Below are 72,089 nucleotides of genomic sequence, written 5' to 3' on the forward strand. Positions count from 1 at the left end.
ATGAGGCCGAGGATTCGCCATAGATTACCTGGCATTCACCTTACGGTTGGGGAAAACCTCGGAAAAAGCCCAGCCAGGTAATCAGCTCAAGCGGGGATCGAACCCGCGCCCGAACGCAACTTCAGACCGGCAGGCAAGCGCCTTAACCGACTGAGCCACGCCGGTGGCTAATATTAGTGTATGACTGTAAAACAGCTATCAAGTGAAAAGATGGGACGCAGCTGGAATGAGAGTATTAAGACAATCAGAAGTAGATTTTAATAAGAATCACGATATCCTCACGAATTGAACCTTCAAAATGTTATCAAGAGTCATATAAATTATCGAAGGATCCGTGTAGAAAGTATGAATCCAAACAAACTGCCATATTAAGTTTTAATCTTCGAAACAACCGAGAAGGGATATAGGGTGAGCCCAAGAAACTATTAACAGTTCAGCCTTGACATTCAAGCGCCATCAATTGCTTAAATACAGAAATAGGTTAATAAATGTATTCTGTGGATGTAGTGATGAACCATGAAATGATCATGTACGTGGTACCTTTCTGTAATTTAACGCACATGAAAGATATATATCCATGACACTGAAATCTATAACCTCCCCATATGAATATCATGACAACTTTAAAATGTTGGTAATGTAACTCAAAATAAAGAAAATTCAATATTTTTCTCCGCCTTATTTAAGTCCTACTTTTCATCGACATAGTGCAGTGGAGTGAATAAGGAAAGAGTGTGAGCCCAAAACTCGCTGAGTCCGTTTGGCCATTTTTGTGATACACCATTACATGATTAAGCTTCAGACATCTGTCATTATATCTAAGCTTGGTTTCTTCCAAAACAATACCAATCCTTGTCTAAAAGTATCTGTTATTCTGCTTGTCACATTAAAACTCGCTCAGTCAATAGACCAGTGGAAAAAAAAAATGGACTTAACGTGTTTTGAGATCGCACTCTTCAATTTTGGACTAACACTAGACTCTTGCACATTGTTGATTTCCACAAATGAAACGTCACAGGACATCCAGTCCATACAATGTAGATCAATTACTGCCCACGAACCGGTTTGTTAAGTAGCAGATGCGTTATCAACAAAACGGAAATAACTCAGTTTAGAATATGTATAAAATATCTGCCAAAATACGAATTATAAGCAAAGATGATCGCTTTTCATAAATTGTTTTTAAAGTTAAAATTATAAAAGTTTCGGACTTTGTACCCCTATTCCACTTCACTATCAATTTACCGCATTTCTCGAAGAAGCTATACGGAAAGTCTCAGACAGTGGTCCTCAACATACTGAGATCTGGAACATATCTAAAAGGATATTAAAATTCACAGGAACCACAAGTTAAATTAGTAGGCCCATACTTTAAATAATTACTATGTTATTATGAAATTAAATCAATCACGTTTTATTTCGGACCTCAGAATCTCTTTAATGTAAAGCTTTACCTTATATTTCAATTTGTGGCTTGAACAAAGCAAAATGAGTTTTTCGAAAATAAATTTTGAATACTGTGCTCGCAACTCCTTTCTCTGCTTTCATAGCCTTGATCAACAATTTCAGTAATCTGTAATCCAATGTTTTCATTAAAATACTTATATTTCCGACGCAATAGATTTAAATTAAATTGATTAAGACAAATTAAACTAAGAAACTTACCTCGTACCTTGAATTTGATTTCAGTAATCTGTAATCCAATGTTTTCATTAAAATACTTATATTTCCGACGCAATAGATTTAAATTAAATTGATTAAGACAAATTAAACTAAGAAACTTACCTCGTTCCTTGAATTTGATTTCAGTATTGTTCAGAAATCTAACTCATATGCAATACTGGTCAATACCAGAAATATACGCTGATTCATCACTTGCAATTACAACAGAGAATGCGCAAGAAAAGCCTGCTCCTTTGAAAATTTCACTATTTCCTTTGCGCAGCAAACGTCTATGAGTTCATTCTGTTTGTATTTAGCATTTTCTCATAGTGAAGAAAAGTGTCGCTGTGTCACTTCATCATCAGATTCAGCACGTAATTGGAGAACATCAGGGAATACACCACAATTCTACATTTTTTCTTTGAAACAGCGGGTCATATGTATTACAGAATATGATTGTACTAGCAAATGGACACTACTATTGGATACGGAAACCACATAATAATATTCCGATATGTTAGAATTTCCGAAGTTTCTTATACCTATTATTATTATTATTATTATTATTATTATTATTATTATTATTATTATTATTATTATTATTATTATTATTATTATTAATTTAATTTAATTTAAGTTTTGGGGGTTAAGTCTGACTACCAATTATTGGAAAATATATTAACTGAAATGTATGTGCTTTGGATATGTTGTAAGGTAAAATCAACTATACAACTCCAAGTATTACATATTTTGTTTCTTGTAAGAGGAAGGGGGAAAATAGGCAATGGATAGGAGACTATGAATGATTGAATACCAAGTTGCATTATGTTGCAAACATATAATTTTGAATCCTGACATTTCAATATTCACTTACATTTTTAATTTAAAAAATCATAAATACTGTACTTACTTTTAAAACACTGACATTGGCAGTCATAAAAACACAAGTAGGCATATCTGTGAACTTCTGAGGAAGAATCGATGATATTTACTGTAAGAATTAGGGGTCAAACTTCTCTAGAAAGAATCTTTTGGGTAAGTCAGTTTAAAATTTATACAACATCTGCACACGAAAGTAGCAAACATTTAAGAAATACACATTCGCAACTCGAATTCAGTTGATTTCGTTCGTACATAAAGAGGACATATCAAAGAATACGAATCTAAAATAAAAAAGACTGCCCGAAATTGAATTCTTATTTTAGAATGTTTACTTAAATACGATTTTAACTATAGACTGTTATGAAATTTTTGGTAACTTATGGTAGGCCTACTTACACCAACTTGAAGAAATTTGATATATCAGGTAATTTATGGCGAATCCTCGGCCTCATCTCGCCATCACTAATTCTATCGATGCTAAAAAAATACCTGCTAGATGATACAGTGTCGCTGAATAACATAAGTTCTTAATAAAAAAAACGGACTCGATTGCAACCTGCAGATTTCATTCTTCAAACTGAAGTATTAGCATTCCAGGCAGAAAAATCATCTTAGGTCTAAAATAATAATAAATTATATAATACAGAACAAGCAAGCAGCGTGAATTGCTTATACTTAGGCTTAAATATTTTCCATTGTCAGAAAAGTGACATCAATATGATCTGTGGTACTGTAAGAGGAACGTTAAGACAGAAAAGAGAGACAAGAAAGATACACAGCTTAAATTTCATAAAGCCTTGGCAGTCCTTACGGTGCCCTATTGATGTGAAAATTGCAGCAGCAAAGGAATAGATAGTAGTTAAATAGAGACTGGTCAAAAGAGATTTATGAGACCAATGACAGACTACTCAATTTTACAGACAAAAAATACATACAGAGAGCTGAATTAAGTATATTCAATTTAGTAGAAAGGATGGATAAAAAGAAATCTGGCGCAGAAATTATTCCATGAGAAGCTCTCTATAACTATATAATAACAAGACTTTGAAGTAGAGGCAGATTCCTGGCGGTGTCGGAGACAATGACAGTGTTGGTGACTGTGATAGTGACGATGACAACGAAAACGACTGGTCAGTCTTCTGTAAAAAGAAAACAGACTGGATTGGAATATCATGTAAGCGAAAAGTATTGGTACGGTGAGCTCAGAAAACATGTGAAAAGCTGTAACTATGTGAACATGTCCCGAGTAGTCTACAAGAACAGTGTAATGTGTATACCAATTGAATTCTAATTTCTCATATGATAGGGATCTGGTTACAAAGAATAAAAAAAAAAAGACAAGTAATAAAAATCAAATACAATTTGCACCAGCATACAGGGGGTTGAGGGGAAGAAGGTTTTTGTTTTTCTGATGTAACAAGTCGAAACAGTTCGTATATTCTTCGCTCCGATATATTTACAACTCAATAACATCTTATAATGCCTCGAAAACAAGCCAAACTTGAATGTCAACACAGGAGTTCGAGGTAAGCGCGAAAATTATCAAGAGAATTTAAACATCCACAATCAGGACAGTATGCATACATTATCGGGAAAAATAAATTACATTAGTCCTAGACTAGTATCCTGATTTCATACTGTTTACAAGAAAACAGAATTTGTTTACAGTGTGTGCAACAGCTTGTAATACAAGCAAGCAATGACAATGAGAATTGTACAAACTGTTAGAATATACTGAAATCATGATTAAAATTTTCTCGAATTTAAATGAGCGGATTGTAAGAAACAAAAAGTCTTAGAAGTGACAAATGGTCAACTATAACAGCTGGTTATCTCATTTCGAGTCAACAACAAATTTGAGAATATGATTTTCTCTAAAGCCGTATAGTTTGTAATATATTTAGTTTGCATTTACTAATTACAATTTTAAGACACAAAATACTGTTTTACTATTGTGAAATATATTTTAAAAAAGAGCTAGAAACCCTACAGCTACCGCAAAATCTCAGATTAATAAAAAAAATACCCACTTAACAATCAATAGAACACAACTTAGGCCCATATTTAGATCGAAACTTAAAAAATCGGATACCGACATAATAGTAATAATGAGAACTATAGCATAAGAAACCATAAATTCAAAATATTCACATAGAGATTGGCTGTAAATCTTTATACACGGATCACTCAGATAACCTGAGGAAGGTGCTAGAGTTACATGCCCTCTTTTTTCAATCTATCATAATGTTGGTCCATATTCAACAAATTCTGATGGAGAAGTAACAGTTGTCTACATAACTTTACAGGATCTGTTACACATAATAAATAACTTTCAAAGGGTTGCAGTTTTGTTAGATTTCCATGCCGCCCTACAAACCATATGCACGTTCATGAACTTCATGTTGTTTATTCAACTGCCCGAAGACAGATCTGAACGTCCAAAGGGATACCAACAAGGCACCATTCACAAGAAACCTAGGCCAGGAAATAACAAGGTAGGGTGGTCAGATCCTGTCCCTTTTCATTGCATTATCGCCAACTAGCTACATATTACACTAATCAGCCTTCAGATTTATACAAAGAACTGATCTTCCTCTGACACATATCGTCAAGTGAGATGTACTGCCTGATAATAGATGAACATATCAGCCAGAACCTCAGTCAGAGGTTATCAACTTTATAAAGTGCCAAAATCCGGAATGCAGAAAAATTATAAATCATTGATCCATTACAGAAAGTTCATTAGTATACAATGGAGTCCTTCACATTTAATATGCATGGAAATGACATAGTAGATGCTCTGACAAAAAGAAGGAAGGTACAACAATAACACAGAAACAAAGTCAGGCATTCTCTTTCCATTCTATATAAAGTTTCATTTAATTCGGAAAAAGAAATAGAGGACAAAATTTAAAGGCAAATAAAGAGACATAACATTCAGAAATCCAACATCTCAAAATCTGCTCTCCCTTTGTTTAGATTAGTGATAGGCTATGACAGTTTATCAAGCCATCTATATAGAAAAGGAGTATTCAATATACACCTCCTGTACCGTATGCATCATTGAAGAAGTGAATATGGAACATTTTAAAAGATGTGCAGTTACAGGAAAGAAGCTAGCTACAATAACTTGTGGAAAAGACTTGTCGCGCAAGATGACTAATGGCTTCGTTGCCAAATGTTTAGCCATTGGACACACACACTCAAACACGAATCAATTTTAATAAATTGTGTTCTATTGGCACCAAAGTACATTATTGTATAAAGACTATTGACTCTTAGTTAAAAAAATGTTGTCAAGTAAACTATAAAAGTATATTCAAGTGCTGATCAAGACATGTACTATTACTCCTGTAATCGAACATGTTGTTTAATAAAGAATTAAAAGAAAAAACACAAGCACGCAAGCACACGCACTCACACACACACACACACACACACACACACACACACACACACACACACACACACACACACACACACACACACACACACACCCTGTTGTATGAATCATTGCCGTTTTCGAAACTGGTGTCAACTGTTGGTAGCTGTGAAAGAAGGTGTTTGTGCTAAGCTATCAAGTTTTTGCCAAATTTTCCTACATTTGTGTTATTCGAAAAAAAGTCGTGACAACTGTGACGACGACATCATTTCAATTTCACTCCTTATGTTTCTTCTTCTTGCGTCTAATGTAAACAAAAATAACAGACTGGGACTTCAAAACTCATTGCAGACTGGCAACTGCTCAGATAATAACATATTACAACTGTTACTCTTTTATATTTCTCTTCTTGACTACTGTAGGAGTAGTATCCCTGCTTGAAATGTCAATACAGTAGTTCAAGGGGAAAAACATTAGTATACGGATTCCTCCAGTTTTCCCCATTCCGAGACACTTTATCTCTAGTGTGGCCTGTATATAATTTACAACTGTTACACTACAGTTCTCTAGGGTAGCCTACAAAAAGAAGTTGACGAATGCAATCACACACATTTCTCATATAAATAGTTCAACAATTTATTTTACCACCATGTTTGACATCTGTTGCCACTATATAAGGCACATGTAGTATTATTCCCTGTTATGTAGGCCTAAAGCATACAAAGTTTCACAGGCATACAGAGAAGGAGACTCAAATCATATGAAGAGTTCGCGGGAAAAACGATGAATGTCACATTTCTGTTAAGGATTAGGTAATGATCTAATTGAGTCTATAACTGCAAGATGTAGTGCTGTTTCTATAGAAAATAAAGGAAAGGATTACTGTATTAGTGGTGATAATTCTTTTTATCATTTTTCTTAAGAACAACATTAAATTTCGCAGTGATCCATTGAATTAGATAATGACATCAACCTTAACAAAATCGTGACATTCATCGTTTTTCCCGCGAACACTTCATATGCTAAGACGATCATAGGGGAATATCAGGCAGGATTTAAGAAAAAGAGATCAACAATCGATCATATTTTCACAGTAAAATTGATACTGAAAAAATTCTGGGAAGAAAGTATGGGTCTACTTTTTATTTCGTAAATTTTCAACAAGCTTATGATTCAATTAATAGAATACAGATTAGTAAAATCTTAAAAGACTTTATGCTCGACCATGCCGAAATGTACTAATTATACACCCGGTAGCAATCCTTTAATGCATGTCATTAAAGTACACCTACTCATTAAAGTACAGGTCTTCAGCCAATGATAACTCAGCTTACATGTGTTCAGCCAATGACAAGTCAGCTTTGTACCGTTATAAACCGCAAGTATCGATTATTCTCGGATATGCAATCGAAAGAGAATTAGCGAAAAGTCACGGAGGCTGGAAATCCAATACTGTCGCAGAAGGTTATGTTCTGTTACTATAATAATTAGCGTTAATTGTAAATAATATTCAAATAAATTCAATTTGTCATCTCGTTTTTCAATGTCGAATTCAATAATCAAGGTTATAATATTATAATATTATCAAGTTTAACGGGACTACGTCAAGGTCAATGACATTATTGTTCCTCGGAAAAAAATCAATACTTTCGCGTCTGCGCATATCTCACAATTCACGACCTAGAACAAGGTCACTTCCGATCTTGTCAGATACCTACAAATAAAATGTATACATCTGAATACCGGTAATTTCAAGTTAGAAATATGGTCGAGCATAAAAAGTCGTATGAAACTCGCCTATAATGGTAATTAAGAAGCTCGTATGAAAATTATTAAACTTGCTTGCGCTCGTTTCATAAATATCCATACTCGATTCTTAATTGCTATCATTATAGGCTCGTTGCATAATGTACTATTTAAATCCTTGGAAAATTAATTAGGCTAGTTGAAACAACAATGACAGACACTATCTTATGTGAATATTCAAGGAGAACTTGGAACTCTTCCAAGTGAACCAAAGGATTAAAATGAGGATATGGGTTGTCTCCAATACTGTTTAACTCAATATTGGAATATATAATTAGTTAGAAACATAGAAATAAACTTCAAAGTCCCCCTTGAAAATAAATCTCCACAAACTGCCGGATATCCGGATGACCTCGATCTGATGGGAAGATCTCTTTATCCAGTGGAAAAGGCTCTGAAAGCCACGGCTCCAGCAAGGAAGCAAACTGTCTTGACTATATATGGAACTAAAACCAAATCTGTAGTTCAAACTTAAATTTATGTGAATTTCATCAGCACAACTATCCAGACAGCAATTCAATCAATAGCCATAGTAATTAATTTCAAATACTTATATGTATCTCTTATTAACAAGAATGATGAGATAGAAAAAATCCAAAGCAAAATTTAGATAGCAAATAAAGCATACTATTTGGTATTACCCTTAATTAGAGACCGTGATATCACTTGGATGGCTCAAATAATATTGTTTAAAGTAACTTGTATCAAGTTAATCACCTAAATTGTCTCTATTTAAAATATAACTAATTTTGTGCGAGATCGAGCGTATTTGCTTGGTTTCCGCACAAAACCAATCCGCGGAAAGTGTGAAATTCCACATTCAGTATTCCCAACCTAACACACATAACAATTTCCCTCTTCTTATCGCTTAAGTGACATATTGATGTTACTGCTTTAGGCTTTTAACATATTATTTTTAGACACGTTCAATATAGTAATAATTATAAATTGGAAACTTACCAATGCAATTTCACCTAAATTGCACTGTTAATTACCATTAAGTACGAGAAAAATTCGTACCGTCACCGGGAAGCGAACCCAGGACCTCTCAGCTGTGCGCGCTGAGTGCTCTTAACCAACTGAGCCATGCCGGGACACGATCCACGACGCCGGCCCAACTCCTCTCGTAGTATTATGTTACGGCCTTACTACCTGCATTTAAGACGATACACGTCATATATATACAGGAGCGCATATTAAATGACTTTACGGCCATATTCAACAACAGTTTCTGAAAACTGTTAACATTATATATGTATCGAATATGAATGAGGTCTCGCCCACCTCATTGCATATTACATGACTAGTGTGAACTAGTCAGTTTGTTTTATTACCATATAGTCATGTAATATGCAATGAGGTGGGCGAGACCTCATTCATATTCGATACATATATAATGTTAACAGTTTTCAGAAACTGTTGTTGAATATGGCCATAAAGTCATTTAATATGCGCTCCTGTATATATATATATATATATATATATATATATATATATATATATATATATATATATATATATATATATATATATATATGACGTGTATCATCTTAAATGCAGGTAGTAAGGCCGTAACATAATACTACGAGAGGAGTTAGGCCGACGTCGTGGATCGTGTCCCGGCATGGCTCAGTTGGTTAAGAGTACTCAGCGCGCACAGCTAAGTGGTCATGGGTTTGATTCCCGGTGCCGGTACGAATTTTTCTCGTACTTAATGGTAATAAAACAAACTGACTAGTTCACACTAGTCATGTAATATGCAATGAGGTGGGTGAGACCTCATTCATATTCGATGCACTGTTAATTATTGTTTTTTAAATATTTTAAAAAATTAAGTAAACTCTACAACTCCACTAAAGTTACTGCATTCGTAATGCAAGTAACATTGAGGAAGCCGCGAAAAAATCAACAAGATTCCAGATTCCGATGTTATTACTGCAATATGTTATATTGTTAAAATATTAAAATGAAAAATAAATCATTACATAACCTTACCGTTTGTTTTAAGTTCCCATTTACAGATTGGGGGGGAAAAAAAGACAGACGTATATCACGGCCTGCTGGAGTATAGTAAACACAGAAAACATTTTAAAGCAACAATGTTGAAGATAGATATTTTTGTTTTGCAAATTTGCCGTCATTGAACAGAAACCAAGATGGAGATTTCATTGCAACTAATTAGAAATTCCTCTTTCACGTATGTAATAAACGACCTTCGCACAAAATAATGTACGATACACGAGCGGCATGTTTTCTTTCAATTCTCGGAAATTAAAAAAGCTCAACTACGTTTCGCTTTTTCAAACTTTTCCTCGAACATGAAAACTTCAACATACCGCTCTTGTAACGCATATTACTATTTTTTAAGTTACAACTTTTAACTGCATGTGCAATTCTAATAATACATATAAAATAGTACATATTTTACGATTTTAAGTTACATATTTATGTACATATTTTAGGATTATTACGTATTAAATCCGGACTCTAAGCATGACTCACATATCAAATCATATTTTTAAGTACTCAACCAGAAAGAATAAATAACAACTAGTTAATGGTGTGTGGATAAGCTTCAGGGCTTCTACCGCGTTGTCTTGGTGTTATTGGCTGACGTTTCGACCGCTGTGTTCTGGCCATCTTCAGAGCAGTTGTTGGATAAGGAAATAGTATAGAAAAATCGAAAGAGAATTGGGAGGACAAATTTAAAAGGTACGCAAAACGCGTCCTTGCAAGGGGTTGGGGGCTGTACAAAACTAAATATGTGAGCTCCAAGCCTGTTGGCCACTAGTCTCACTCCGGGTTACGCTGCTCCACTGAAGGAGCTCTAGAAAATTTTGAAGGGGAAGCCGAAATTGGACGTAACCTCTTAGGTACCACATACGCAAGGGGGGACTGAGATTTGATGAAGTGATCACGGAACGGGGCGAGGAGGAGATGGCTGGTGTTTGCCGTTAGGATGGCAAGACGCTGTAGTAGTACTATGTATTACCACTTGGGATTGCTCCCACCGTGATACCCTGTTTTAGAGACTTAAATGCTCTCTTCAGGTTGAGATTTTTGTCCTTGGATTGCAGTAGATTTCATCACACGCCTCACACGGCCTGCCCCAGCAAGAAAAGGCAGGATCCGGTCTTGTTGGTCGTTGGTTCATGTTGTTGTGTGCGGAGGGGACTTTATACTTCGCCGTCTGCCAGATCTACCCACAGCATGTCCGCTGCCTTGTTGTCGTGATGCAGTTATGTCTGTCGTCTATGTTGAGTCAGTGCTATTTAGTGGTTGGCGGTGATTGTTGTGTTGGTCGTCTAGTGCTTGGATTATTGGCCCTTTTGAGGGCCATCTTGGGTTAAGGATAGGTATTAGTTATTGGCTTGGAGTTGTAGGTGTTCGGTATACTGTTGGTAGAGATTGGATATTGTTATGTCCGGGTTTTGAAAATCGAAAAATCGAAAGAGAACTGGGAGGAAAAATTTAAAAGGTACGCAAAACGCGTCCTTGCAAGGGGTTGGGGGCTGTACAAAACTAAATATGTGAGCTCCAAGCCTATTGGCCACTAGTCTCACTCCGGGTTACGCTGCTCCACTGAAGGAGCTCTAGAAAATTTTGAAGGGGGAGCCGAAATTGGAGTACGCGAGGGGGACTGAGATTTGATCAAGTGAACACGGAACGGGGCGAGGAGGAGATGGCTTCCGGATTTTGTGCTACTACTACTAAAATGTATTACCACGTTGGGATCGCTCCCTCCGTGGTAGCCTGCTTTAGAGTCTTAATTGCTCTCTTCAGGCTGCGATTATTTTTCGTGGATTATAGTAGTTTGACACACGCCTCACACGGACTGGCACAGCAAGGGAAAACGCAGGATCTGGTTTTGGTGTTCTTCGTTTCTTGTCGTTGTTGCTCGGGAGGCGGACTCTGCATTCGCCGTCTGCCAGGCAACCCACACAACGTCTGCTGCCTAGTTGTCGTAGTTAACTTGTCTGTCGTCTATGTATTAAGTGCGTCGTGTTTAGGTTGATGGTAATTATGGAGTTGGTCGTCTAGTGCTTGGAACTGTAGGGATGGATGTTATTTAATGTTGGGTTTGTAGGTGTTGGGTGTATTGTTGATAGAGGTTTGATATTGTTATGTCGGGATTCTGAGGGGGAGGTGAGTTGAAGAGCTGTTGTGTGTAAGGTTTATTTATGGACTTGTGGACATATTTAATGTTTTTGCGACGGATGTATTCGGGAAGGGGTTTAATTCGGGAGAGGTCATATGGGATATGATTTCTGGTGTTAGGAGCCAGGAGATAAGCTTTTCGGATTAGGCTTCTCTCTTTTTGGAGATATGAGGGTGTTAGACGGGTGAAGAACTGAGAGGCGTACATTAAGGATGGTCGGATGATGGATTTATATATTATGATATTGGTTTGAGGAAGGCTGCCTATTCGTTCGGGATGACGACCGGAAACTTTATAGAGGAGTTTCGCGGATAGCGCTATTCGCTGGAGGATTTTAACCGCCTGCGGATTGAAGTTCAGTTTCCTGTTAAAGGTCACTCCGAGGTATGTTATTTTGTCTCGGTAAGGCAGTCGTGCGTTTTTTATTCGTATTGGGTTCCTGTCACGTATTGTCGCTCGTGGGTATCGTCGTCTTTTCAGTAACATAACTTGTGTTTTCGTTGTGTTAATCGTTAGTCTCCATTTGTCGAGCCATGTTGTGAGGCGTCTCAGTGAGTTGTTTAGTAGTCGTGCTTGCGTGTGTATACTACGTCCTGTCGATGTCAGAATTGTGTCGTCTGCAAACTGTCCGAGTTTGATTGTCGGAGTTTGTGGTTGCGGGATGTCAGCTACATAGATGTTATAAAGGATCGGAGACAGTACTGTGCCTTGGGCTACTCCCCCGTGAAGGGTTAAGTTGGTAGAAAGATTGTCGTTAATTTTTACTTGAGCCGTTCGGTCACGTACGAAATCCGAGAGCCATCTAACAAATATGCGCGGCATCCCTGTGTTTGTCAGTTTGTAGCGGAGCCCGTCTAGCCAAACTGAGTCGAAGGCCCGCTGCATGTCAAGGGCCACCATGATTGAGGTGTATCCACGTGTCCAGCCGTGTTCTATGGGCGTTAGTACTTTCAGTATTTGGTCTATAATGTCGATTTCTTGTCTGAACCCGGCTTGTGTGTCAGGGAGAGTGTTATGCGTCTCCATGTAGTGGTGTAGTCGTCTTTTAATTATTCGCTCCATAATCTTGCAGACCGTAGCCGTCAAGTTTATAGGTCGATAATTAGTAGCGTTGGTTAGGTCTTTGCCAGGTTTCGGAAACAGCAGCACATGCGCATGCTTCCATCTAGGAGGCAGGGCCCCCAGGCGGAAGCTGGCGTTGTATATTGCTGTTAGAAACTCAACGGCTGTGTCAGGGTAGTTGCGTATTAATACATTGTGTATGTTGTCAGGTCCAGCTGCTTTGTTGTTCGTTTGTTGTATTGCGTTAGCTACTTCCTGAGTCGTGAAGGCAGCTGTGAGTGGGTTGTCGTCCTCGTTCGCCTGTGGTTCCTGTAAGGGAAAGTATATGTTGCGTTGCGTTTGTATTGTGTGTGTGATGCGTTCGTAGTGGGCGTGGTCGAAGTCCTGATGTTGCTGTTGGTTATGTATTTGTTGTAGTGTGTCGCGGAATGTTTCTAGTTTGTCTTCCACTGTGAATATGTATCTATTGTCTACTTTCAGTGGATATGTCGGTTGTTGGTAGCCGTTGAGTTTTTTAAGAGTCTTCCAGAAGGTCCCTGGATTGTGTCTGTGCTGCCAGCTATTATATATATATATATATATATATATATATATATATATATATATATATATATATATATATATATCGAAATCGAAAAATCGATGGAAAATTGGGAGGAAAATTTAAAAGGTACGCAAAACGCGTCCTTGCAAGGGGTCGGGGGCTGTACAAAACTAAATATGTGAGCTCCAAGCCTGTTGGCCACTAGTCTCACTCCGGGTTACGCTGCTCCCCTGAGGGAGCTCTAGAAAATTTTGAAGGGGAAGCCGAAATTGGACGTAACCTCTTATATATATATATATATATATATATATATATATATATATATATATATAGTAGTCTCGATGGGGGGAAGTACTTGCTGTGATAGGTCGTAGGTTATCCTTCTGGCATCTGATTGGTCCTACGTTGTCCAATCCGGTTGAGGTCTGTATGAAGCGGAGTATTCATATTAAATTACTGGCCCTCATAAGGTCCGAAAGAGTGACCTTGATACCGTGCCCGATGTCCGGATGAAGGGGGGTGGCGCCGCGTACATGTGGAGACCTGGTTTCTCGTTCCTAAGTATATGTCGTAGGTTCTCCTTCTGGCATCTACTTGGTCCTACGTGGTCCAATCCGGTTGGAGTCTGTGTGAAGGGGAGTATTCATATTGGAGGAATATACATGATCCCTTGCTCCTGCGGTTTAAAATACACAGGACAAACTGGACGTACGGTGGAAGATAGAAGGAAGGAACACATCGGACTCTGCAAATACGGACCATACGAAAAATCAGCAATCGCCTTACACTCAGCAGATTCAGGCCACGCCATCGAATTCGACAATATCAAGATAATAGATAAAGAAGAAAACTTATACAGAAGACTGGTTAAAGAAGCCTTCCACATCAAACAACATCCCAACAACATCAACAAGGACGAGGGGTTACAACTCAGCAACTCATGGGGAAGTCTATTCCAAGATCATACTTAGGAACGAAAAGCCAGGTCTCCACATGTACGCGCCCCCCCCCTTCATCCGGACATCGGGCACGGTATCAAGGTCACTCTTTCGGACCTTATGAGGGCCAGTATTTAATATGAATACTCCCCTTCACACAGACTCCAACCGGATTGGACCACGTAGGACCAAGCAGATGCCAGAAGGAGAACCTACGACCTATCACAGCAAGTACTCCCCCCATCGAGACTACTTTATATATAATAGCTGGCAGACTATTTCCTTATCCAACAACTGCTCTGAAGATGGCCACAGCACAGCGGTCGAAACTTCAGCCAATAACACCGAGACAACGCGGTAGAAGCCCTGAAGCTTATCCACACACCATGTACACCAGCCGCGGAAATCTACGCGAACACTTAACAACTAGTTAAACCTGTTATAATGCGTACATGTTGAGTAATATCCTATATGAAATTCCAATAAAATGCAATGCCAAACAATTTTATTAATTCATTAAGAGTGATTTGAAGTCATGGCCAAGAGAAGGACAAGGAATTCATTTCCTATAAACGCTGATAAAGGCAGGGTGTTGGTGGTTGCTAGGTTCAGTACTACACCACCATGAGGCTGATCCTGCTGGCTGTAACACTGCACCTGGCCCACGCGGAAGTCCCCCAACTACGTGAGTCTTCCGTTATATCGGTTCAATCTTATGTTTTCTCCACAGTTCTGAACAATCAATTTAATATAACTTGTAGTTAACAAGTGTTGTTCATTTCCAATAAAAAAGTCTTTTTTACACTGCGTGCTGATCTTAAAAGTTTATCTCCGGAATTTTGATTTAACTTCTCAGTATTTTTGTAGTCTACCGGTACTCTAATTCGAGTGATACAGTAACCAATTTTTGGAAGGATTTCTACAAACAGATTCCACGTCAAAGATAATAATTTTAATTGAAACATCATCTTCTTCATAAAATTATCGGCTACTAATTTGATTTATATATATATATATATATATATTTACTTATTTATTTATTTTCGTATTTTTTTATTTAACTTGATGAAACTAGATTTCAGTCTCTTCCAGATCTGGTAAGTACTGGGACACAAATTGGTTCTACGTTATGTAGTTTGTAAGTTAGATTGCGTTCTAACTTTTTTTTTTATTTTAGTAGGTTATTTTACGACGCTGTATCAACATCTTAGGTTATTTAGCGTCTGAATGAGATGAAGGTGATAATGCCGGTGAAATGAGTCCGGTGTCCAGCACCGAAATTTACCAAGTATTTGCTCATATTGGTTTGAGGGGAAACCCCTGAAAAAAAAAAAACTCTACCAGGTAACTTGCCCCGACCGGGAATCGAAACCGCCTGGTTTTCGCAGCCAGACGCGCTGACCATTACTCCACAGGTGTGGACTCTAACTTATTAATAAGAGGTTTATGGTAAGGTGTTTCTTTCAGTTGGTTATTTATCGACGTTATATCCAGTACTAGATCATTTAATGTGTATAGAAATATTGGAGGTAACGATTTGGTATTTTGCCATGATAAGGCAAAGGATTTGTCATAGATTACCTGAAATTCAACTTAGGTTTCGGAAAATTCTCGGGAAAAACCAAATCAGGTAATCAGCAAAAGCGGGAAAGGAACCCACGCCCGAGCGCAAATTCCAAATATCAGGAAAACGCGTCTGCCATCTGAGCCATGCTGATGGCTCATCATATTAAGTACATTCTTTTCCTTACTAGATTTGTCCAAACAATATTTTAACTTTCGTTTTCGATAGACGTTGAGTTATTGAGAGATATCACTTTCATCATATCTGATGTTCTTCCAATTCACTGCGGCTAAAACAAGGAGACGCTCTATCACCTTTACTTTTTTGCTCAAGAAAATGCCATTAGGAAAGTTCAGAATAACAGTCAGGTTTTGGAATTGAACGGGTTACATCAGCTTCTTGTCTATGCGGATAACGTGAATATGTTAGGAGAAAATCCACAAACGATTAGGGAAAACACGGAAATTCTACTTGAAGCAAGTAAAGCGATAGGTTTGGAAGTAAATCCCGAAAAGACTAAGTATATGATTATGTTTCATGACAAGAATATTGTAGGAAATGGAAACATAAAAATTGGAGATTTATCCTTCGAAGAGGTGGAAAAAATTCAAATATCTTGGAGCAACAGTAACAAATATAAATGACACTCGGGAGGAAATTAAACGCAGAATAAATATGGGAAATGCCTGTTTATTATTCGGTTGGGAAGCTTTTGTCATCTAGTCTGCTGTCAAAAAATATGAAAGTTAGAATTTATAAAACAGTATATCACCGGCTGTTCTGTGTGGTTGTAAAACTTGAACTCTTACTTTGAGAGAGGAGCAGAGATTAAGGGTCTTTGAGAATAAGGTTCTTAGGAAAATATTTGGAGCTAAGAGGGATGAAGTTACAGTAGAATGGAGAAAGTTATACAACGCAGATCTGCACGTATTGTATTCTTGACCTGACATAATTAGGAACATTAAATCCAGACGTTTGAGATGAGCAGGGTATGCAGCACGTATGGGCGAATCCAGAAACGCATATAGAGTGTTAGTTGGGAGAGCGGAGGGAAAAGACCTTTGGGGAGGCCGAGACGTAGATGGGAGGATAATATTAAAATGAATTTGAGCCAGGTGGGATATGATGGTAGGGACTGGATTAATCTTGCACAGGATAGGGACCGATGGCGGGCTTATGTGAGGGTGGCAATGAACCTCCAGGTTCCTTAAAAGCCATTTGTAAGTTAGTAGGTAAGTTACGTTCCGCTTTTCTACTTTGAGTGGCACATTGTCAAAAAACGAGGGCAATAATTTAAGTTTTAAAAGCAGTCCTTTTTCGATGGATAATATTCCAACAGAATTCAATCTTTCTTATGACTGGAGTGCTCTGATATGAGCCGTTCAGAGCAGAAATGGTGTAAGTCAATATTGGGTAATGAGGTTTAAAGTAAAAGTTGTGTAAAATACAGTGCAAAGCAGCAATTAATATGTCCTTCGTGCTATCCACTGACTACTAATAGTTTAAATAAATTGAATATTAATTGCTACTTTGCGCTCTATTTTACAGAATGATTACTTTAACCCTCATTACCCATTTTTGACTTACACCACTTCTGCTCTGAACGGCTCATATAATTATTATGTATTCTTCTTATTGCTGAAACCGATCTTTCCACTGATGCAGTTGTTGCTGGTATTGAAAGACTTAGAGAAGTCAATTTGTAATATTATGTTGTATATATTATTAGTAGGGGAGAGTCGAGTAGTATCGGACATCGGGTAATATCGGACAGTGCGTTTCTTTCATCTACCACCATATGGTAGTACCTGAATGACATGGTTACGTTTCTCTATGCGACATCACAGAAACGTAACCATGTCAATCAGGTACTATCATCGTGTGGTAGATGAAAGAAACTCACTGTCCGATATTAGCCGATGTCCGATACTACCCGACTCTCCCCTATACATAGGCTATACGGTTCATGCACTGGTTCACTTTCAAATTCAGGCGAAGAAAGAGAGCAATCAGCTCACTTATTAGCTTAACATACGGAATGGCAATAAGTTTTTTTAAAAGGGTGTCAGGCAAATTAGACTTGTAACAGAAAAATGTGGCTTCATTCAGAAGAAATTCCAGCTCAATAATAGCACCTAATCGCTCCGCTTTTGATTGTATATCTTATCCATGATTTTATAATATAATCGCACATTTCCACATTTATCGCCACACATGAAGTTCATCTGCTTCTTATCCATACTGTTTCAAATTATTTCTTTGAGACGAACGCTGTTGTTGAAATCATGCAATTTCCTTATTACAGTATTCAATATCAACGATTTTCTTTTGAAATACATTGAAAAGTTTGTCTCAATAGGAAATTATCCTTAAGAAAACATAATTATTCTCTTGACGTCACACAAAAATTTAATGATTCCACAAGCGTGTGAGATACACATAAAGTGTCCCAATCGTCACAGTTCTCTATAATGTGTTCAAAAATATTAACTCAGTTCTGATGCTTAGAACTGTGTTCACTAGTGTGTACCATTGCTTATTTATTTTGTCATCCTTTAGCATGTAGATACGATGAAATGTTTGCAGTGGTAATAATGTAATCGATTTTGTGTTGGATTTTATTCGTAGATCGTGAATACATCTATATTACTGCCACAAAAATAGATTGTATTGTGTTATACTGCACATTTACATGTAAAATGAAAACTATTACAGCTCAAGTAATTTAAAAGCATTAAAGGACAGAAAATAACAATACCGTTCTTCTTTTGATACCTTTTTCTTTTCTTAATGTAGTATACCAGAGATGTACTGAAAAACATACTTCTTACAAAATACTGAACTGTTTTGAAAACACTCCCGATATAAAGGTAAGATATGGTAAATAACTGAACAAGACATTAATATCATCATCACCATCATGATTTTTACTATCACTACTACTAATAGTATTGCTGTTACTGTTATTGTTTCAGTACATAGCACAGAGATTTGTACTTGCTTTGATGTTATTTGGTAACGTAAACACCTGTGGAGTAACAGTTAGCATGTCAGGCCGGGTTCGATTCCGGTCGGGGCAAGATACCTGGTTCTGGTTTTCTCCGGGGTTTTCCCTCAACCCAGTATAACTATTGGTGTTGAACCCCGGACCCATTTCACCGGCATTATAAGCTTCATCTCATTCAGATGCTAAATAACCTAAGATATTGATAAAGCGTCGTAAAATATCATATTAAAACACATTTCGTATCTAACAGTTGGCAACATTGAAAATACGCCAGTATTAGCGCACTGTAGAAGGTTATCTAGGTATTCTAGGATGCAATAATGACATAAGTAGAGATTTGTACCAACATCACAACTGAGGCAACAAGTTGTTGGATTTATCTCGAAACCCAAGGCTTAAATGAAATCATTCAATTTTATAACCCTTTAAACCAAACATTTAGGGGCAGATGTTTCTATGACTTTTCTTCTCCTTTTGGTGTTAGAATCGCCCCCAAAGTGTGTGCAAGTATTTCTGAATCATCCTGCATATCTATTACAGGCCTATTAATAAGTTTAATTCGGGCTGTACTAGGTGTACATGATGAAAAAGAAGTACTTTATTTACTGGCTTATTATAACTATAATTCATGCACAGGCGTAACTCAGACGGCTAAGGCGTTTGCCTGGCGATCCGGACGCGCTCTGGAGCGGGTTCGGTTTCACTTGGGCTGATTGCCTGGTAGGGTTTTTTTCTGATGTTTTCCCCAACCTTAAGGCAAATGACAGGTAATCTATGGCGAATCCTCGGCCCTATCTCGCTGTCACCAATCCCATCGACGCCAAATAATCACTTAGTTGAAAGTGGGTCGTTAAATAACCAAGTAAAAACACACACATTATATATATATATATATATATATATAATTAAAATTAGTCGTATAGACCTATACCTTTAAATGGTATGTAATAAATGAAAATATATATTGGGAATACAACACCAAAAAGACTAATTTTACTCTTCATATATTTCATTGCCTAAAAATTAATACCAACAAAACACTTGTTTCCATGATACTCTTCGGAACCAAGCTATGACTGTCAATGTCTCTGTTTTGATTTACAATTCTGCCTTTTGCCTACAACTGGTTACTTTCCCGATTACATGGTGGGTCGTCATCGCTCTATTTTTCATGGCAAGTCAGAGAATTTTTCAAATGGTCGAAGTTTATGATAGGGTGATTTCCTTCATCGCAAGACTGCTTTCCGACATGTCGGCATTAGGTAGGCCTATAAGTGGAATAACAACATTGCTTGTTTCTATTACAGCCTCATACTTCAAAGTCTGCGCACGCTCAGACCCAAATTTTGCAGAATGTGTGGTGAAAAATGGCAGAGAAGCAATTCCAAACCTCGTCAACGGTAAGTAAATAACAACTCATACCTCATACACCAACAAAACACACTGCGTCGGCCTGAACACCTTATTCGCCTTCTCGGTCTACGTACAGTATAAGATGATTCACGTATATAGTGGAATATTCTAGACTAGGAACTGACTTAGCCAATACCTTCTGCAAAATTACTTATGAGCAATGTGAATTATTTACAATACAGTATAATTCTAAACGTTCCTGAGAAACGTACAAGATTCTGTTTCACAGAAACAAGAACCGTGATTACTTAAAAAACTATTAAATTGTAACAAAAATTTCCTGGAAGGAAAATCGAATTTTTGAAATTTTTGTTGTATGTTCGTGTATTCTCGCGAATTTACATAATTTATTTACTAAATAATTCGCATTTTCATAGCAACGTATTTCCAATAAAATATATAAACAATGTGGGAAATTTATCTCTACCTGCGTCCTCTATATAAAATAATAAGCGGAAACTTATAAAATGAACTAATATTGCAGGATATATACCGCTATAGAGAGAAGGTATACCATCATAAATCAAATTTTCGTTATCAGAGTTACCCAGAACGTATTTTTTTATGTAACAAACTTCTTGCTGCATCACAATACATGTTAGTTGATACAGAAATTATGTTTTTAATTCAGCGAGAGTTAGTGGCGTATGTCTTTTTTCAGGTGAAAGAAGCTTAAACTTACCCCCACTTGACCCTTTCGAGATCAAAGAACTGAAACTGTCGGAAGGGCAGGGAAGGAGACAACTGAATCTGACTCTGAGAGACATCAAGCTGCACGGTTTGAAGGATGCATTCCTGCAGAACTTCTCGTGAGTCACAGTGATAAATTGTAACTAGGAATCATAGTTCATGTCATTAATAAGCAATCAATATCCATGCAAATATCCTCTTAAAAAGTGCAAATTATGCCAACAAAAGTGGATTAATAAATGGAAAGAAATTAATTCTCGTAAGAGTACAAATATTAATGAATGTAAACTTACATTATTCTTTCGAGCTTCAAGCAGAAGTGATTCAGAAGTCTACAATCAGCAAAGAATTCACAACCAACACATGGCTAAGAATTTTAATTCACAAACTGCGTTTGTTGTCACCCAAAACATGCGGTTATACAGGCTGTTTCCGAGATGGTGTTACAAACATTCAGGGATGATGGCGAAGGGCACATGTATCAATTTGAGATCAGGAACCATGGTCCGGAAATGAATGAGTCGAAAGTTATAAGTAAAAATAGTTGTGTGGAAATGGAATTGTAATTTGGCGCCACGTGCCCTCCTTCTCTTAACATTTGGAACAGTCGTGGAAAAATGATATGGGTCGGATGTCTCCTACGTGGGTAATTAACCGATAAATTCTGTGAGCTTGTCTACTGTTCCCATTGGCTCATCCGTATTCGAAAATCAGGTCTGCTTTTTCCGCTCTCTTGTACTCCTCCATTTCACTAGGACTGATCGACTGGACACTGCAACTTGTACACATTTACTGCTGTCTATAGACATGTATATCAGGACCGACCATGTCCGTTACACATTACGCTATCTGCATTGCTTTAGTGTAGTTTCCTGTCCCCCAGTGGCGGTTCCTGCATATTTCTTAAGAGGAGGAAAGAAATTAACAGCACTAAATGACACCTTCTTGAATGAAACATGCTACAAATTAGCCTACATGCATACATGTAAGACCAGGTAGAGTTGGGGTTGGCCTTCTCTTCTGTATAGAAGTAATCTGTTATTGTAAACTGAGTTTCCTAAATTGTCCAAAATATGTTTTCACTTCCATTCATTGTTGGATAATTGCACAAATTAACAATTACAAGGAAATTCACAACCTCGTAGCATTTTTCGAGCACAGTACAACATCACACGTGTTGGAAGAGACTAGCTACTAATTCGTAACCGGAACCGTTTTACGGAAAAATGGAAATGGGAATGAGAAATAATCTGAGGAAAGCGAGAACACTGCACCTACCCACGTGGTCTGTATTTCCACATGTACATTTTACAAGTTCAGTATCACATACTTTTGAAGAATGTCAGTTCTTGTAAAGTCATACTATCATTATTGTTCAAAGCTGCCGGTGGCCGATTAATTTTTTATGTTAAAAATGATGTAGTTTGGAGTACCTACTTTCAGTTTCAAATATATTTGTACAAAACTGACACCTTGGCTGTTGCCCTGTCTAGTAAACAATGAATAGAAGTGAATTTCAGGGGCCAACTACGTAAAACTACTTCCTCTTTGTTTTACATAAACCCGACTTTAACTTTCAAATATCCACGAAAGTTTCAAACCATGAATAGTAGCCTATATAAAGTGCAATGAATAATATTTTTTATTTATAATTTTAAAAAAAGTTTACTTGATATCGTTCACAGAGTTGCGTTAAAACTGTTTTTGTTGTGTCTCCTCCTAGATGTGTTATAGTCCGGTTGAATGCAACATCGTTAGGTGGTAGCGCTAGCGAGCTTGCTGCACTACCAGTCGGTTTCTATTTCCGGCCCATGACCGATTCAGAGGAGGATCTCCTCCCTCTCCGTTCATTTACTTGCTTTAAAACTCTGCTTCTTTCTCTGGCCGCTAGTGCGCTGTTGTCTATGTGTGTTAACTGCAGTAGAGGAGGAATGGAGTGCCTTTCCTCTACACAGACAATCTCGCATCTTTCTCACAGTTTTCTACAGCACATGAGCGCGCGTCGTTTAAAACTCGATCAACCGAGTTTTTCTTATAGCTGTGAACTTAAAAATTAACGAATCTTCCTCGAATTTCAAGGTACATATTTTATTTGGTATTTACTTTCAAAAGAAGAAAATGTGAGGAGGACGTTCCTCCCTTCCCTCCCCCGAGGAACCGCCACTGCTGTCCCCATCCCTCAGACAGCGCATTGAATGGAATACTGTAAGTAGACAACGTAAACAACGTCAGATGAATACAGTAGATGTAAGATGTACAGATAAATACACATAAATAAGGTGTGCAGAGGAATAAAATTACTTCATTTCCACAGAACTATTTCTTCATGTAAATTTCGACTCGGTGATTTCCGGACCAGGGTTCCTTATCTCAAATCATACCTGTGCCATTCGTCATCATCCCTGAAAGTTTGTAATATCACCTCGGAAACATCCTGTATATTGAAAAACTTCTTTCTACGTCACACACGGTTATTGGAGCATATCTAAATCATGTTATTTGCACAGATTTGTGCATTAAGAGAGCAACGAGCAAAATAACTTTGTACAGATATTTAGCTGGAACTAAATATAAACTCATAGCATCTATTAAATTCAATTTGAGTATGGAACAAACTAACATCTACACCAAACCGGACTTTATTTCTCATTATAATAAATAAGATGTAAATTTTTCAATAACAAACTGTGTTTGTTTCTTATCCCAGAATATTAAATGGAGGCAAAGCAAGCGGGCAAGAAATAAAACTTAGTGTTAATAGTGAAAAATTAGAAACCATGTGTTCAGGCATTATTTTAAGACAATTTCAATTATTTGGCTTCAGAAGACTCCAAAATCGTTCTTCTACTAAACTGAATACAATTATGTAAAATAAAACAAATAGCAATTTTGGTTTGGATATTTTGTAGTGAAAAATTTGTTAAACTGAGACTAAATTCTGGAATCTCTCTTTGTGTGAAGAGAAAATATGTTGCATGCCCTTCATTAATCACTTTCTTAATCATAGAGCCATTCTTTCCATTCGTAAACCGAAACAAAATTAAAACATTCAAAATCAACACAAATGTAGTTTAATTCCCGAAACTGGGTGACGCACTGTACCTTCTTAGACAAACAAAAAATGACCGACTGCCTTCAAAGTCACTGTATATACTGACACTGTATATACTGAAGATGCTAGATCTCCTTCGGAAGATTTCGTGAGAATTTATGTTTACAAGTGAACGAACTTGGTCTAATTTTTGTCAATGTTTCATATTACACAGTTGACTGTAACCCCTGGTCTAGAGGTAACGTAGCTATGTAGTCAAAAAGAGGTTAGATTTCAAGTATCCGCTCTCTTTCTCTGTTCTTTGTCATGTTTTGTGTCTGTTAATAGAACGTGATATAAGTGAATTACAACAAAATGGAGGAAATCAGATGCAACATAACAATCTTTATCTTCGTAGTTGCAAATATGACAGATTTTGCCTTGTGTGAAACAGGTGCTGTCCGAAGCAGGACTTAATCCATATTCATGCTACACGAGATCAATATATGTATTAGTCTATTAGGCTGCTGTAAGCCTATATGTCACTTTATATCTCATAGAGCGAAGATCTTTTCGTCTGTTTTTGTATAAAAAATATCAATGTATGCTGGAAGATCTCTTTATTCCAATGCAGCACAATCTTCTGTCGTCTATTGGCTCGAATTTAGTGACCGCGCTCATTCCTTAACGTGAGACTTGACACGGTGCCTTAGATCACGACGCTACACGAGGGGAAAATAACATAAGACAACATGCTATTGTGGCTGTTTTCTATAAATAACCACAATACAACCCTATTTATCCCAGAGAATAGACAGCTTTATCACACCGGACGATGGTTGCACCTTGAATTTATAGGGGTTCAACACTCCTGATGTTTCCATTCCTTGCTTTCAATTTTTGTCTCTGGATGTTAGTGAAGAACCCAAGTTTCATTCATAGTCAAAAACCTTTCAAGAAAATTTCGCTTTTTTGTCCGAGAGGTACTATGTTGAAAGTTATTGGCATAACACAACTCGTGATCGTCTTTGTGATGCTGTTAACTTTCGAGCCATCCATCTTGTAGTTAATCTTTTCACTGCTAATTACTTCGTTAAAATGAGTATTATGCAGGGTATTGTATGAGAAGCCAGATTAATTTACTATATCCCTAATCGTCCTAATCACTCTTCGTTCTTGCATTATTAATCATGCAATTAATCGATGATGTCTTCACTTGTCACAACACCATGTTCACATTCACAACATGTTTCCTACGCTTAATTGAACGACATCACTGCTTTACTATATCATAATCTTGTAAATAAGAAACAACAGAATACCCTAAAATTTGTCATATCACGATAGATATAAAGCTAAGCCATAGGCTAATCGTTTTAGGCATTTATTTACAGCTCTATACTCCAGGCTCTCCATTTTTACACCAATTCAGCAACACTTCAAATTCAAACAGGTATTATTACGCAACACGAAAAGACTCGGACTTCAACTTGTGCATGGTGACTAGTGTCATATCAGACATTTGAATGCTGTAAATTATGAACTTTAGATACAGCAGAAATGGGTCAGGGGTGCAGCATAGGGATCATCCATCGTGCACTCTGCCTAAACTTTGTCTTAAATAATGTGCAAGAGATTGAAAACTCGCTGCAAGTCAGACTGTAGAGCAGATTTGTATACGGTAGGCCTATCATGTAGGCTAATCACACGCTCCAAAAGTATACATGGATTATTGTATTTTAATTTGGAACTCTAGTCAATTTCATCCTTCCACGTATTCCAGATCACCAAGATGAAAATGTCTATAACTCGGCATTCAAAGCAATATTATTTCAGAACTGACGTCAATAAGGGTCACGCTGCATTCCTGCTTACCGTGCCTCAATTGAAAGTGTTGGGCACCTACAACATATCAGGACAGATCCTTTTGTTGCCAATAGGAGGGACAGGAAACATCAACATCACTCTGGGTAAGAGACTTGCACATGGATTACATCAGGGTAGTCACAAATGAACCACTGGTTTGTTGCATGGCATACACAGTAGAGTCCCGTTAATCCGAACTACGCTAATACGAAAGTCTGGTTAATCCGAACAAAATTATTTTAAGAAAAAACCAAACTTATTATAATAATACAAAGAAGCGAAAAGAAAATTGTATAAATTCACTCAATTTCTTTTACTTTAAAAAGTTATGAAAATATCACATTCAAGAGAGGCCTGCTTACAACAATTAGTGTTTTCTGTACATAATTTACACATCTGCTTTGCTCATAAAATCAGTAATTTTCTGTTGTCGTAATAAAATCAACCTGTTGGTTGTGGTTCTCAAAATAGCAACAGGGTACTCTCACCATCTCACTACCGCCTCTCAGTGCTCGTGAATAGCATGCATTGCATTACAGAATATATTTCGGTTAATCCGAAAATATTGTAATCCGAATAGGATTTGGTCCCAATTAGTTCGGTTTAACGAGACTCTACTGTGTGTGTGTGTGTGTGTGCGTGTGTGTGTATATATATATATATATATATATATATATATATATATATATATATATATATACCATCCGCATAATATTAATACCCATCTCTTCAATTGAGTACTTGTCGCTGATCAACAGCCATTACTGACATTATTCTTCCAGGGATGAGTAATAATTTTTTCTGTGGGTTTCTTTTATACTGCACAATTAGTGTAGTATTTAATACCAGGAGTCTCACAAAAACTGTATTCACTTTAAACTCAATACAGATACAGAAAAAGAACTGAATTACTAAAGTGCACAATACAGATAGTCAAAAGAGGTAATACAAAAAGGACTACTCGGGAACATTTATGAAAATGAATGCTTCAATATATATATATATACACACACAAATTTATTGTGTAGACCAACTTACCGACAGAGACGTTGGTCAGGGTACGTTATAGAAGGCTGGTCTACGTTACACCCGCGACGAGGTGAGGTGAGGTGAGGTGAGGTGAGGTGAGGTGAGGTAAGGTGAGGTGAGGTGAGGTGAGGTGAGGTGAGGTGAGGTGAGGTGAGGTGAATAATGGAGATTTGTTGGGATGCCACAGGGAAACCGGAGTTCCCGGAGAAAACATTTATGTTACCTGGACCACGGGCTTACCCAACACACTTCATAAATCGAGGATAAGCCAGGGATCGAACTCGGGTCCACAGGATCATAAGTTCTTCTAAATTCAGCACTATAGCAACTAGACTACCACAGCAGTTATAAAAAAAATGTACTGTTTCAACTACCATCTGTGTACAGCGATTCCTCCAGAACTAATGGACAGATCCAGTTCAATCAGATTTAGAGTCAATTCGTCTGGGAATTATGTTAATGCAACTAATTCTTTTTAACTTACTAAGAAATTACTGGAAGAATTAACACAAAGTGGCGAATTAATGAAAATCAGATGCAATCATTTTTCATTATGTTTCTTACCGAAAAGTGATGCAACACGTGATAGGCTATAGAGAAATGTAGAAAACATTTATTTACAAAGGTTTGTCTGAGAAATTTTTCTATTTCAACCATCCATTGTAAACTGACCGGTATTGATTCCACAACTAGAAGATTGTGTCGTCTCCATCCACGAATGCTTTGAACCCCTCAATGTCCCACGCTTCATAATCGCTTATGATGTCTTCCATACATAGACAGTGGCGTCATCACCGCTCAGCGAGGATGTAACATTGGACGCATTATGGTGTGCATTATGCTTCATACTGTCATTCACCTTATATTATTAAGGATTGAATATTTGATGTACACGGAAAAACGACATAACGTACGTTAAGTTATTAGTCCAGAGAAAGTCTCGATTGCTTAACATACCTCATACATATGCAAACTGGTTAAGATAAAATAATGGAAACGAACTAAAACAGATACTTCATACTTCAACAACAGTACAGTTCAGTAAAAAATAACTTATGTTAGAAAATTATACATCAATTGATGAAGTTTAACGAAAATATAGTTTTTCATACCAGCGCACTGTCAATTATCTTGTAACGAAGCTTCTGACGTCTTCTTAAAGAAAGAAGTAAAATCTTACAAAACCCCATGTCAAGTTTATCAGTTTCAACAGCTGAAAAATTAAGCAATTCAAAATATCAAGCTATAGTATTATACTATTTCTACGAAATTTCAAATAATAAAAGCTGGGAGTGTCTTAATTTACAACAAAATATAACTCCTGAGCATCCAAAGAAAACAACAATCTTTCGATTACTCACAGGGCTTGACTGTCTGACAAAACACTTGAACAAAATCGGGATTTCTTCTTCACCACTCTGCCCACTGTTTTGTCTTCAGGAGGAAATGGATCATAATTACCTTCAGGGATGTACAGCTGTTTCCTCTAAACCTACTGTGTTTGAGAAATATTGGAGAGCAAGAGAGTTATTGTATTTATTGCCAAGAACTCAGCAGTAGTTAACATAAGTTCAATTATACAAAAAATTATACTATTTTTAGGCAATTACAAGAGGCCAAGATTAAAATAAATCCTGTGTTATCTTATTTGGAGCGGGAAAGAATTTATATTTTTCCCTGCGATATGAGGACTCGTAAATACGGCCATCAACTTCTAATCTAAACTATTCAAACGCCACTACACAGTAGAAATTAATTTATAGCTGAATATAACACACATGAAACATTATTCCACAAAACTCTGGTTTTTTCAAAAACCTAGTACGTCCAATTTTTTTCCGAATCTTGAAATCTGTGCTTCTGCTAATAACATCTCTTAAGTCTACAAGTGTGTTTTTACTTTGTATAAATAAAAAATGTATAACAATAATTCTTAGCTGAGATATAAAAGCCATAAGTTATTTCGCTTTCCTCTAGACTTTCCTCAAACACTGTATTGATGTTTTGCTGTGGGAGCAAGGCAACGGAAGACAGATTGTTGTCTCAACAACATTCGTGATTGTCGACCATGTCGTTTCAACTAGCAGTAACATTAGTACTGCTCCACCTATAATAATAATAATAATAATAATAATAATAATAATAATAATAATAATAATAATAATAATAATAATAATAACAATAATAATAATAATAATAATAATGACACAATATTTGAAATTGAAAAATTCTATTTTTTTTTGTAATTCTGCCAACTGAGACAATTAAAATAGGCATTATAAACAAAGAAGATAATAAAATGTAAAATAGGCATCTAGCCTATAGGCACTAATACGACTTTCACTTAGTAAATGTTGATCTGGAATTAATTTTTTACTTTATTTCACATGTTTTATGATCAAAAGAAAAGATACCGGTAGATATTTTAGGTAATGTACTCAGCTTAGTGATCACTGACATACTCTTGCACAAGACATAGTCTTTATGCATATAAATAGAAACACTTAATGATTTAATATAGTAAATTTGCAATTTTCGAACCTGTATTATTAAATAATTATTCCCAAATCGTTACTATTTACTCTTGTGTGTGTGTGTGTGTGTGTGTGTGTGTATATATATATATATATATATATATATATATATATATATGTGTGTGTGTGTGTGTGTGCGTGCGTGTCAGTGTGAGTGTGTGTGTGTGTTTGTGTGTGTGATTGTGTGTGTTTGTGTGTGTGTCTATATAATATGATTCCTCTTAGTCTGAAGTGTACTTTCGTGTGAAATTATTACAAATCCATTACAAATTTTTAATTAAAAATCGCCCTAGAGGCAGGATTCACAAGATTATAACCACTGGCATTGCATAATATTAAGAGTATTTTCAATCGGCCTAGATATTTTGATATGTTTATGTTATAGTAAACATGGGTCATCAAAAGTTACCCATACCACAATATATCTAAAACTAATGTGAAACGCCTCACAGCATATTGGTCATGTCTACTGGATCAGATGTAAAAGGTGGTAGGGGATTCTGATCATCATTGCGCAATGGACGGAAACAAATACAGCAATGTTGGATCTAAAAGAGTATATAATGAAATATAATAAATACAAGAATATAAGTTCATATAGATACAATTAAATAAATGAAGATAACAATAATAATAAGAATGACTAAATAATGTAAAAGTTATAACCAAAGTAAGAATACGACTACCGATATGCATAGCACCTCTTAGACTTTATATTAAACTGTGTGCAATAAAATGTATAAACTAACTCGGCTCGTAAGAGAGAAAGTTAATTACATAGGCCTATATCTGTACAATATTACAATGTTTCAAATATGAGATAAATCGGCGAGAGAAGAAGTTTTCCTAACAGTTTAATGAATACCAAATCCATACTTTTCCACCAGACGAATCTCAATGGAAGCCATATCCCTATTCGTAATCTGAAAACTTCCGAGACATTAAATCTCGTTCCTGTGTCTACAGCCCACGCGAACAAATTTCCGAGTACCGTAATTTCCCATAATTATGGTCCAGGCACCCAACTATGGTCCAAAACGCATTATGTACTACTTAGTCCCCCAAGAGTTCGGTGTTTGCCATTTAAGGCGCCACTGTGACAGAATTATGTTCCCCATAGATGATTCTATCTACCATTACACGTGGCAATGATATGGATGCTTAACAAGGTCATTATGCATCGTTCTATTGAATGTGTGAAGACACGAAATCATTCAGTTTGTGTTTGTCTGTTTTATTAAGCTCTCCTCTGCAGAACTGGTACGTTGTAAATATATGATTCTTTGTACAATTAAATCTGGCTCTATAGTGTTTACTTTCACGTAATAATTACACTGGCAGAGGTTAAGGACTCTGCGTGAAAAATGTTTAACCTCAAGGCTACAAGTCAGTCCTCAACTATGTACCACAATTTTTCGTGGACCATAGTTGTATTTCATTTTGAAATATTTGTTTCAATAAAATGTGATCAATGTGATTATTTACTTCTGCAAATATGGTATCTCAGTATATTCTAAAACACCATTTAACATTATAGTCAAGTAAACAAAGAAACAGGCTGTTCCAGCATCAATGGTACTAGCACGAATGATGGTCCGGTAAAACGAAAACTTCAGGGTAGAAAGAAAACAAACGTCCCTGTAAGTGACTATGAGAGCGATGAAATTGAATTGGATACAGATTATGATATTTCCAGTGTTCTCTCCACATTTACAGACAGTGAGGCAGATATGGAAAAGAAGACGAAATCTGTTAAATTAATGCTAAAGGCACATAGTTATATGGTAGTTACTTATGAGGAGGAATTGTGGCCAGGGAATGTTATGGAAGTGAATAACAATGGAGCTGTTGTTTCATGTATAATAAGAAGCGGCAATTACTGAAGTCGCGAGAAATGGAAGACATTTTATTCTATAAAAAGAAAAACATAATAAAACAAATTGAAGACCCCAAATGCGTCTAGAAAAAGAGAGATCTATTCTCAATTTCAGATTTACAAGAGAATTGGAGATTCAAATGATCGAAATAAGCCTAATGAGTGTAGTTCTCAGTACGATAAATAAACATTATCAGTGAATTTATTTGCGTAATATTTTGCTAAGAATGTGTTTATTTTGATACCGTACTTTTGTTCTTTAATATACACTCACCTGTGAAAAAACCCGGCCAACAACATTTTCTTTAAATTTTTTTTAAATTGTAGGATTTGTTATATAATTGTAGGTCCGCTGAGGTTCATTTAGTTATTCATTTATTTTGTGATACGTAACAATGTAATACTGAATACGTAATAGCCAACAATGATCTGAAAAAAAGATTCGTTCTTCTTGTAATATTGTCTGTAAACTTCTCGGACTCATTTCGAGCTAAGCTGAAGATGTCTACAGACTTGTAAGCTTTTTTGAGGCAGTATTGGAGTACTTCATTGTATATTAATGTCGCTAAGCAATACCGATTCAGCAAAAGTAGTTGCATTGATAGAAGATGGGAATAGTCAGCGTTATGTGGCTGCAGTTCTTGGGATTCCTCGATAAACCGTACAACGAATGTACCATCCCTTTAGAGAGACAGTAGATTATTCCAGGAGACCCGGTTCAGGGAGAAAACGAGTAACTTCGGCTCGTGACGACCATTTTATTGTCCTAAACACATTAATAAATCGCCATTCCACAGCTATTGAGACCAGAAGAACCTTCCAGAAAATAAGACAAGTTAATGTGAGTGAGAGAACTGTAAGTGGACGTCTGGATGAATGTGGGCTGATTCCAGAAGATCAGGTAAAGGCCCAGAATTGCTCCAGCAACATCATGTTGAACGATTACGTTTTGCTCACAATCATGCTAATTGATACCTGGGGGGAGCGGCGACGAGTGCTCTTCACAGATGAATCGAGATTTAATTTACAGATGGACGTGAAAGAGTGTGGAGAAGAGAAGAAGAACGTTTTTCTTCATGTAACTTCAGTTCACGTGTCAGTTTCCAAGGTGGATCAGTAATGGTATGGTGTGGCATTTCGTATGAAGCTCACACAAAACTTGTGTTCATTAATGGAGGTGCTTTGACTGCTCCAAGATTCATCGAAGAAAGTCTAATTTAACATGTGGTACCATATGTCCCACTTATTGGTGGAAAGTTCTTGTTAATACATGACAATGCTTGCTCTCATGCTACAAGAATCGTGGACAAGTTCCTTCACGACGTTGGATTGAATAGGATGACATGGTCAGCAAGAATACCTGACATAAACCCTATTGAACATGTGTGGGACATGCTAGGGATGCGAGTTAGACGTCGTCTAACTCCTCACAGCAACTTATAGCAGCTCCGAAATGTTCTAAGTAAAGAATGGAATAGAATCGATCAGACTGACATCCAGAATCTGATCGAAGGGTTGAATCGGCGAATGGTAACAGTCATACAGTCACGGGGAGGCAATACCCGCTATTACCAACATCTGGGTGGCTACAAAGTCAGTTGAACATTTGGAAGAAAATTTATATAATTTGTAAGTTTTTTTTTTCTGAGAAGCAATGTTTTCTTCATTTCATAAAGGATTTTCTGATTCTCGCCTCATAAAAAATTGAGAAACTTTAGGCGGCCCGGTTTTTTTGTCGGTGAGTGTAGTTGTTCATTATTGCAGAAAAATGACTTTCAGATTTCACTTGTTTATTGAGTGTTTATGTAATGTGTACTAATAAAAAGAATCCATGTACTTTTCATTTATTTTTAATATTTCTGTGCCGATTATGTCTCTACCCTAAAATTAGAAACTTAATGTATTGATTTACGAGTAATTACAGCTCCAGTTATAATCCATTCATGCTTTCAAGGATGAATATATGAGTGGACCATAGTTGGGCAACTCAGAATACAACTATGTACCAATGCTTATTATTTTTTCAACACTTGTAATTAAATAATTTCAAACACATATGTCAATATTTATTTAATATAAACTTACAAGAGTCCGAAGCCAAAATTTCACTTAATCTGGATGAGTAGTACTGAATATACAAAGAAAAATGTGACAAATGTGGACCATAGTTAGGGGAAACTACGGTATCTATAACTCTTGTCGCTAATCATGTCTACACCCCACCTACAATCAACGCCAATAGTTTTTCTCTCCACATGCTTCTCAACATCGTACTGTGTTCTTTGCCCTGTACTTTTAATCTTTTTATAAAGTTTTGCTTCTTCTTCACCATCTTTCTTTTCTGCAACGGAAAACTAGCATCCTGTCATGTAGAAGCCAATATTCTATATTACAAACACAAACACTACCAATTACAGGAACTGAATAAATTGATATGGGCAGTTTTAGTCGAAACCACTAATGAAATGGGTTATTTTTATAAAACCACCAAATATTTGACAAGCCCTCACGCTTGACATGGGCTCATTTTCACGTAAATGATATATCCAGGGTGTAGTAGACGTCTCCATCTTTGTATGATATCCAAATATCAATTTGGAAGAAAAAGTGACAAGGGCTATTTTCTATAAAAAAAAAAAACTCAATTGCATTCAGTGCCAAACAGAATTTTTTCACTCTAAAGAAGTGTATATTTAAAAAAGATTTATACGTAGATAAGTACTTTTTTCCTCCAACAGTCGATACAAAATGTATGGGCCGATTCGATATCACGATGGAGAAGATCAATGGAGTAGATCACGGAGTGGTGACAGAAACGACATTCCACATGGATCCAAAGAGGATGTACATCCACTTCGACAACCTCTTCAACGGCGACAAGCGTCTCGGTAAGACAAGCTTTCCTTCATCTCAGTTTCCGTGATATCAAATATGCATTTTTGAGTCAGGTGGATAACAGATATAGGCCTATACACATCATCCCTGCTGAATGGAAGTAGGGCCATAGATACTACAGAGGTAACAGTGTAATGCGTATCATGCTCTGTTCTCCTTTTATCACTGGTAGAGACCAGGTGGAGACCGTAGCATTTCTAGAGTTTACAAATCACGTTTTCACCTGAAATTGAACCCAGAATAGTCTAGTTCTTACTGGATATCCTCCACTGATGCTGCTCTTGCTGTGCTTATCCTACTTATTATGGCTCGGAACCCACTTTTTGTATTTGTCGTTCGCCAGCAATACTCCTGATTGTGCACATTTAATTCAGTCATGTACCAGATTGCATTTTATAAATCAGGTTTCTTTTCACATATTATTTATTATCCTTACTGCGACATATTTTTTCTTTCTTTATATTCTTCTCAAAATAATTTACTTCCCAACATCTATCTTATGCATACCAAGGCACCATGATGATCTAAAACATACGTTTCCATCAAAATACAGTACACATTTTTTCGTTGGCCTTTTATGAGAAATTGGTTTTTGGCGTACTCTCCTATCTCTCCATCCATTCATGTGCAGTGATTCCTCCTGAAGTATTGGTAGGATTTTGTACATTCTTGAACCAATTCAATTGGGAATTAAACATAGCAATTTTCGCCAAAAAATCAATACCTTTTATTATGAAATCCAAGGCATGACAGGCATATACTCTAAATCGGTTCTCATGGTTCAGTTCAAGACTTTGTGTCCTTCAAAAGAACATGCAATAAATGCAACAGTATTGATTTGAGTACAAATATTCATTCATCTTTAATAAAAATACCACAAGACGGACATATCCTCAAAGACAGGTCTATACTTATCCCTAATGAATTTTGATTCTCCTCTGTATAAATTTTTTTATCGCACTGAGCTTCGGAGGGAAAATTACACACATCAGAGCTTACATGTTCCTACACGAATGAATTTGTAAAGGTATAATATATCAGAGCTCACATGTATCTACAAGAACCACTATGTAAAATATTACGATTCGCAAGTAGCTATACTAATCAGTCCGCAAAATATCTGGTCTCACATGTACCTATACAAATAAACCTGTGAAGTATTAAGGCTCACAGGTACATTCACGAATTATTCAATAAAATATTAGAGCTCATTGGTGCCTATACGAATAAATCTGTAAAGTATTAGGTCTCATGTACCTACAAGAATTAATCTGTAATCACCAATAAATCTGTGAAGTATTGGGGCCCAATGATACCTGCACGAGTCAATCTGTGAAGTATTAAGCTCATAGGTACCAATATGAATAGATGTGTAAATATTACAGCTTGCAGATACATACACAAATCAATTTGTAAAATATGAGGGCTAGCAAATAACTACATATATAAATTTGCTAAGTATTAGGGTTAACAAGTATCTACATAATCAATCTGTAAAATATTAATCAAACGAATCAATATGTAAATTATTAAGGTTAGCATATACCTGCAATGTGAAGTATCATAATTGGCATGCACTACACGAATTAATCAGTAAAGTATTAGTACCTGCAGAAACCAATCTCTGTAAAGTATTAGGGCTTATAAGTACCAACACGGATTAATCTATAAAATAACAGGAATTGAAGATACCTACACAAATCAATTTTTAAAATAATAAGGCTAACAAGTAGCCAACCTACACATCTGTACAGTAGCCTATTAGGATTGACAACTACCTTTATAAATATATTTTTAAAATATTAGGGCTAGCAAGTTCTTACACAAAACAATCCAGGCCTATAATATGTATTAAACTTAGAAGGTATCTATACGAATCAACCTGTAAAATATTAGGGCTAGCAAGTAATTGCACGATCAATCTCTAATATACAGTATACACAAATTCGCAGTAACTATACGAATCACTCTCTAAAATATTATGACTAGCAAGTAGAAACAAATCTGAAATATACATTGAATTTCGGCGGTACCTTATTCGATCCAAACTGTAAAATATTATGGTTAGCAAGTACTAACATGACTCAATCTCTAATATATATTAGACTTCGCAGGCACCTACGACAATTAGAAAAGTTTACAGCCTGACATAGACACTAAACAAAGGATTACTCCGAAACAATTTTTATTTCTCAACATAATCCCCCTTGAGATTCACACATACTTCCATTGGTGCCACAATGCTGCTATACAATCACTGTAAACAGATTCCTCGAGGTCTTAAAAAAAAGCCGTCTGCTAGTGAAAAAACTTCATTTGACGAATATTTCTTCCAACCAAATGAGTTTTGACCTTTAGGAAAAGAAACAAGTCTGAGGGTGCGAGATCTGGTGAGTAGGAGGGCGCAGCAACATTTTGAACCGTACTTCATGTACGCGATTGCAGACATGTGAGCAGGTGATTTGCCGTAATGAGACAAGACTATCTTCATGGCCAAACAAGGCCTCTTCTGCAAATTTTCCCTTTCAGTTGCTGCAGAAGTTTTGAATAATATTCTCCAGTTACTGTTCTTCCCTTTTCGATATAATCAATCTTAATTACACCCTTAGAATCTAAAAACAAGGACGCCATACTTTTCCCAGCCAATTCAATTGCTTTGATTTGAAATGATATTGAATTTGCTTTCTTTGCAGTTGGAGATTCATTGTAACTCCATTGTTTTGTCTATAGTATGTTCTAGTGGATCCAGGTTTGATCAATGTTCACAAATCGAGTAAAAATACTGCGCATGTTTTTCTTGAATCGAGCCATACAAATCCTCGAAATTTGACAACTGAAGTCCTTTGTTCCGGTGTTAACAAACGTAGAACCCATCATACAGAAGGAGACCTTCGACATGCGCAAGACTTTATATATGATGTGGCACACCCGTTCAGCTGAGATAACCCTAACCTTGCCAAATTTCCGCAATTCAGTCAACAGTCATTAAAAATTATATCGTGGATTTTTTCTACCATTCCTTCTCTCGTTACTGTTAAAGCACATGCACTGTGAGTGTCGTCTTCCACACACTCTCGATCATAATTAATTAGTGCCGTCCATGTTTTCACAGTCGAGCACACTGAAGCGGATTCCCGAAGTGAAGCGTTCATGTCTGTTTTCATATTTGTCGGAAAAATTCCAAGTTTAACGAAATATTTAAAGACAGCACGAAGCACGATAATTTCCGTTTTTGCCAATCTGTTTAACACAATAATTTCAAAATGAGACTACACAATGTAGTCAAATTATGATACTTTCTTCTGACACTAATGTAAAATGCCAGCTTTCAATGCCATCTATGTATCAGGCCACGAACTTTTCAAACGCACCAATCAGTCTGTAAAATATTAGAACTAGCAACTATTTGGAAAAGTCAATCTATAGTCTACATTAAACTTCGCTGGTACCTATATGCCTCAATATATATCACTGACGAAACAGTTATAGTTAATGCGCACTGAGAAAATTAAAATACTTCATTTTTCTCCCGAAATTTTAATTTTTTCCACCGAAATCTGCCGACATTATATTCATAAGGAACAGCAGATTACAACAATTGATCAGACATCACGTCAAAGAAATTTTTCAAGACTGAAAGTAATTTACATTTGGACAAAAAAAAATTGTAACACACAAAGAAACTGGATTTGATATGTAAACCGAACATCCCGATCAAGCTTACCAACATTAAGAGTGAAATATTCTCCAAATGTAAGAAAGAATCAGCGCCCACCAATTAAGAAACTAACGGATGAATAGGGCCAAAAGAAGTTAACAGTGTCCTATGTCGTTCAAAGCTGAATGATTATGATTTTACTTTCCGGTAGACACAAACGCAAAAATACCGTAATTATAAAGTTTTATATCTATGAATTGTACCACACTGTGCTGTTAATATTTGTTCTAGGCACCGTCTCTCATCTCTTTGCTCAGACTCGGGGGATTTGTTTTAAATTACAAACGGAAGAGATAGATGTTGACTGTTATAGTCTCACGGCCTTTTATTTTCAGCTAACTGAGTTAAGGATTAATTGCTTGCAGGTGACGAAATGAACAAACTTTTGAACGAGAACTGGAAGGAGGTGTTCGAGGACATCACGGCGCACATAGCTGCATCATTCATAGAAGTCTTTACAGGAATAATGAATACTGTTTCTAGACAAATCCCTTATCATTTGTTAGTTCCAGAGACTCTGTCATAACTGCTTCAAATCCATTTCCAATGCAATCTCTTGTTTATCTCACATTTCACTTATTAAAGTGAAATACGGTAACCAGTGTATCTACGGAGGAAGTGTAGCCATGTTACATTTCTCGTTTAATGTTAAAGTAATATTTTATTATCTGTTGCAGTTTCTAGTACGAACTATATAGCAGTAAAATTGTCAATGTTTCATATACAATTTCTAATATGATGACCGCTAGTAATATTTCAGGCAATGATAGTTAAATATATATTTGCAACAAATATTTTTTAATCCTGTTTTCGGAGAATTTTCATAACGATCACCACAAAAATGAAATAGTGCAGTGTCTTGCAAGAAGTAGTCCTTGGTGGTAACAGAGGAACTTCGGCAGTGTCTCATCATAATAACATGACTAACTATAATGTGTAATTGGTTTTATTGGACTATTGCATTCCATGACCGGATTCTACTTTCAAACTCAGCAGAATATAAACTATGGGTTATTTAAACCATATAATTCAAGTATGGTACCTACTGATCAAACTAAAGTCCCGAGCCCTGTTTCATAAAGCTAATAGTCTTGTAATACTGGTGTTTGACTTATAATCTTGTGTAGTTGTTCTGGATATTATTGAATTAACATTAATGACGTTAATGAAATTGGTCAACAATTCAAAATACTAAGACACACATTAATGAAATCATTTTATACTCAAACACACATTATTGATATCATTTTAATTAGTTTTTCATTGTTTGAAGTTTGAAAACAGCTACATATATTGATATTTTTACAATAATTCAATATATTTATTTCACACTTCGTATAATTACCACCAGCAGTGGCTCTTTGCACCACTAATGGTACGTGTACCATAGGTTGAAACACGCTGGGTTACACTATTAGCCTGTTGAATGTAGTAGCTTTGTAACCTATATGAAACAGGCCTCTGAACTATGAACGATCCCTCTCAGAACCTAAATTTTTAATCACAACATCAGAAAGAAAGTAGATCTATATTTATTTGGCTACAAATTCCAATACATTACAAGTGAAAAAAAATCTTATTAAGAAACGCGATACTAGGAACAATTTCAAATAATTATAACACTTTAGATCTCTTGATATTAGTGTATAACTGTAAAAAGCGATCAAGTGAAAAAAGTGAAGCAGCTGAAATGAGAGAAGACCATCAGAAGTAGATTTTAATAAGAATGAGGATATCCTCACGAATCGAACCTTCAAAATATTATCAAGTGTCATAAATTATCGAAGGATCTGTGTAGGAGGTATGAATACAAACAAACTGTCATATTAACTTTTTAGTCTTCGAAATAACCGAGAAGGGATATAGGGTGATAACAAGAAACTATGCACAATTCAGCATTGACATTCAAGCGCCATAAATTGCTTAAATACGGAAATAGGTTAATAAATGTATTCTGTGGACATACTGATGAATCATGAAATGATCGTGTTTGTGGTACCTTTCTGTTATTTAACGCATATGAAATACAGTGTGTATCCACGAGACTGAAATCAGTAACCTCGTTAATATCAGTATCACGACAACTTCAAAATGTTGCTAATATAACTCAAAATAAATATAATGCAATGTTTTTCTCTGCCTTATTTACGTCCTTCTTTTCATCGACATAGTGCAGAAAGTGTAGTGAAAGAGTGTGATACCAAAACTCGCTCAGATGTTTGGCAATTTTTGTGATTCACACGATTACAATGATTAAGCTTGAGACATCTATCATTATACATAAGCTTGTTTTCTTCCAAAACAATACCAATCCTTGTCTACAAGTTTGTGTTATTCTGCATGTCACATGAAAACTCGCTCATTCTGCAGACCAGTAGATAAAAAAAACCAGCTCAGTCCTTTCATAAAAATGGACTTAACGTGTTTTGAGATCGCACTCTTCAATTTTGGACTAACACTACACTCTTTCACACTGCGCACTTCCAAACGAAACGTCACAGGACATCCAGTCCATTACAATGTAGATGTATTACTGCCCACGAACAGTTCTGTGAAGTATAGGGCGCGCCACCGATTTTGGCATGTGAAATAAGTAATGGTAAAGTTAAATGCGAATGTCTAACTTTTGTAGCAATTTATAGGCGATAAAGCTGGCACTTGTTATTGATAGATTGTTGATGTGACGCATATTTAGGAGGAGGTACCGTTCTCAGCTGCAGTGGCAACAGAAACTCACTGACTGGACGCTGTACTCAAGGACACACCGCAGGAAAGTTAAGTGCGAGTATTTACTTTTGCCGCAGTCCGGGCAGCAAGACTGACAGCTGTGGTTGGCAGATTGCTGAAGTGACGTGTATAGGAGGTGGTACCATTTTCAGCTACACATCAATAGATGCTCGCAGACTGTGCATTTTACTCAAGGACACGCGCCAAAAACCCTGGCGTCAGCCATAGCAGATGGCTATTCACAAGACAGTGACAGACTTCTCAGTATCTCGGATATAATTCAGTTTACAATCTGTACAAAAATATCTGCCAAATCACGAATTATATGCGAAGATGATCGCTTTTCGTAAAATGTTTTGGAAGTTAAAATAATAAAATTTTCGGCATTTCTTCCCCTACTCCACTTCACAATCACTTCACTGCATTTCTTGGGGAAGCTACACAGAAAGTCTCAATGGTTCTCAGCCTATTCAGATCTGGGACCTATCTAGAACGATATTAAACTTCATGGGAACCACAAGTTAACTTAGTACACTTTAAGAAATAACTAAGTTCTTATAAAACTAAATCACTCACCTTCTATTTCGGACCTTAGAGCCTCTTTCAGATAATTTATCACCGTGTATTTCAATTTTTGACATGAACAATGATAAAATGTGGCTTTCGAAAATAAATTTTGAATACAATGTAGCCTATGCAACTTCTTTCTCTGCTATCATAGAGCAACCATCGTAGTCCTGATCAAACATTTCGGTAATTTATAATCCAATGGTTTCATTAAACCTATATTTCCCACACAGTAGGTTGAAATTAAATTTATTAAGACAAATTAAACTCAGAGACTTCCCTCGCACCTTGGATTTGATTTCAGTATTTTTCAGAAATCTAACTCATATGCACAGTTGCTCAATAAGAGAAATGTCAGCTGTTTCACCATCTGCAATTGCAGAGAATGCGTAATAAAAGTTTGTTCCTTTGAAAATTTCACTATTGGCTTTTGGCAACAAAAGTCTATGAACTCATTTTGTTTGCATTTTCTGATAGTGAAGAAAAGTGTTGCTGTGTCACTCATCACCAGATTCAGCACGTGATTGGAGAATATCAGAGACTACACCAGCAGAACAATCAAGATAAATGTCAAATTGAGTTTAAGTTTAATTTTCTACTAAAAATATTAAATCTGAAAATTATTGTATTAAATTAATGGCAAGGTAACGAAATATGAGCCCTATTACTAGCCAATAATAGAGAAAATTTCAATATAAAGGATTAGAACAAAATGCAATACAAAATTTATATTTTACAAACTAACAATATTAAGCCATTAGTACAATTATGTAACATGAAGATAGTAAACTAAGGTTAGATGTAATGGCGATGTAAGAAAATCAGCATGTAGTATTACTACGGATATACTGGACACGCAGTGAATGAGGATGGAAAGAAAGCACACACACATCCCTCTTGTACATGAATCATTGTCGTTTTCGACACTGCTGTCAGCTGTTGGTGGCAGTAAAAGATGTTTGTTCTATGCTAGCAAGTTTTCGACAAATTCTCCTATTTATTTTGAATAAATTTTATTGAGCTTCTTTCAAGTGAAGGCTGCCTAGAAGACAAAGCTTACCATAAAATTGTTGTTGTTTTTTTTTTAGTAAATGGTAGGTAAAGAATTATAATGGAAAAAAGAAAACAATGGAGAAGAAAAAGAAAAAGAAATAACAGAATTATAAATAAATGAAAACGACTAAACAAAACATCATTAATTCCATAAGAAATGTAAAATTACCTAGTGTCTATTTGCTATCGAGTGATCACCTAGTTGCAAGACCCAACTTAAGTGAGCAGATCGCCATAGGAAAGAGATCAATCTATTTAAGTGTAGAGGTGGTTTCTTAGGATTTTTATAGATCCCTTCACTGCAGACATAAATACTTCAGTGACAAGAGTTTGTCCTAGATCAAACTGGTTGCAAAAATGCGCGAATGTTTTTGTGATGGTCCCTCTAGCCCCAATCAGTAATCTAATAACTTCGAGCGACGTTAGATGATATTTTTCTTTATAATATGGTATAGTGGGGTCGTATATGTCGCATTTTTCCTGATGTACCTCAGTAGGTTGACTTTCGTACGTTTCCATCCTTACAGTTTGATCAATTATGAATCCGCTTGTTGATCGTGTCGGCATAGCGATGACGTCAATGTGACTTGAAGACCCATTTGTGGACAAACCATGGACCTCCTCTTCTATTCGACAGTCTTTTCCTCCTAGGGCCGATGCTAGGAGGGATCGAATCTTGTGGTGACGACTATTCCTCACTAGTTCTCCATGAGGACAGGCTCCCAGAATGTGAGCAAGTGTTTTTTTTTTCACTCTGACAATGTCGGCAGTGGGCTATATACTGAGACCTACCTCGTAGAGCACGTACTGAGCCTGCATTGGCAGTCATCTTAATAGCGTCCTTCCATTCGCTGCTGGTCAATCCATTCGGTTTAGATAACCATTTATTATCAGGCGTGTAGGCCTATTCTTTCTATAAAATGACTCCCTTTCCTTTCTGAGGCAACGTACAACGGCTTTAGGAGTTTTCGTAAATATGATACGTTTATCTGATCAGAGGAGTCAATATTTGCCAATCCAAGTTTATCCAGACTTTTTTGTATTTCATTGGTCAAAACACGTGTATTTGAAACATATATGTTGTTTGTCTTTGCAAGCAATTGCAAGCGTTGATAAACTGTAGAAAAGCTTCCCAGCTTGCTTTATAAAGACCAAGTCCTTTGTATTTCTTAGGTGAGTAAAGCATATTGTCTGGAGTGTCGGATGAAAGATTTAAAATTTCTTTTTCCGTATTTGTAATCAGAATGCAGCATCAGAGAGAAACTTTGAAGGAATTCTCTTCATTGAAGTCGTTTGAAAGGTGTAAATAAGTGAAGGACATGTAAAGGTGGATATAATGAGAAACATCTGGTATGGCTGTAAAAGAGATGATGTTGCTATGGCTTCCAGCTTTTGCTTCAGTTTGCCCATTGTTGCTCTAGGATCGAAGACCGTTGTAGAACAGTAAATTGTCACCAAGATATTTTAATGATTGCATCTGGAGTTATGGATGGTATTGAGTGACCCGAAGTACATTTTCACTACATTCAAGAGATCCATTTTTAATGGACAAGACTTTGGATTTGCTTAGATCAATTTGTAATCCAATTTCTTCAAACTTGGAAATAGCCTGGCAGGTGAGATTTTTAGCACAGTCTACATCTTTACCCAAAATGACAATGTCGTCAGCGAATGTCATTATATTTATATTTGGGAGGTCAGGCATTAAAGAATATCCAAACTCTTCTAAATTCTCATTAGATGACAAATCTGTCAATATATTACACTACTCGAATACAAAAAGTTGTGACGATTGTGACGGAGACATCATTTCACTTTCACGTCTTGTGTTTATTCTTCTTCTTGCATCAACATAAAAAGAAAATAACAGACTGGGACTTCAAAACACATTGCAGACTGGCAACTGCTCAGATAATAACATATTACAACTCTTACTCTTCTATATTTCTTTTCTTAACTACTGTAGGAGTAGTATGCCCGCTTGAAATGTCAATACAGTATTTCAAGGCGAAAAACTTTAGTATACTGACTCCTCCAGTTATCCCCACCCCGAGACCGAGACACTTGATCTCTTGTGTCGCCTGTATATAGTTTCAGCTTGTACACTACAGTTCTCTCATTACAACTTCATCACATACATTTATGATATAAATTGTTCAAGGATTTACTTGGCCTCCACCTCCTCCCACTATATAAATCGCATGTAACGTAATATTCCCTGTTACGTAGAGTATACAAAGTTTTTACAAGCATCCAAAGGAGACTCAAATAATAATATGCTATGACGATCATGGGGAATATCAAGCAGGATTTAAGAAAAATAGATCAACAATCGATCAAATTTCCATAGTGAAATTGATACTGGAAACATTCTGGGAAGGAAGTATGGGTCTACTTCTTATTTTCGTAGATTTTCAACAATGATTCAATTATTATAACCCAGATTAGTAAAACCTTACAAGAATTTTAAATCACTGCAAAATTAATTAGGCTAGGTGAAACAACAATGACAGACACTGTCATAGGTCTGAATATTCAAGGAGAACTTGGAACTCTATTTCAAAAATGAACCAAGGATTAAAAGAAGATGTGCTGTCCCCAATGCTGTTTAACTTGATATTGGAATATATTATTGATTAGAAACATAGAAATAAATTTCAAAGTCCCAATTGTAAATAAATCTCTACAAACTGAAGGATATGCGGATACCTCGATCTGATCGGAAGATCTCTTAATCTAGTGTAAAAGGCTCTGAAAGGCACAGATGCAGCAGGGAAGCAAACCGACTTGAATATAAATGAAACTAAAACTAAAGCCATTGTTTAACTAGAAAATTGAAAACCAATAAGCACAACTATCCAGACAGCAATTCACGCAATAGACATACTACATAAATTCAAATACTTCTGGGTATCTCTCACTAACAAAATGAGGAGATAGAGGAAAACCGAAGCAGAATTTAGATAGCAAATAAAGCATACTATTTGGTATTACCTTTAATTAGAGACTGTGGTATCAGCTGGAGGACTCGAATAACATTGTATAAAGTAACTTGTATTAAATTAATCATCTTATTTGTCTCTATTTAAAATACGTCTAATTTTTAATACGCGATAAATTTTAACCCACTATGCAATTTTGATAATACATATTTAGTACATATTTTACGGTTTTAAGTTACATATTTTTGTCCTTTTTTGGATCATTACGTAATAACTCCGGACTCTTAAGCATGACTCAAAAAAGCAAAATATATTTTTAAGTATCCGACAGAAAAAATAAGTAACACCTAGTTAAACCTGTTATAATGCCATGCATGTTCACTAATATATGGAATTACATAAAGCTTGCATTAAAATGCAATGTCAAGCAATTTTATTAATTCATTAAGAGTGATTTGAAGTCATGGCCAAGAGAAGGACAAGGAATTCATTTGCTATAAATGTATAAGAGGCTGGGTGCTGGTGGCTGCCCTGTACAGTACTAAACCACCATGAGGCTGATCCTACTGGCTGTGACACTGCACCTGGCCCAAGCGGAGGTTCCCCAACTACGTAAGTCTTTCGTTACAGCCCTTGAATCTTATGTTTTCTCCACTGTTCTGAAAATTCAATTCAATACAACTTGTAGTTAGCGAGTGCGTTTCCAATATTAAAGTCTTTTTTGCACTGCGTGCTGATCTTAAAGTTCATCTCCGAAATTTTGATTTCATTCTTAATTGTTTTCCTACCGGTACTCTACTTGCAGTGACACAGTAACTAGTTTTTTTGGAAGCAATTCTACAAACAGATTCCACTTCAAAAATAATTACTTCAATTGGAATATCATCGTTATCATAAAATTATCGACTACTAATTGGAATATAGAAATGTTTCATTTCCTTTCTTTAATTAATGAAACTTGCTGCATCTGTAGCTTCGTAACTTTCACGAAACAGGTCCCTGATCTTATGAATGATCACTCTCAGAACCGAAATTTTGATCACTTACAACATCAGAAGGAAAGTAGATATATATATATATATATATATATATATATATATATATATATAATATTATATCATATCATATCATATCATATCATATATCATATCATATCATATCATATCATATCATATTACATTATATTATATTTGGCTATCCTCTTTGTTATCTGTCAAACACTCCTACACCAATACAGAACAAGTCAGTTAAATTTCAATACATTACAACTACACAAAAAATACTTTATTAAGACAAAGCATAGCAAGAACAATTTTAAAATATAACACTTTAGATCTCTTAACATTTGTGTTTCCTTGTCAAACAGCGATCAAGTGAAAAGAATAGAAGCCGCTGAAATGAAAGTATTAAGACCATCAGAAGTATATTTTAATAAGAATGAGGATATCCTCACAAATCGAACTTTCAAAATGTTATCAAGAATCATATAAATGATCGAAGGAACCTTGTAGAAAGTATGAATCCAAGCAAACTGCCGTATTAACTTTTTAATCTTCGAAATAACCGAGAAGGGCTGGCTATATTGTGAGAACAAGAAATTATGGACAGTTCAGCCTTGACAGTCAAGCCTCATCAACTGCTTAAATAAAACATGGGTTAATAAATTTATTCTGTGGAGGTACTGATGAACCATGAAATGGGCATGTTTGTGGTACCTTTCTGTAATTTAACGCATATGAAATATATATATATATATATATATATATATATATATATATACTGACACTGAAATAATTAACGTCGTTAGACGAATATCATGAAAACTTCAAAATGTTAGTAATGCAAGTCAAAATAAAGATAATTCAGTATTTTTCTCTGCCTCATTTACGTACTTTTTATCGACATAGTACAAGAGAGTGTATAATGAAAGAGTGTGATCCCAAAATTCGCCGAGTCCGTTTGGCCATTTTTATGATTCACACCATTACATCTATCAATATACCCAAGTTTGTTTTCTTCCGAAACAAGACCAATTCTTTCCCAAGTTTGTGTTATTCTGTGCGTCACATAAAAACTCGTTCAGTAGGTTGACCAGTGGATAAAAAAAACTAGCCCAATCCTTTCATAAAAATGAACTTAACGCTTTTGAGATCGCACTATTCGATTTTGGACTAACACTAGACTCTTTCACATTGAGGACTTCTACATAACCGAAACGTCACAGGACAAATACAAAACAAGGGGAAAAAACACCCAGTCCATTACAATGAAGATAAATTACCGCCCACGAACCGTTTTGTTATGTACCAGACGCGCTATCGACAAAACATAGTGAGAGATTCCTCAGTAACCCGGAAATAATTCAGATTAGAATCTATATAAAATATCTGCCAAAACATGTATTATATGCAAATATGATCGCTTTTCGTAAAATGTTTTTGAAGTTAAAATAATAAAATTTTCGGCGTTTTTTCGCCTGTACCACTTCACTATCACTTTACTGCATTTCTTGAACAAGCTACACAGAAAGTCTCAGACAATGGTTCTCAGGCTATTAAGATCTGGGACCTATCTAGAAACATATTAAGCTTCACGGGAACTACAAGTAAAATTAATACACTTTAACAATAACAAAGTTATTATAAAACTAAATCAGTCACTTTTTATTTCGGACCTCAGAATCGGCATATATTTCAATTCGTAACTTGAACAAAGATAAAATGAGGTTTCGAATATATTTTGAATGCTATGTACGCAACTCCTTCTTTCTCTGCCAACATAGAGCATTTAACATAGTCCTGATCAACCATTTCAGTAATTTATATTCCAATGTTTTCATTAAAGTACTTATATTCTCCACAAAATCAGTTGAAATTAAACTTATTAAGACAAATTAAACTAAGAAACTTCCCTCGTACCTTGGATTTGATTTGATTATTGTTCAGAAATCTAACTCATATGCACAGTTGCTTAATACGAGAAATGTCAACTGTTTCATCATCTACAATATTAGGTATAGAGAATGCGTAAGAAAATCCTGCTTATCTGAAATGTTCACTATTTCCTTTTCGCAGCAAAAATCTATAATCTCATATTGTTTTCAGCCTACTTAGCATTTTATGATAGTGAAGAAAAGTGTTGCTGTGTCACTCATCACCAGATTCAGCACGTAATTGGAGAATATCACGGAATACACCAGCAAAAACAATCAAAATAAATGTCAAATTGATTTTAAGTTTAATTTTCTACTAAAAATATGAAATCTGAAAATTATTATATTAACTTAATATCAAGGTAAAGAAATATGAGCCCTATTACTAGTCAACAATAGAAGAAATTTCAATAGATTAGAAAAAAATTCAATACAGAATTTATGTTTTATAATCTAACAATGTTAAGCCAGTAGTACAATTATGTGACATGAAGACAGTAAACTAAGGTTAGATGTAATGGCGATGTAAGAAAATCAGCATGTAGTATGTACTGGGATATGCAGTGAATGAGGATGAGAAAAAAACACACACACACCAGCTTTCACATGAATCATTCCCGTTTTCGACACTGCCGTCAGCTGTTGCTGGCAGTGAAAGATGTTTGTTAATGCTATTAAGTTTTCGCCAAATTCTCCTATATTTACATTACTCGAATACAAAAAGTCGTGACGATTGTGACGAAGACATCATATCACTTTCACTCCTTGTGTTTCTTCTTCCTCTTGCGTCCAACATAAAAAGAAAATAAAAGACTGGACTTCAAACCTCATTGCAGACTGGCAACTACTCAGAAAATAACATATTACAACTGTTACTCTGCTATGTTTTCTCTCCTTAGACTACTTCAAGAGTAGTATCCCTGTTTTAAATGTCAATGCAGTATTTCAAGGGGAAAAGCTTTAGTATACGGACTCCTCCAGTTATCTCCATCCCGAGACACTTGTTCACTAGTGTCGCCTGTATGTAGTTTACAGCTTGTACACTACAGTTCTCTAGAGTAGCCTATACAAAGCAGTTGACGAACACAAATATTACAACTTCATCATACGTTTCTGATATAAACAGTTCAAGAATTAACTTGGCCTCCATATTTGACATCTGCTGCCACTATATGAGGCGTTCAGAAGTCAACATGATTAATTCCACTTTTGGTTATTTCAGAGTTTCTAAGTTGGCAATGTATTAAATTGACTATATTTTCAGTGGTCAATGTGATGAACTTCATAGTTCAGTAAAAAGCCCACAGAATGCAATATTCTTCTTGACTACAACACAGAATCAATTGTGTGTATTCAACTTTAACCTTGAATATCTCAAAATCTTTGGAAAAGGAGTTAATCAAGTTGACTTCTGAACGCCTCATATAAGGCGCATATATAGTATATTCCCTATTATGTACAGCATACAAAGTTTTACAAGCATCCAGAGAAGGAGACTCAAATCATATGCTAAGATGATCATAGGGAAATATCAAGCAGAATTTAAGAAAAATAGATCAACAATCGATGATATTTTCATAGTGAAATTCATACTGGAAACATTCTCAGAAGAAAGTATGCATCTACTCCTTATTTTCGTAGATTTTCAACAAGATTATGATTCAGTTAATAGAACCCAGATTAGTAAAATCTTACAAGAATTTTAAATCCCTGCAAAATGGTATAGGCTAGTTGAAACAACAATTACAGACACTGTCTTAAGTGTAAATATCGAAGGAGAACTTGGAACATTTTCCAAGTGAACCAAGGGATTGAAACAAGGGGAAGGGCTTTCCCCTATGCTGTTTAATTTGATATTCGAATATATAATTACAAACAAACAAATAAAGTTCACGTCATGCTTGAAAATAAATCTCTACAAACTGTCAGATATCCTGATGACCTCGATCTCATGGAAAGATCTCTTAATCTAGTGGAAAACGCTCTGAAAGGCACAGATCTAGCAGGGAAGCAAACTGACATATATAAATGAAACTAAAACTAAAGCCATAGCTCAAACTAGAAAAATGTGAATCTAATAGGCACAACTATCCAGACAGCAATTCAATCAATAGGCACAGTAAATAAATTCAAATACTTCTGGGTATCTCTCACTAATAAGAACGAGGAGATACAGGAAATCCGAAGCCGAATTAAGGTAATATACTTACTTACTTACTTACTGGCTTTTAAGGAACCCGGAGGTTCATTGCCGCCCTCACATAAGCCCGCCATTGGTCCCTATCCTGAGCAAAATTAATCCAGTCTCTATCATCATATCCCACCTCCCTCAAATCCATTTTAATATTATCTTCCCATCTACGTTTCGGCCTCCCCAAAGGTCTTTTCCCCTCAGGCCTCCCAACTAACACTCTATATGCATTTCTGGATTCGCCCATACGTGTTACATACCCTACCCATCTCAAACGTCTGGATTTAATGTTCCTAATTATGTCATGTGAACAATACAATGCGTGCAGTTCTGTGTTATGTAACTTTCTCCATTCTCCTGTAACTTCATCCCTCTTAGCCCCAAATATTTTTCTAAGTACCTTATTCTAAAACACCCTTAACCTATGTTCCTCTCTCAAAGTGAGAGTTCAAGTTTCACAACAATAAAGAACAACCGGTAATATAACTGTTTTATAAATTCTAACTTTCAGATTTTTTGACAACAGACTGGATGATAAATGCTTCTCAACCAAATAATAACAGGCATTTCGCATATTTATTCTGTGTTTAACTTCCTCCCGAGTATCATTCATATTTGTTACTGTTGCTCCAAGGTATTTGAATTTTTTCACCTCTTCAAAGGATACATTTCCTATTTTTATATTTCCATTTCGTACAATATTCTCGTCACGAGATATAAACATATACTTTGTCTTTTCGGGATTTACTTCCAAACCTATTTCTTTACTTGCTTCAAGTAAAATTCCCGTATTTTCCCTAATCGTTTGTCGATTTTCTCCTAACATACTTACGTCATCCGCATAGACAAGCAGCTGATGTAACCCGTTCAATTCCAAACCCTCTCTGTTATCCTGGACTTTCCTAATGGCATACTCTAGAGCAAAGTTAAAATGTAAAGGTGATATTGAATTGAGGTAACATATAAAGCATAAGTTACTATTTGGTATTATCTTTAATTAGAGACCGTGGTATCAGCTGGAGGGCTCGAATAACATTGTATAAGGCAACTTGCATGAAATTAATCATCTTATTTGTCTCTTTTAAAATATAACATTTCTTTTTATTGAGTGACAACTTTTAACTCCCTTCGCAGTGTTTATATTACATAATTAGTACGGTTTTATGTTACATATTTATGTCCATATATTTAGGATCAATATTACGTAAAATTCTGAACTCTAGAATCATAAAGCAAAACATATTTCTAAATACTCAACAGCAATAATAACTAGTTAAACCTGTTCTAATGCCATACATGTTCACTAAAATATGGAATTGCATATAACTTGCATTATTATTTTTTCAATTCATTAAGAGTGTTCTAATTGCAAGGTCATGAGAAGGACAAGGAATTCATTTTTTCTATAAATGCAGACAGAGGCTGGGTGCTGGTGGCTGCTCTGTTCAGAACTACACCACCATGAGGCTGATCCTGCTAGCTGTGACATTGTACATGGCCCACGCGGAGGTTCCACAACTACGTGAGTCTTACATTACATCCCTTGAGTCTTATGTTTTCTCCACACTTCCGAACATTCAACTTAATATAACTTGTAGTTACCGAGTGTTGTTCATTTCCAATATTAAAGTCTTTTTTACACTGCGTTCTGATCTTAAAAGGTCATCTCCGAAATTTTTATTTTACTTCTTTGTGTTTTTGTACCGGTACTCTAGTTCGAGTCACACAGTAACTAATTTTTTGGAAGGATTTCTACAAACAGATTCCACTTCAAAGATAACTGTTTCAATTGGAATATCATCTTCGTCATCCAATTATCGAGTAGACTACTAATACGAATATAGTAGAGTTTCATTTTTTCTTTACCTTAATGAACCTTGATTTGAGTATCTCCAAGCTCTGGTAATCACGGTAGCAGCTTATGTAGTTTGTAAGTTGGGTTGCGTTCTCACATATTAATAAGAGCTTTATTGTAAGGTGTTTAAGTTAGTTATTTAACGACGTTATAACAACCACTATATCATTTTGTGTCTACAGAAATGTTGGAGATGACAATATAGTATTTTGCCACGATAAGGAAGAGGATTTGTCATAGATCACCAGAAATTCAACTTAGGGTTGGGAAAAATCTCGAGAAAAAACAATCAGGTAATAAGCAAAAGCGGGAAAGAAACTCACGCCCGAGCTCAGATTCTGATTATCAGGAAAACGCGTCTGCCATCAGACCTATGCTGATAGCTCATCATAATAAGTACATTCCTTTCTTTATTAGATTTGTCCAAACAATATTTCAACTTTTGTTTAAAAAAAACTTCCATGTGACTTAGTGGAAGGATGATTTCTGAATTTCATTATCACTATTTTGTGGCGCTCTCTAGTTATTCTCATGAAGTTGCACACACATTAATGCTATTAATTTACTCCCAATTATTAGTTATATAATCTTCATACTCTGCTTTTCATACAGAATGAACATTCCCGCTGAAATTTCTAACGGTCTGACAATCTCAACTTAGGCGAAGGACTACTGCATAGGACGTTTCAGAACTAAGATGACAAAAAGAAATTCAAAAGAACGAGTGTATGAATGCAAAATACAGCACCACACTAAAATTATTTAATTTCAAAATATTATAGATCTTCCTACTTTCCTCATTTTTATCACTGTTCTAAAAGAATTAGTTGCAAAGGACAATAATGTCTCGAGGTTCCATTAAATATTTCTTATTTTCCTCATTTCTGTTAAACTGCAATCCAATATAGTGATGGGAAGTTCAGTTCAATTGATAGACTCGTTCGCAGCGAACTAGTTCTATGGCGATACTAGTTCAAAATCTAGTTCTTTTAGTTCACTTACTTCTTTTGAGGAAAGCTGACGCATATAATCATTTAGTTCAATTAGTTTATTTAGTTCGCTTAGTTCCTTTCAGAAAAGCTGATGTAATTAGTCAATAAGTTGAATTAGTTCATTTAGTTCGTTTGAGACGGAGAGAAACGCTAAACGTAAGGATATAATTTAATCAGAAACTGAATATATTATATCGTTGAGGGTCATATACTTATGCGGTAACTCTTTCGTCTTATAAAATAACTGATTTTAGAGAAATGTGATATTCCACTACTTATTGCAAGCCAGTGTTTATTTATCACAACATTTTCGTTTTTTCTTTAGAAAGTAACAGCAATGCAGTATCAAAATATTTCAGCGTTGCAAACGTTGATTATTGGATTAAAACTGAAGTAAAAGCTTCAAAATAAAGGAACACTATTAAACTATAAACTGTATAATTCAACCAAACTCTAAAATTTCTTATTAATAATAATAATAATAATAATAATAATAATAATAATAATAATAATAATAATAATAATAATAATAATAATAACAGCAGAAAATAATACTATTCCCCTAGATATATGTTACACAGAAAATCGCACAGAAAATAGCTTCATATTGAACAATGGTATTGTCAGTCGAGGAATAAATGGAATCCCTCATTAAACTTACTTACTTACTTACTTACTTACTTACTTACAAATGGCTTTTAAGGAACCCGAAGGTTCATTGCCGTACTCACATAAGCTTCCCATGGGTCCCTATCCTGTGCAAGATTAATCCACTCTCTATCATACCCCATCTCCCACAAATCCATTTTAATATTATCCTCCCATCTACATCTCGGCCTCCACAAAGGTCAGTCCCTCATTAAAAGCATCTTAAAATACTCCTTTATCACGTCTATCACACGAAGGAGCAGGGGCGCCGTTAGCAGAAAGGGCACAAAAGAGGCGTATTCCCCCCAACAAATTTTCTCATTATTATTATTATTATTATTATTATTATTATTATTATTATTATTATTATTATTATTATTATTATTATTTTGTTTACCTTTAAGTGGAATAACAACATTGCTTGTATTCTATTACAGCCTCATACTTCAAAGTCTGCGCACGCTTCGACCCAAACTTTGAAGAATGTGTGGTGAAAAGTGGCAGAGAAGCAATTCGGCACCTAGTCAAAGGCAAGTAAATAACAACTCATTCATCATATACCAATAAAATACACCGCGTTGGCCTGAACCTTACTCGCCTTCTCGGTCCATGTACAACACGTCATTCAACAATATAGTGCAATATTCTAAGAACTGATTTAGCCAATACATTGTGCAATTTACTTACAAGCAATATAGCCTAATTCTAAACACTCGAGCGAAGTTCACAAGAATCTATGTTACGGAAGCAAGCACCGTGATTATTTAAATATATATTTAGTTTACAGGCTGATTCACGAGGATTTACCAACACTTACGGAACTTATTTCCCAAGTCATTTTGAACAAAAAAATGGTAAATAAACATATGTCCTAATCTCAATATTTTTTAGATTTACAATAATTTGAAGTTGTTTGTAAAATACCTTATTCTTTAGTTTTAGAGGAAAAAGAATATTACAGATAAAGAGTGAACTATTCAGGAGTATCATTTCTTTAATTACCGGTAGCTAGTATCCTAAAGCTAAAAATGTGTTGTGAATTCCATGGTTGCTTCGTACAGATTTTTTTTTTTTTCGATTTTTCACTATAAAATTACATTTTTCTCACGCATTTCCTACAACAATTGTTACAAATCACGTCACTCTTGTAAATTCTTTAAGACTGCACATTAGGATGCATAATTAAATTGTAAAGAATCAAATTACTAAAGTCGTACGATTTGTAACCATTTTTATGGTAAGTACGTAAGAATGGTGTAATTTTTAATTAAAAATTGAAAAACAAAATGTGTAGAGACCACCTCCGTTTTCCCTCAACCATAAGGTAAATGCCAGGAAATTCGGGCCACAACATCCCCGAATATCACCGGTCTCATTCATCACCGAAATCATATTCATAACAAATCAGTAATACATTTGCAGACGCCATCTAGTTCACAACAATAGAACCAGTCTCAACAATAGTACACAGGTCTTCGGATTTCACCCAAAAAAAAAAAAAAGATTGTCGCGCGCCGGCCTCCTGCTGACGTCCCTCTGCTTATGACTGTTGTCCCAGGTATAGAGAGGGGAAACGGGAGTGACGTGACAATGGGAACGGAAGTGTGTGGGGAAGGGTGATGTTACGATATAGGGGTTGTGCTTCGATCTGCTTTGACGTTCTCCTGCTGACTGTGGTCCTAGGTGATAAGAGGGGAAACGGGAGTGAAGGACAGGTGGTGACGAACTTCGTGGGAGGGGGTTTATACAATGATGTAGGAAGAAAATATGTTGATACAGATATAGTAGTTTATTTGAAATAAGCAGTGTCCTTCTCCTATTCGTGGACAGGGGAAACGGGAGTGTCTTTGAGAAACTCTAGAATATTGCCGTTTTGTCCCTGTGACTCTGGCTGAAGCTAACTTAAGGTTGTCATGACTGAGAATATTGGAGAGGGGTAACGGGAATGCCTGGGGAGAGACGAAGACAAGACGAGGGAGAGAGAGTAGCGAGGGTCTGGTATGAAGGGAACGGGCTAGCAACGTAGAAAAGAGTAGAGAGGAGAAACGGGAGTGCCTGGGGAAACTGAAGAGTAAGTTTGCTCGAAAAAGGGGTGCGAATACGGGAGGTAGGAGAACTGAGAGACGGGAAGCAGGGGAGGTGGAGGTTCTCGCCTATCGAAGCTCTGCCCCCAAAGGGTCCGCGATTTGACGATCGACGAGAGATGGAGGAGTTACTCTCTGCTAACGAGCTCCGCTGACAAATGGCCGGCGATGGGCGTCCACAGAGAGGGAAGTCGAAGATAGAGAAGACAATGTTTTCTAAAAGGGTTAGAGCACGTGGAATCCAGACAAGGAGATAAAGGGGGGGGGGTAAGTAGTCAAGAAGAGCGATACTAGGATAGTTTGCTTAGGGAGATTGGAGCGGGGAAGCGGAGACAGAGCCGGCGATGCGTTTCTGTTCCGGGGGTAAGTGTCGGCCGTGAAAACCCGGTCCGACGAAGTACAGCACGCTGGATCAGAGAAAGAAATGTCTGTGGCAGAGGGAGCATAGTATCTGCCCCCCCCCGCAGGCGACGAATGTCCCTATGCCATTTGGGGCCCGCCTTAAGGTGCGTACACACTTAGCGAACGAACAACGAACGAACGACAAACGATTGCATTCGTTGATTGCAATCGGTACGTGTGTACGTCGCAACAAAGGCAAACCGATCGTTTGGTTTGCCTTCGGAAGTGATCCGTCGCTTGTCGGTACATCAAAGGAAGTTGGTATTCGTTGTGGACGCGATTTGCCACTAGCTTGTAGTTCGTAGCAGAACGCAGCGCTTAGTTCAATTTCACCAACAGGATGTCGAAACTGGAGTGGACTGAAGACGCTGTTATAAATCTTATTAATGCATATAGGGAGCAGGAAACTTCATGGAATCCCAAGTATCCTACTTACCACAATAAAGTAAGAAAACATGATGCTTGGGAATCTATTGGAAAGATGTTCAGCTGCAAGATAGGCGAGTCAAACACGTGAAAATTATTTTTGTTTATTTATTTTCAGTGGATATATGTAGTTTGTTTATTATAGGGAGCAGAAGCCAAAAAGAAAATTGAAAATTGAATCCCTACTGACATCATTCCGGAGGGAAAAACAGAAGTCCACAAAAAGATCTGGAATGGGAACTGATGAAGTGTACGAGTCAACTTGATTCGCGTATAAACATATGTTTTGGACAAATTCATGCCCAGAAAAAACAAAGTTCCAACCTTGTGCACACAAAATAAATTATTGGCACTGAAAAGTGTATTTTCGTAAGCATGATGCGCATACGACAAACACAGACAAATCTCTCTTTTTAGTATTTTAAGATAATTATTGTCAGTGAGGTATCCGTGTACTGAAACTTTCCCCTGGGGCCTATTTCATAAAAATAATAATTTAATACCATTACTAAAAAGGTAATAACATTAAGTAATATTATTACTGTTCTGTTTCATAAAAGTAATAGTTAATAATATTATTTATTACTGTAAACGCTCACATTATTCCTAAAATAAATAATATTACTAAAGTGTTTCATAAAGCTGCAAAGATAATTAAATTTATTAATAATATTAACGTTAGTTCCATGTCTGTATTTTAAGTAATAGTTTAATAATTTGTAAAAAGTAAATGCCAATGTAGGGTTAGATTTTGAAGATAAAACCACGAAAACATTTGAAATGGATAATTCTGACTCGAATAGTGATGAAGAGGGAGTGTTTGTCCAACGTCCAAGAAATTTTAGACAACGAATATCCTACAACCATATGCAAGAAAGTTACGAATATAATGAAATAGGTGACCTTTCAATTCGAGAACTTTTCGCAAAAAACTCTGTTTCTTCAAGTTATTGTCATGTCTTTTCCCCATTTTAAAAAGCATCAGAGACAAAATGAATTACTACCAAAGTCCCTCTCCATACCTACAAACTGTCATAGGCGCCAATGTAGGTGGACCAGGCTGAAATTGAAAACTATCTTATCTAATTGTAAAAGAGGAACAATTGGAAAGGGTGAAACCTAAATTAAATTCAATTACAGTATAGAACTGTTAGAAAGTAATTACTGTATATTTTACATTATTTTATGTCATTTGAATGATTGAACTTAACGTTTTTTCCCTCCTTTCTCGTCATTTTTAAAATTATAATAATTGTTCAGAAATATATGCCTATGGGACATTTACATCACAAAATACAGTAATATGAATATTGTCTGTACCTATTGAAATGTTTTTTCAATGTATACTTGTGACAACCTGAATCTATATACTCTTCACTAATTAGCATTGTGAAGATCTTGGTGAGCCAAAATCTTTTGCAGACATATATCAACAAGTAGATCTATTACAAAATATATGGACTACTTTAAACCACCCCTATTGAGGGCATAAACTAAAATTAACTTACGAGATTTATAGATACCGTATCTGCAATTCCACATCACAATCTCTAATTAGAACATATTTGCATTTTGTATAGTCAGGTAACTTCTTGAAAATACTACTTCAACATAATCAGCAATAAAAACCCATTAAGACAATTTCAGTATTTTTATTAATTTCGTCATAACATTAATCTTCTACAATATCCACACCTTCAAACTCAAACACGATATTTTCTAGGAACGACTTCACAGCGTAAGTACTTATGTCGTTATTGCATTACTTATTTTTCGTAAAAGAGTAATTTTTATGTGTATTTATTTACGCTTGCACCAATAATTTTTAAGTCCTTTTATAAAAGTACTTGCGCAGTATTCCGAATTATAACGGAACTTGAAATATCTTACATAAGACGCTTTGCAGGGTTCACTGACCCTGCCGTCGTTAACACTGTCCTTAAGGCTGCTACAATTTTGTCATCAAAAGTTTTCACTGCTTAACATTTTCATATGGTACTTCTTTAGATAACGAGGTGCAAGTTTTACACACGCGAGCGCGCACACACACGCTTCTGTCACTGATACACTGTTTTTGGAATTGCAAACTTTACAACAGCAGAGACGTGAACAATTAGGAATGATAAATATCTGTTCACAATATTTTAGATTTATCATATTGTTTCTTTTACTCGTAAATCAACTGAATCAAATAACAGAGACAATAACTTCGAGTTGCAGTGATTTAAAATCTTATCTGAAATAAATTGTCTCCCAAACCTTCACACATATTACGATTTACTCTGTTGTTGCTATTAAAGATAGTACTTCAAAACTTATTTCATTCAACAACTGTTAACAGAGAGAATAATATAAATAGCTGTAGAGTGCAGACCAACTTGGTTATGTTTGTTAGCCTTAACCTCAAATCATCTGGCTACTGTACGTATTTTATGACTCGTGCAAAACGTTTATGAAACAGAATTTAGTCGGTTAATAAAATTGTTTTCATGACTGTAATACTATTACTTAATATTATTACTGTGTTTATGAAACAGGCCTGCACTTGCTATAATTATATTTTCGTCTGCCTTTATAGCGGACAATCAGCGAACGTGAATGTTTTCTGACAATTTGCTGATGATTTGTACGTCGCTTCAAACAGCGAACGAACAACGAAGTTTTGCTTCATCATTCGTTCGTTGTTCGTTCGCTAAGTGTGTACGCACCTTTACATATACACTCGGGCTTCGCGCCATTTCTCCCCTCTTTGGCGTGGGTTTGAGCGTTATGATGCTCTGACGTCAGAACGCCTGCGAAAACTCTGTCTTGTGGCAAGCCACGTGCTTTTTGTCCATGTGGACCTTCGACTGAGAGGCGCCGGAATTCTCACCCTCTTCTGCACTGCAGCCCGGAGAGTGGCTGGATCCGGTGTTAACATGAGGGGGAGATGGCTGCTAGGGACCTGCGTTGACGATTTTCAAGTAAAACTTGAAAACGCGAGACCTAAAAAATCCGCACGGGCAAGAAAGAATTGACATACACACAACAAGATTAACTCGCGATATGACCAAAGATGTTAAGCGAGTATAAATAACAGCGATTAGAGGGGGGGGGGAATCTGTACAAAGCAATTTTTAGCTTCAGAACACTTGTCAATTAAAGAAACGATACTTCTGAATAGTTTATTCTTTATTTGTAACATTGTTTTACCCTTAAAACTAATGAAAACATGTATTTTACTAACAACTTCAAATTAGCGTAACTCTGAAAATATTGAGATTAGAACACATGTTTATATGACACTTTTGCTCAGAATGTCTTCGGAAATACGCTCCGTAAGTGACGGTAAATCCGCGTGAATTACCCTGTATATACACTGTAATGTAGGCCTATATATAATATGTAGTATATACTAATAATAAAACTATAACCTAAATTTTTCTGGAAATTTTCGCTTTTACAGAAAATAATTTGTGTTAACATGTATTATTAACTGACCTGAGACCGAAAATCACACTTTTGAAAATTTTTGTTTGTATGTCTGTGTGTTTGGAACCTTTTCACACGATAATGGCTGACCCGACTTCTACGAAAACTGGTATGTAAATTAAGTTGCGTTAAGTTTATCAAAGGTCTCTCTTTGTTAAGAACACCATTTAACACATCTAAATAGAACAATTCTGCATAAAAAACATTATTTACAACAGCCATATTGTTTTAAGTCCCGAGTTAAACATTTAACCCAACTGAATGTGGATGTTAACTTAACCCAAAGTTTAACCCCATGTTAAAACTAACTTCCGTTGATGAAATAGAATTTTATCCAAATGTAGAGCTAAAACTGTATAACACGAGGTTAAGTTGTAACCCTTGATGATGAAACCGGGCCTGAACATACTAAAGCTTCGTCTATTCCAATATAGCACTAATGTTACATTGAAATTAGGAATACGGTATTCTACGGGTACTCAAATATGGAACTAGAATGGTAAAAGTCCTCGCGAATTTCTACATAAATTATTTAATAAATAATTCGCATTCTCCTAACAACTTAAATTCCAGTAAAAGCTCTAAACAATGTGAGAAGTTTACCTCAGTGTGCCCCTACCTATGAGCTCTATACTGAATAAATAGGCGAAAACTTACAAAATGAGCTAATAATGCAGGGTACATATCGCTGTACAGACGAGGTATACCAACATAAATAAAATTTTCACTATCAGAGTTACAGAGAACGTATTTTTCTTATGTAACAAATTCCTTGCTGCATCAAATAAATGTCGGTTGATACAGAAATTATATTTTTTGTCCAACGAGAGGTAGTGACGTATATGTTTTTTTTTTCTTTCAGGTGTAAGAAAGTTAAACTTACCCCCACTCGACCCCTTAGAGATCAAAGAACTAAAACTGTCGCATGGACAGGGAAGGGGACAACTGAATCTGACTCTGAGAGACGTCAAGCTGCAAGGGTTGAAGGATGCGTACATGCTGAACTTCTCGTAAGTCAAAGTGATAAATTATAACCCATTAAGTTCATGTCATAAAAACTGATAAATATGCATGCAAATATGTCCTTAAAAATGCAAATTATACTAACAAAAGTTCATTAATAAATGAAAAGAAACTAATTCCCGTAACCGCACGAATATCAATGAATGTAAACTTACATTATTCTTTCGAGGTTGAAGCATAGGTGGTTCAGGGGTCTACAATCAGCAAAAAGTTCACAACCAACACGTGGCTAAGATATCTCATTCAGAAACTGCATTTGTTGTCCTCCAAAGATGTGTTTATATAGTGAAAAAATTCTTTCTACGTCACACACGGTTATTGGGGATATTATTTGGATAGATTCATACAAGAGACTAACCAGAAAAAATCAAATTTTAGAGATATTTAGCTGGAATTAAACAATCACAGCATCAGTTTTGTCCAAATTCAAATGACTGTGCATGCGAGAAAATTAAATAACCTCAATACCAAACAGGACTTTATTTACCATTACAATAAATAAGCCATAACAAACTGTGTTGATATGTTATAGCAGAATATCAAATGGGGGGAAAAGCAAGTGAGTAAGACCTAAAACTTAATGTTGATAGTGAAATATAAGACACCATTTGTTCAGTTATTATTTTAAGAGAGTTTCAATTATTTGGCATCAAATGACACCAAAATATCATTCCTATAAAACTAAATGTAGGTATGCAACAATGATAATTTTGGTTTTGAATATTTTGCGGTGAAAAATGTGTTAAGTTGGGACTAAATTTTGGAATCTCGCTTCGAATGAAGAGAAAATATGTTGCATGCCCTTCATTACTTCCCCTAACATAATCCATACTCTCCGTTTGCAAATCGAAACAAAATTCAAACATTCAAACCAACATAACTGTAATTTTATTCCAGAAACTGGGTGATGTACTGTACAAGCTTAGACAAAAAAATGACCGGCTGCCGTATGCTAAGTCGCTTTCGGAAAACTTCTCTGATTACATAAGAGCTTCGGCTTACACGTGAACGGATTTTTTCCTATTTTTTTTTTTTTCATTATTTTGACATTTTTTCTTTTTCAAATTGCACACTTGCCTCGAATCCCTGTTCTAAGGTTAACGTAGATGTGTAGTAAAAGAAAGGTTAGGAGTTCAAATCTTTTTCCATTTTTTGTTTGTTATGTCCTCTGTCTCTTTATAGATCGTGTTATAAATGATTTCCAACAAAATGGAGTAAATCAGACAAAACATATGAGCCGTTGAGAGCAGAAGTGGTGTAAGTCAAGTCAATTTTGACTTACACCACTTTTGCTCTGAACGGCTCAAATAAATAATATACAAAATACAATTCCTACTTTTTCTTTGTTTTCTCTCTCTCTCTCTCTCTGTCTGTCTCTCTCTCTCTCTCTCTCTCTCTCTCTGTTCTTCGTATATACATTTACAGGCAAAATATATATTCATGTCATTTAAATTTGTATAATAACGACCGAATCATTAGCCTAATTTATATGAGCCGTTCAGAGCAAAAGTGGTGTAAGTCAACTTTGACTTACACCACTTCTGCTCTGAACGGCTCATATATATAACCCCTATTTTAATAGTTATAATTACGACAGATTTTTCCACGTGTGAATCAGATGTTGTCCGCAGCTAGAATTAATAGATATTCATGCATGCTACACGATATCGGTGTTTTTTGTGTCTAATAGGCTACTGTAGGTGCAGCTGTATACCTCATACTGCGCACATTTTTTCGTTTGTTCTTGTATAAAAAAAATATCACTGCTATGATGGAAGATCTCTTTATTTTCTTGTAGCATAATCCTCTACCGTCTATAGGTTTCAATTTAGTGACAGCCCTCATTATTTAACCACAGTCTAGTATATATGCATACCGTCTATACATACAGTCACGAAGCTTGAGTTTCGAGGGTGCTAGGAACAATAGACTGTGCAGGTACTGTTTCGCATTGTCTGTGATAAGGCGATATTAGCGATCCTAGTGGTTAGCAACTATCTATGGATGCATATTTACTACGTATTGTGCTTCGTGACTGTATATACTAGACTGTGACTTAACGCTAGTCCTTGAATGACGCTTTAGAACATTACGCTACACAAAGTGGAAATATACATAGTATGTACATGTAATTGTGCTCCTTTTCTATAAATAGGCTAATCAAAGTAATACATTGTTTGTCCCACTAGACAGAATAGACAGCACTATCTTCCCTACAGATGGTTACAGCTAGACTTTTTAGGGATTGAACTCTTCTGATTTTTCCATACCTTGCTTTGAATTTTTGTCTCTGGATTTTAGTGATGTTTTTTTTTATTTTTTTTTTTATTTTAGTTGGTTATTTAACGACGCTTTATCAACTACTATGTTATTTAGCGTCGATGAGATTGGTGATAGCGAGATGATATTTGGCGAGGTGAGGTCGAGGATTCGCCATAGATTACCTTGCATTCACATTACGGTTGGGGGAAACCTCGAAAAAAGCCCAACAGGTAATCAGCCCAAGCGGGGATCGAACCAGTACCTAAACGCAACTTCAGACCGGAAGGCAAGCGCTTTAACCGACTGAGTCACGCCGGTGGCTTAGTGGTGAATCCCAAGACTCAATTATAGTCCTCAAGAAAATTTTCAAGAAAATTTCGCTTTTCGTCTTGACATAGCACAACTAGAGATCGTCTTTGTGATCCTGTTAACATTCAAGGCATCCAGCATGCAGTTAATCTTTTCATTACTAATTATTTTGTTAAAATGTGTATCATGACCTAAGGTATGTGAAGTCTGATTCCTTTACTTTATCTCTAATTATTCTAATCACTCTTTGTTCTTGCATTAATAAATCACACACGTAATCGATTTTTTCATTGTGACAACTACGTAGAGAACTTCACCGCAGTCTAGTATATACAGTCGCGAAGCTCAATACGTAGTAAATATGCAAACATTAGATAGTTGCTCACCACTAGGATCGCTAATATCGCCTCATTACAGGCAATGCAAAATAGTACCGTCACAGTCTATTGTTTCTAGCACCCTCAAAACTCAACCTTCATGACTGTATATAGTAGACTGTGACTTCACCATGATCAACTTAACAACATCTTTTTCCAGATTTAAATTTGCGAAATCACCGTTTTACAATGTTATACCCTCGTAACTAAGAAACTATAGATTACCGTAAAGTCTATGTAATATCAGGATGAATTTCAAACTGAGTCATAGCATAATTTTCCTTTTCTGGTAGTTAGTTACAGTTCTCTGCTCCACGCGCTCCATTTTTAAACAAACTCGACATCGATCATTCAAACAGGTACTATGACGCAACGTGAACAGGTTCAGGCTTGAATCAACCATCGTGCACTCTGCTTAATAATAATAGTAATAATAATAATAGTTTTATTTTCCTGGCAGAGTTAAGGCCATCAGGCCTTTTCTTCCACTCAACCAGGATCAAATCACATACAGAAAAAATACATACCGGTATACAAATATGAACTTAAAAATAATAATAAACATAATTAAGTAGAAAAGAGAGATTGAATACATATACACAATCAATATTAACTTTGAAATAACAATAATAAAAAAATATATATGTAATAAAAAAAGAGACTGAATACATAATCACAAACAGAAAAATACATTCTAGTATACAAGTATTAAGTTAAAAGAAGAAGAAAAAAAAAGAATTAGTACATATGAATATAATCTCACAACTAAAGGAATAGTACAATTTGTATGATCAGCACAGCACGTGTTACATTGAGACAATGACAATTACCTAGATATTAGTGTTAATGGAAAAATAAAGTAATGACTGTGTAAAATAATAATAATAATAATAATAATAATAATAATAATAATAATAATAATAATAATAAATAAAAATTATACCTAAAATCTAGTTCTGTGCATTTAAAATATTTCTAAACAACCTAATTTTAAACAACTGGGGACTAAGACTACCCCTGATTTCCAGCGGCAGCGAATTCCATGAGCGAGCGATGGCTATTGAGAAAGAACTTGAGTACAGAGATGTCTGATGACGTGGTATTGATAGCAACAGATTGTGCTGTGAACGTGTATTACGATTATGATGTGAAGCTAGGAGAGTAAACCGAGAGGCAAGGTAGTTGGGTGTGGAATCATGTATAATTCGATATAGCAGGCAAAGAGAACGTACTAATCGTCGATCTTGCAAGCGGAGCCAGGAGAGTCGTAGAAAATATTCCGATATATGATCATGTCGGCGGATATTGAAAATAAATCGGACGCAGACATTATGTACACGTTGAAGTTTTTGAGAAAGTTCAGCACTTAGGTCACTATATAAAACATCACAATAGTCAAAGTGAGGCATTACAAGGGTCTGTACTAGAATTTGTTTTAGTTTAGTAGGAAGGAAATTTTTCAGGCGTTTCAAAGAATGCATGATAGAGAAAACTTTTCTACAGATATATCTGATTTGCATATTCCAGTTCATATTAGAGTCGAAATAGATGCCGAGGTTTTTTACAGTAGCACTGAAAAGAATTATTTTGTTGTTGAGAGAGACAGGCTGAAGGGTGCTCATAGTAATAGAGAATAAAAGCCTTTGCTGTCCCAAGAGAATGGCTTGGGTTTTATCTGGATTGATATTTAGCCCAAATTTTCTTGCCCAATTATTAATTGACAAAAGATCGTCATTGAGGCTCGACAAACGTTCGTTAAGAGTATCAGGCCGAGAGTGTATATATACTTGAAGGTCGTCCGCATACAAATGATATCGGCAGTGCTCCAGAACTGAAGAAATGTCATTAATATATAGAGTGAAAAGCAAAGTACAGACCCCTGAGGGACACCTGCTCTCACGTGTCGCCAAGAAGAAGAACGATTATCATGATATACACATTGCTGGCGGTCGCGAAGGTAGGAGTCCATCCATGTGACTGCACTCTCAGAAAGATGCTTACACTCTGTATTAAATAATGTGCAAGAGATTGAATACTCGCTGCAATCCAGACCTGCGAAGCAGATCTGAAAACGATAGACCTACCATAAAATCACACGCAGCAAAGATATTCATGGATTATTATATGTTAATTTGAAGCCCTAGTCAGTATCACGTTTCCACGAATTCCCCCCCCCACCCCAAGATGAAAATGTCTAGAACTTACGATTCAAAACAATATCGTTTCAGACATGACATCAATAAGAGTCTTGCTTCATTCCTGCTTACCGTGCCTCAATTGAAGTTGTTGGGTACCTACAACATATTAGGACACATCCTTCTGCTGCCAATAAAAGGGACAGGGAACATCAACATCACTCTGGGTAAGAGCACTGCACATAGATTACATAAGGTTAGTTACAAATGAAGCATATTTATTTATTTATTTATTTATTTATTCATTCATTCATTCATTCATTCATTCATTTATTCATTCATTCATTTATTCATTTATTTATTTATTTATATATTTATTTATTGTTGCTTTAACTTATAACAAACGTCATATCGCGACACGAAATAATTTTAACAATAACATAACATTTTCAGCAAGTTACAATAAACATTACACAATTTTTATCAAACAATCCAATTAACTTGAAAAAATTTTTGACACTATTGCAGTAAGAAGGTTCACCAAGAGATCTTGCTATATCGTTATAGATTTTTAGTTGTTGTTGTAACTGATTGCATTGGGGACAGTCCTGGATGATGTGCTTCACAGAAAGAGTTTCACTGCAAGTGTTACAAACTGGAGGAGGTTTCTTCTTTAATAAATATCCATGTGTGAGCTTGGTATGTCCAATACGTAGTCGGTTGATGAAAACTTGATTCCTGCGTGACAGATGTTTAGTTGGATAGGATAAACTGGAAGCAGTTCTAATTTTCCTGAGTCTGCTAGAGATGTTTGAAGCCAATTGGAGTACCATAGATCATTTAACTTTGTTTTAAGGTGAGAGGCTATATCACTATTCCAAGTGCCAATGTCCATATCCTGTATAGGAAGACGAGTTTCTTCTTTCGCTGCCATTCGGCCTGTTCATTTCCATGCAGACCTTGATGGCAAGGAATCCAGATTACGATAATTTGCTTTGACTGATTGTAGATCTCAGTGTAATAATGTTGAATTTCGTTGATCAGTGGAGGTTTAGAGAATGAGTTACGTAGGACTTTTATGGCAGATTGAGAATCCGTAAAGAGCAGATACCGATCGCTATCAGGATGTTTCAGTACATTCTCAAAGGCCTTTATAATTGCATATAGTTCAGAAGAGTAAACTGTATAAAATGTTGGTAATGTACGTAGCATGATGTGAGTAGGATAAACTATTGCACATGCAGTGCCGTCTTCAGTTTTGGAACCATTCGTATAAATATGAAGATAATTTGGATATTTTCCACAGATTTACGCCACAGCATAGGATATTCATCTACATAACATTAATACGAATCCATGTCTTGTGTTCAGTTACTCGTCGCTGATCAACAGTGACAGTGATATAAACAGTTATTCACAAATATATCAGCTATTACTGACATTATTCTTCGAGGGACGAGTAATAAATTTTAGTGGGGAATGGGAGTCTCACGAAAACAAAAAAATGTGTTAACTTTGAACTAATTACAAAGATACAAAAAAATATTGAAGTACTAAAGTGCTTCACATTACAGAATATCGATATCCAAATAGATACTACAAAAGGACTACTTGGGCACTTTTTTCAAAACGAATATTTCAATAATTCTGATACCAGCGGGAAAATACTTGTCTTATGTCATTCACATATATGAAGCCAGGTGTGTAGACCAATTTACAGACAGAGTCGTTGCCCATAGTGCGGCATAGGAGGCTGATCTACGCTATAACCGCGATGAGATGAGATGATTATGGAGATTTGTTGGGATGCCACAGGGAAAACAAAGCCCATGGAAAAGCCCAAGCTTGCCCAACACAAGTTATAAGTCGCGGGTAAACCGGGGATCGAACTCGGATCCACGGGATTATAAGTCCGAACTCTAGCCATTAAACTACAGTGGCGGCTATACCAAAAAAAAACTGTGTACTGCGATTACTCCACAACTATTGGACAGATTCTGTTCAATCAGTTTCGGAGTCAATTCGTCTGGGAATAATGTTAATGTAACTAATTAACTTAATAAGAATTTATTGCAAGAATTAACACATAACGGCGAACTAATGAAAATAAGATAGGCTACAATCTTTTTCATTATTATGTTTCTTATCTAAACTCGACTGATGCAACATGTGATATAGAGATATGTAGAAAATATTTATCTACAAAGGTTTGTCTCAGAAATTTTTATATATTAAACATCCATTGTAAATTGGCCGGTGTTGATTCCACGAACTAGTAGAGTGCGTCATACCCCCTTCCAGAATGCACTGATCTCCTCAATGCTCAAACTTTCTAATCGCTTATGATGTCTTATATACAACGACAGTGGTGACATCAGCGCTCAGGTGTCATGTAACATTGAATGCATAATAGGTACCTTATTACATAGTGTCTATGAAAACTTTTCCAGACAAGAAAGAAATATCGTTCAGATATATATATATATATAATTTTGTTAACCAACCTAATAGAAACAAACCAAAACAAATACTTCATATTTTACAAAAAGATTGTTCTGCGTTGGTGATGAAAGCGTCTGAGATGAACAACATTTCCAAGGTCACACGATAACTTGTAGTAGTGGCAGTTGTGCCAACCTAGAGGCTTACAGGTCTTGATTGAGAAATTTCCCTTCAACAAACTCATTACCTACTGGCACGTATAATGCTCTCACTAAGAAATCCTTGAAATAAAATTGGGTCCATTGTGGAAAAACTGTACGTGATACAAGAAAATCAAGAACAGTTCTGGAATCAGCATAAAAAAGTAAGCTAATACCACATATTAGTTTTCAGTCATCTATTATCATGCAGACTATTGTTATTAATATATATTAAGTATTGCAAGGCTTCCAAAGTTACACCTTAGGTTGAAAAGGGTTTCGTGGTGAAAAAAGTTTGAGAAGCATTAACACAGATGATAGAGTTTACGGATGTGTACACACGACAACCGTGATCGTGATTAGGTCGTTAATCTTGAGTAGAGACTGTAATCTACCACTGGTATTAGTGTTTAGTTACAGGAATTGACGAGGACATAATTTGTTTTGTCATGGGATAGCATTCTCTCGTCGATGACTGATCTTACACCATAGCTGACGAAAGGAATCCTGAAAAGGAGGATGTGTTGAACGTAGAGTAGCAGGCTATTAACTGCATATGCGGTACACAGGACCTCCCACTCCTCTCTGCTCTCGCTCTGCAAAGAAACAGCTCAGGAAGCGAAGAACGGACAGTACATGTTTAGCAAATCATAATTATTTTAAAAACTGTAATTTCCTTTGTAGAAAAACAAATGAGACAAATCACTGATCTAACTCTTGATTGAACCTCTGGTCTAACACTAACAACTTTTCGTTTATGCCAAGAAGATGTAGCTAATCAAACTGACAGTGACATTGCACATGAAGGGAAACCATTCCATGTACTAAATACCTATATTTTTTTGATTCGTTAAGAAATATGCTACTTTTCTGTTCTCAAAGTGATGCAAAATTTTAAAATATACACACACCATGGTTCATTACTTCGGCAATATTTCAAAAGACGAATACCAATATACCCTCGCTTGTGAGCTTATGATTTAAAAACAATCATTGTACTAGAACAATTGTTTTTAGTGCTAAACAGAATGTTTTAATTCTCTAAAGAAGTGCAAATTTAAAAAAGATTTATACCTAGATAAGTACTCTTTTTCTCCAACAGTCGATACAAAATGCATGGTGTCGTACCATTTCACGATAGAGAAGATTAATGGAGTAGACCATGCATTGCTGACTTCAGCGATAATCCACCTGGACCCAAAGAGGATGTACATCTACCTCGAGAACCTCTTCAACGGCAACAAGCATCTCGGTAAGACAAACTTTCCCTCAGTTTCCGGGATATCAATTATGCATTTTGAAGTCAGGTGGATAACAGTTACACGCACATCATCCAGGGTCAATGGAAGTAGGTAGTTTGATACTACAGAGGTAGTAATGTAATATATATCAAGCTCTGTTCTCCTTACACCACTGGTAAAGGACCGGTGTAGACCGTGGCATTTCTAGAAGTTTACAAATCTCGTTTTCACCTGAAATTGAACCCAGGACATTTCTGTCCTTACTGGATATCCTCAAATGATGCTGATATTACTGTGCTATCGTTTGTAAAGGAAATTAATTTTAAAGCTTGCTTTTTGCTTTCTTCCGATCTCATATGCATGGTATCTTATCTCGGTGGATGACTACGGTTAGCTCACTCTGAGCCCCACTTACGATAACAGATGGAACGGTCACTGTACATTTTAGATAATAGGCCGGACAATCAAGGTACCGTTACGACAAGAAGTCAGTAGGAGTCCCCCACTGACGTCATGACTTCATGACGTTCTTCCATTAACGACATCAGTGAACAATCAGAATACATTGTGTCATTAATGGACTTTAAACAGGTCCAAGGATTTATAAAGGCGAGAGAACCGTCTTATGTTCGCTTATCTTTCCCGGTCAAATTGTACATATTGTATCTATACTCTGTTTTTCTTCCAGTAAATACAGAGTGGACCGCTTGAATGTACCTAATTTCAATTGCATTGACTGGTAAACGGTTGAAGATAGAAACCTACAGTAACGTTTATATGAAAGGAAAACTCAACAAGTTTCGACATGCACATCACCATATCTCTACGTGAGCTCCAGCTATCACTGTGACGATATCGGGGCGATGAACGATTTCTTGACAAGCACGTTGGAGCATATCTTCTGGAATGCTCTCAATAGCCTCTATGATGCGCTCCCGAAGGCCTCTGACTGGGGTGGCGTACACTTTACCTTTGACGTAGCCCCAGAGAAAGAAATCGAGCGGTGTTAAATCAGGATCAGCGCCGAGACGGTCTAGCATCGTATTGGCGAATTCCACTCGTTTGGGTTTGTCATCCGGCTCCAGATGTTGCATTAACTGCACTTTGTTGCGTACAGTTTGAGACGTTTGTGGACAATTCGTTGCAATGTTGATTTTGGTACTTGAAGTTCCCGCGAAGCTCTTCTTAATTACTTCCGCGGGCTTTGCTCACACGCGGCTTGAACATATGCAACCATTTCGTCGAATGTTCTACGACTACCACCATGCTTCTTCAACACCGATCCTGTAGCTAAAAATGTATCGTGCCACTTCTTAATGCTTTTTAGCAATTGGAGCATCATGGTTAAACACTCGCCGATACTCCCATTGAACTCTAGCAATTGATTTAAACTCCGCATACAACACAGTATGCGCTTTCATCTGCGGTGTCGCCATTTTGACAATCGATACAATCTACGAAAGAAACCGTGTCTGCGCACCATCTACCGACAGGATTCGAAACTTGTTGAATTTTCCTTTCATATAAACGTTACCGTAAGGTTCTATCTTCAACCATTCACCAGTTACATACAATTGAAATTAGGTACATTCGACGGTCCAGCCTGTATTTCTACATTAATTGAGGATATAGTTCTTCAACGAACCCTTATCTCACGACAACCGTGGTGTTCGATGACACGCCATCTTCTTAGCATGCCTCACAAATCACTTTTTGTATTTCTCTTCAAGCAGCACTACTCCTCATTGTGCA

General features: G+C 36.1%; 2 protein-coding genes across 2 annotated transcripts in view; both read left to right on the forward strand.

Annotated features, from left to right (window-relative positions):
• The first annotated feature begins 15,047 nt into the window (after positions 1–15,047).
• Positions 15,048–40,170, forward strand: LOC138700488 (protein takeout-like). Its single transcript, XM_069827094.1, has 6 exons — positions 15,048–15,120; positions 20,314–20,406; positions 21,081–21,228; positions 25,977–26,110; positions 34,184–34,333; positions 38,424–40,170. The coding sequence occupies exons 1-6, from the start codon at positions 15,060–15,062 to the stop codon at positions 38,582–38,584; spliced, it is 747 nt and encodes a 248-aa protein (XP_069683195.1). The 5' UTR covers positions 15,048–15,059; the 3' UTR covers positions 38,585–40,170.
• A 20,259-nt stretch (positions 40,171–60,429) lies between these two features.
• The window catches only part of LOC138700416 (protein takeout-like), a 13,708-nt gene continuing 2,048 nt past the window's right edge, over positions 60,430–72,089 (forward strand). Inside the window, exons 1-4 of the mRNA XM_069827034.1 lie at positions 60,430–60,457; positions 61,211–61,358; positions 66,548–66,681; positions 70,199–70,348. Coding sequence (XP_069683135.1) covers positions 60,430–60,457; positions 61,211–61,358; positions 66,548–66,681; positions 70,199–70,348 — 460 coding nt within the window. The remainder of the gene's footprint in view (positions 60,458–61,210; positions 61,359–66,547; positions 66,682–70,198; positions 70,349–72,089) is intronic.

The sequence above is a fragment of the Periplaneta americana genome, chromosome 5 (genome assembly GCF_040183065.1).
Source record: "Periplaneta americana isolate PAMFEO1 chromosome 5, P.americana_PAMFEO1_priV1, whole genome shotgun sequence".
In the NCBI taxonomy this organism is placed as follows: domain Eukaryota; kingdom Metazoa; phylum Arthropoda; class Insecta; order Blattodea; family Blattidae; genus Periplaneta; species Periplaneta americana.

Excerpts from the sequence above, each read along its gene's own strand:
- LOC138700488 (XM_069827094.1), top strand. The coding sequence starts at position 15,060 with ATGAGGCTGATCCTGCTGGCTGTAACACTGCACCTGGCCCACGCGGAA. Across the intron at positions 15,121-20,313 it reads CGCGGAAGTCCCCCAACTAC|CCTCATACTTCAAAGTCTGC; the intron begins GTGAGTCTTCCG and ends TTTCTATTACAG. Across the intron at positions 20,407-21,080 it reads AATTCCAAACCTCGTCAACG|GTGAAAGAAGCTTAAACTTA; the intron begins GTAAGTAAATAA and ends GTCTTTTTTCAG.